At 54.8% G+C, this 62981-nt stretch overlaps 1 protein-coding gene across 2 annotated transcripts; it reads right to left on the bottom strand.

Moving 5' to 3' along the window:
• Positions 1–2625: 2625 nt before the first annotated feature.
• Positions 2626–50351, bottom strand: LOC142819498 (guanylate-binding protein 1-like). 2 transcript variants are annotated; one of them, XM_075907111.1, is made up of 13 exons: positions 49949–50351; positions 41457–41559; positions 37207–37419; positions 36942–37069; positions 35627–35736; positions 34295–34500; positions 28791–29033; positions 21700–21977; positions 20845–21057; positions 16639–16741; positions 15493–15803; positions 4898–5035; positions 2626–2873 (listed from the first exon to the last, which is right to left on the bottom strand). In XM_075907111.1, the coding sequence occupies exons 2-13, from the start codon at positions 41521–41523 to the stop codon at positions 2844–2846; spliced, it is 2040 nt and encodes a 679-aa protein (XP_075763226.1). In that variant the 5' UTR covers positions 41524–41559; positions 49949–50351; the 3' UTR covers positions 2626–2843. The 2 variants fall into 2 exon arrangements, with proteins under 2 accessions (XP_075763226.1, XP_075763227.1); XM_075907112.1 differs by lacking the exon at positions 49949–50351 and adding an exon at positions 44717–44955.
• Between the last annotated feature and the right edge of the window lie 12630 nt (positions 50352–62981).

Raw genomic sequence — 62981 nt, 5'->3', positions numbered from 1 at the left:
CCACGGCTGTGAGCTTCCCCCAGAGGTGCCCTGCTAGCACCAAGGCTGTGAGCTTTCCCCAGGGCTGCCCTGCCGGCACCAAGGCTGTGAGCTTCCCTCAGAGGTGCCCTGCCAGCACCAAGGCTGTGAGCTTCCCCCAGAGGTGCCCTGCCAGCACCAAGGCTGTGAGCTTCCCCCAGAGGTGCCCTGCCAGCACCAAGGCTGTGAGCTTCCCCCAGAGGTGCCCTGCCAGCACCAAGGCTGTGAGCTTCCCCCAGAGGTGCTCTGCCAGCACCAAGGCTGTGAGCTTCCCCCAGAGGTGCCCTGCCAGCACCAAGGCTGTGAGCTTCCCCCAGAGGTGCCCTGCCAGCACCAAGGCTGTGAGCTTCCCCCAGAGGTGCTCTGCCAGCACCAAGGCTGTGAGCTTCCCCCAGAGGTGCCCTGCTGTAACCACGGCTGTGAGCTTCCCCCAGAGGTGTCCTGTGTCCTGTTATTAACATTTAATGTGAGCAGGCAGGTCTTTGCTGCACCCACTAGTGGGTGTTGGCTCCAAATTCTGTGCAAAGGGCCATGTGGGGTGGCCAATGAAAGCTGATGCTCCTGGTTCTACGTGGGATACTCATGTACCTGTGTGATTCACGTGTGTGGAGTTATGAACATGAACTCGAGGCTGGTATTTAAACTGTTCGAGGTGTAACAGTTAACTCAAACTAAGGACTTAGTTCGAGTTAACGTTTGACTGTCGCGTGTAGCCGCGGGCAGTTAGTTCGGACTAGGGGGATTTAAAAATGGCGCCCGGACAGGAAGATGGAAATAAAGGCTGGGATATTTAAATCCCGGGCTTCATTTGCAACTTCAAATGCCCACATTAGCCTCCTTAGTTCGCACTAGGGGGCTAGTGTAGACAGCCTATGTTCTACTGATTCTGTAGCTGCTATTCATGTACCTGTGTGACGTCTGTTTGTGGAGTTAGAAACATGGACTCTGTGTTGATGCTGGAAGACTCTGTCTGAGTCAGAGCAATGGGCCAGGAACGCTCGGTCAGTGACTGTGCTAATTAGCAAGGCTCCAGGGACAAGGCTCAAAGAGGCCAATACCCACCTGAGGAATGTGTCTGGGACCTGCAAACCAGCCAGCATCATGACTCATGACTTGGGACAAGGGACAGGTCCCTGGGCCATGTGACCTGCTCCAGCTTGGAAGATACCAGGGATGGATATAAATGCCATGAGGCAGACTCCTCTTGCCTTCAATTCTGCTGCTGACTCTAGATGCAGCCTGGAGGGACAGCGAGCCGGGGAGAATGGTTGGCCCATCCTGACATAGGATGTGCACCAGAGACTTCTAAGCTGGCAGTTTGTAACAGCCCTGCCGAGATCCTGCATTGAGAACTGGGAGATTCGACGCATGTAACGTATTCTCCTTAACAACCTCACTCTCCACCTTTTCTTTCTTTTAGTAATAAACCTTTAGATTTTAGATGCTAAAAGATTGGCTTGGAACTGTGGCTGGTTCTTTGGGACCGGAAAGACCCGTTTGGGGTAGGTGGGATTGGGTTCTATAGCCCCTCACCTGTGTGCAGGCCCGGGGCGGATTGTGGCCCAGGGAGAGGTGAGGTGTCGGGGGGGTTTGCTCGGTGGGGCTGGTTTGTGGCCTGTTTGGGAAGGTTTCTGGTCAGGGGCTGTAAGGAGCCCTGAGTTTGAGCAGTTCGCCCTGAGCAGACGTCCTCACTGGTGCCCAGACCCGGCCTGGCCTGTCACAGCTCCTGCTCACAGACCCCTGGACACAGGCCAGTCACTGGCTGGGGATTCCAGTGTCTCCAGGGGGCTGGGAGAGTCTCTGGGGGCAGGGATGCTCCGTACAAAGCTCAGCCCATCTGAATGGATGGAGCCGGGTTCCTCTGGGCCTGTCTCCAGCCCCCCACCCCCACCCCTATGGTCTGAGAGAGGGGCAGGCAGCCTGGGGGCTCAGCTCCCCCATGAGACCCAGCCTAGGTGAGGGTGTGACCCTGGGTGGGTCAGAGTCCATGTACGGGGGCAGAGGGCGTCTCCTCCTCTGGATGTGTTGCCTCCCTTGGCTGGTCGCCCCCGCGAGGTCAGTGCTGTGCAGCTCCCCACAGCATGGTAGTGCCCCCCCAGAACCTCCTTCCTGTAACCCGGGCATTGGTGTCCCCAACCCATCCCTCCCTGTGCCTGGCCCTGCCCCTCCTGCCCCTGTTCCCAATCCTGCCTCTCAGGCTCCTTTCATGCCAGGGACCTTCCAACCCCCATGTGATCCTGTCTCCCCGCTGCCCGGCCCCTGAGTTATGGCCGGCCGGAGGGGGGGGGGGGGAGCGCCTGTGCTGTCTGTCTCAGGGGGCCTATGAGGGGCGGCTGCTTGAGCCCCTCACCCGAGCAGCTCACTGGTGCCTCTATGCTAATTCCCCACCGTGCCCTGCACCAGCCACGGCCCCCCCCGGAAATGATGTTTGGGTGCCCCCACCCATGCCCCATACCCTGGGGTGCTCAGCTAAAGAGGGCACTTCCCCCCGGAAACTCCCTGGGTGCCCAGCTCTTGCAGGGCCCTGCACCCCCCAGCCGCTCAGAGTCGCGGGCAGGGTCGGCGCGAGGGGCAGCAGAGAACAAACGGCAGAGGCGACGGCTCGGTGCTCAGGAAGCTTTAATCTCCCCGGCAATCCCCCCCCCCCCAGCAGGGAAAGCCCCCACCCCAGGGCCTCTGTGGGGCAGGGCGGGCGGGGGGCACCCGGGCGATCAGCGCAGAGCGACCCCCAGAGCCCGGCAGTGGGTTGTGGCGCTTGGGTGAGCGTCGCTCCCAGGACGGGTCGGAGCGTTTCCTCAGGCCCCTCGGCGCGGATCCGGCCCGGCTCAGGACAGGATACAACCGCCCGCCTGTTCCTGGAGAAGGAAGCAGACATGGTCAGTCCCCTCGGCTCCCACACGGGGGGACCAGACCTGGCTCGGGGGCAGCGGGAGCCCGGCCAGGCACAGCTCAGGAGGGGCTGGTCTCCCAGAGGGGCTGACTGAGGCGCTGTGGGGCCGGTGGTGCTGACAGACCTTTCCATGGGCGCCCCTGGCCAGGCCCCACGGAGGCTCCGCTCAGACCTGCCCCCTGCAACTCCCTGGCGAGGGGGCGACTCTCTGGGGTGTCTGGGGGGGCAGGAGCCCAGTGCGAAGGCTGCGTCACAGGGTGGGCGCAGCTCAGACACACACGGACCCCTCCCCCAGCCCCCCAGAGAAACGCCGGCCCCGTCACACAAGCCGCCCTCGTGGGACGTCTCAGCCCGTCTGGGCCAGGAGAAGCCTCGTGTCCCCCGGCGGCGAAGGGGGGAGGGGCGCTCGGCGCGTCAGACACAGGCCGCGCTGCACAGCCGAGGGTTGGACGTGGCCCATCACGGGATCCCTCCCGTCGCCCATTCCCGGCCCCTGACAGACAGGAGTTCGGGGCACCACCCTGGCCAGTCGCCATCCAGGGGCCGGTCTCTGGGAACTCAGCGAATTCTGTTTTCCGATCCCCGTATCAATTTGGCCTCACACCATCCCCTGGCGCGGGATCCCAGAGTGACTGCGGGTCCCTTTGGGTTGTTCTAAACCCTCGGCCCGTCCGTTCCGTGTGGGGGCTCCTAGTTCTCGTGTGCGTGGGGAGGAGCAAACGACTCGTCCTCAGTCACTTTCCCCTCCCCCGCCAGGCTGTTACAGCCCCTGCTCACACCCCCTTAGGCGCCTCGTTAGGAACCCAAACACCCCAGTCGGATTCATCCCTCCCCCAGTCATCTGGGTCCTTGTCTGAGCCGTTCCCAAGCCCAGGACAGGCTGGGCCCCTCTGCTCCAGCAGCCTCAGGGCCTGACCGGTCCCAAACAAAGGGATTGGCCAGATCAGGGGGGCATCTCTTCCCTCTCAGCCTGAGCTAAACCGCTGCCCTCCACCCCCCTGTCGCTAGGGCTCCAGCTCACCCCGCCGCTGCCTGGATGCTGGTGCTGCCTGGGCTGGAGCTCTCAGCTTACGCTGTCCCCGCTGCTGCCGGGTCGGAGCTGTGTGGCTACTGCTGGCTCCCTCCTACTGCCCAGCTTCTTGGGCCAGATCTCCCTGCTTCACCACCCCCCTGCACCCCACCCCTCCCGGCTCCGGGTGGAGTCGCCTCCCTTTTCCCCACCCTCATGCCCCATGGCCAGACCTCCCTGTGCTGGGCTCTGTGGTCCTGCTGGAGCATGGATCTTGCTGGACCAGAGACCCCAGGTTCAGGGGGGTCCAACCGGTGCCCTTCTCTGGAGATGGGGAACCCAATCTGCAGGCGGGATCCCAGCTGTGGGCCTGCCACGGATTTATACAGAGACAGCAAGACCCTCCCTGTGCTTTGTCTCCCCAGCTCTGGAGGATTCCAGCAGCCTGGTCGCTGTTCGGCTGCCGCTGCCCGTCGAGTGGATGTTTGCAGAGAACTCTCCACAGGGATTCCCAGGTCCCTCTCTGGGGCAGTGACAGCCACACGGGACCTCCCCAGTCTGTGTGTGCAGACGCTGTTCTGTGCTCCAGCCGGCATTGCTCTGCACTGCTCAGAGGGATTTCAGCTGCCGTTTGATATCGCTTTGTAGCTCTTAGCAGCCTGCTTTAGACTTAACTATCTCCAGTGGCTGTCAATCATCTGCAAATGCTGCCCCCTCCCTGCTTACCCCTTGCTCTGGGGCATTTATGAATGAGTGGAAGAGGACAGTCCTGGTGCAATTACCTTTCGATACCTGATTCCATTCTGAAAACTGACCACTGACTCATCCCCTTTGTTCCCTGTCTTGTAACCAGGTACCAGTCCATGAGCAGAGCTTCCCTCTTACCCCACAGCTGGCTTCTTTGCTTACGAGCCTTGGGGAGGGACCTTGGCGATGGTTTTTGGAAAATCTAAGTACCCGCCATCGTGATGTTTCCTTACCCTCTGACACTGGCGCTGCCTCTCGTTTTCTTCTCTCTGCCACTGGCGCTGCCTCTCGTTTTCTTCTTTCTCCCACTGGTGCTGAAGAATTTTTTCTTCTCTCTCCCACTTCAACTGCTCTTCCTCTCTCCTTTGGATCTGGAATTATGCAAAGAAAGGCAACTGAGCACTGCTGGGCAAAGATCCAGCACCCGGCACTGCACACAGCTCAGCCCCCACAGTAACACCACCCGGGTAACCCTGGCAAGTGACTCACCCCCACCCAGCACAGGAAGGTGACTCTCCCCTCCCCTAAAGGTCCCTGTAAATCTGTCCAGATGGAAACGTCCTGCCTGGCCCACCTACAGGAACCCTGAGCAGGTGGGCAAGACCCAGGCGGCCAGGCCATTGACAAAAGGGTACTTGGTCCCCCCATGGTGTGGCCCTCTCTGTCCAGTGCTCCCTGTGCAGCTGTGCCCACCCCGCTGTGAGAGGGAAGGGAATTCAATAAACATCCCTGAGGGCAGGGGGGTTAATTCCTTCCTGACCCCTGCTGCTGGCTGCACGGAGCCTTGAAGCAGGAGCCTCGGGAGTACAAGGCCTCTGCCATCAATGATCCCAGGGCTGCTGAGCCCCGCCCCCGCCCTCACAAGCAAACCTGTCACCCCCACACTCAGCCGTGTATTCGGAGGGACTAGATTTGAATCCCACACAGGCAGAGGAGCAAACGCACAAGGGTAAAAGGTTAATTAGGCCTTTCAAAAACTGAGGCCTGAGGCAGAGAACAGGTGGAGAGTCCATCCACGGGGGGATGCAGTAAGACATAGGAGCCATCGGCACTCACTCAGACTAACAACCGTCCCGGTGATTTCAGGTGCACGTGATCATCTGGCACCTGTGTGATCTCCATATGACTGGGCAATAGACGGGAGGTTGTGTCCAAACCGGAAATGTCTCCCACTTGGCTGTGTACGTGGCCCTTGTGGGTTCATTTCTCATGCTCACCAACATGGTCTCAATGGCTCATCACCCACCACACAACGCTGGGAGATTTAAGGTCGGGCTGCAGAGACTCGCCCTGGTCTGGGACAGGAGTTCTCTGACGAACAGCAAAGTCACTGTGACTTGTTGGGATTCCGATGCACGTCGGTCGGCCAATGAGTCGTAGCACGGCGGTGCAATGAGAGATAACGAGGCGCCTGCTGAGTGCCCTGGGGATGACAGGCGCTGGCGAGAATGCGCACAGCAGGTGACTGGGCCGTGGCAGAAGAAAGGCCCCTGCAGTGCACTCGGGAGGGGGGCTGCTCAAGAGAAAAGTGTCTTGCCCTGGATGTCCAGGTGGGGAATCTGGAGGGAAATGTCCTTCCTGGTTGAGCACTTGCATTGGTCTAAGGGAACTCTCGCTCCTGGGAGGAGAAAGGCCTTCGAGGGATGTTGCCATGGCTACCCGGTGCCAGAGGAGCACAGACTCGGGGCCTGGGCTAGGCCGTCTTGCACCAGCTTGTTTCTCCAGGGCCATGAGGGGACTATAAGAACTTGTAGCATCCAGGCCTCAGAGAAGAGCATGAACCTCTCGCAGGCCTGAGCTCTTTCTGGGCTGAACAAAGCCCTCCACCAGCACCGCAGGCCGGAATGGCGTGTGGAGACACGGGGGGTGGGGGAGAGGGCACAGCCATCACGGCCACCAGCTGACAGACCCGTCTAGCCCAGGTGCTGGCTACTCACAGGGTCACTTTCCTGAGGGAGGGGACAGAAGACGTTGCCTGGGCCCTGAGGGTGCTGGGTGAGATCAGAGAACAAGCTGTAGACCCCAGGTGGGGGGGGGGGTGCGAGTGGAGGAGGGAGCCTGCGAGGAGGCGTGGAGGGGGAGGGGTGTGAACATGGACGTGCCATCCACTGGGGCAGGCGCTGAAAGTTGAACCCAAACGGCGCTAAGAGCTGAGCCCGGAGACTTGAGCTCAAGCAGGGGGTGCGGGCGGCAGGGACGGGCACTGGGGGGGGGGGGGGGCAGGAATTGGCTCAGTGAGCCGGGAGGGGAAGTGTTTCCATTTCTCCCTGGGGCAGGCTCCCTGCGTGGGGTAAGGATGCATCACACAGAGGTGCAGGCAGCCCAGCCTCTGCCAGTTCCAGCCACAAGCCAAACAGTGAGGTGAACTGGGCCAGGGCTGACAGCAGTGGCCTGCTGCTGTGTGAGGAGACCTACCCTCTGACTGAGATCAAGTCTGTGGGCTCAGCTCTTAGCGCCGTTTCAGTCCAACTTTCAAATAGGGGCAGGTTGTGGGTGCAGAGGGGAGGGGCTCTGTGAGTGGGTGGGCTCTGGGAGGGGCACCCCCCTCGGGGTCAGTGGGCAGCCGCTCTGACCCGCTACCCTGTGTAGTCGCTTTGGGGAGTCAGCGGCGGGTTTGGTCTGAGCCCAGGCCCTTGCTCGGGGCAGGCGGCAGCCGATAGCTCAGAGCCCCGGGCCCTCCCACACGCCACCACATCAGCCCCGATGGCCGCCTCCTGCTCCATCCTGGGTGGCTGGGGCCCCTTCCCCACCCTGACCAGGAGGTACGGCCTCTGCTGCCTGCTGGTCCCCGCCTTGCCCCACAATGCCCAACCTTGAGGAGATGGAGGCCCTGGGTCTGACCCCGCTCGCTCAGGGGGAGGACGAGCCCCTGCCAACGGGCCGCAGGCAGGATGTGCAGCTGGTCCATTTCCAAACCACCTGTACATGCTCATGCTCCTCACCCTCATGTCCCACCCCGACACCAAGTGGCAGGGCTGTTTAAGGCCTGTGGAGGGCGGGGAACCCCGCTGGGACAGTGCTCATTGCAACCTAACCCCGCAGCCCATCGGGGACATCAGCTGGCGGCTCCTTCGCGGGGCCGTGAGCACGGGCGTGTACCTGGCACAGTTCACCCCCATCCCGGACACTTGCCCCTTTTGCAGCGTGAGGGAGAACCTGGCGCTCGCATACTTGCAATGCACGAGGTTGCAGCCCCTATTCCGGCGCCTCCAGAACCTCTTCTTGAGGTTCTGGCTGCACTTTTTCCCTCTCCTTTTTATTTACATGCACCCCCCCATCCGTGGCCCCACAAAGTCGCGAGGGCTCGTCAGCCTCCTCCTGGCCCTGGAGAAAGCCGCCAGCTACAGCACCAGCAGGAGGATGCTGGACGATTGGGGCTCAGCGACTGTGGAGCCTAGTTCCATTCCTCCCTGGTCTCACGTAGCCGGGCAGCGTTCCGTTGGGCAGCATCCATTGGCTCCATCGACAGCTTTGAGGAGCAGTGGGCGCTGTCCGGGGTTCTCTGCTCGGTGTCCCCATCTTGACCTTGATTTAACCTGCCCCCCTTCACCTTGTTTTTTATCATTTGCCCCCCTGAAATTAGTTGAACCACAGGTTCACTCGTCCCTCCCTCCAGACTGGGGAAGGGGCTTTCACAAGTGGGTGGGCATCAGCCCCCCAACCTGGGTTTTCAAATAGGAACCCCCTACAAGGTCCCTGAACAACACTGGCCAAGCCCAAGTGGGGCCCTGATGGCTACCCCTGCTGGGACCTGGCTGCTCCTGTGGAGAACTTGCAGTGGGAGTGCGGGGAGGGAGTCAAAGTGAGGGAGGGGGATGAGGTGCAAACAAATGTAATTTGACATGGGTGCTCCACTCGAGGTGCTGGGCTCGTCCCGGCGCCGCAAATGGAGAAACTTCCTTAGCAGTAGCCCTGCTGGCCCGCGCATGCGCTCCTGCTGCCTCGCACCGTTCGAGCCGTTACAGCTGAGCGCGGGTCGGCTCGTCAGTTTCCTCCCAACCAGAAGCGTCTGAAAAATAAAACAGAAGCTCCGAAGCAGGGAGGAGGGTGGGTCGTGGAGCACCCACGGGGAAACAGATCTCAAAGAACAGACATTACTGCACAGGGTGAGTAACTCTCTCTTCTTCGTCGAGTAGTGTCCCCGAGGGTGCTCCACTCGAGGTGAGCACACAGCAGTGGTCCAACACTATTGGTGTGCTTTGGACTTATGGTCTCTGCGCTGTGGTCAAGACTGCTTGCGCCACCGCTGAATCGTTCTTCAATATTTTCACAAGGGCATAGTGCCTGGCAAAGGTAAGAGCAGATGACCAAGTTGCTGCACGGCATAGGTCCAGGATAGGCCTCCAACCCCCTGACTTCTTCTGGGTAAGGAAGTACCGAGAGTAGATATCTCTCCCCCGGAAATGAATAGGTACCCTCTCCACTGCTCCTATAATAAGTAGTCGAGACACCTCTTGCTGTAGAAGAGTCTCGTGAGAGGGGTCCCTGAAAAGGGACGGGGAGGGTGGGGAATGGGGAGGGATTGAGTTGAAAGGGATGGCATATCCTGAAACAACTATGTCGTTGACCCATCGGTCGGTGGAAATCAGAGACCAGCGACGTTGATAAGGCCTCAGCCGATGATGGAATAAAGCTAGCGGATTGTGTGAAGCTCCCGACAAAGGGGTGGTGCGCAGTCCCTCGACTGACCCATCAAACTTGCTGCCGCCCCTGCTGGTGGCTGGATGCCTTGCTAGGCTGTTGTCTTTGTTTCTGTTGGCGTTGCCTTGGCCTCTGCTGCTCATATGGTTTGGCACGGAATGTCACGTAAGAGAAGGGTCTCTCTCTGGTATAGGGCGTATACCTCTTATGCTTATACGGAGGCATATACATCCCAAGCGTTGTACACTTGGAACACCTGATCAGTGCATTGGGCAAAGAGTGACTTACGATCAAAGGGTAAGTCTTCTACCTTGTTGAACAACTCTTTCGGGGCCACAGCTTGGTGTAACCAGGATGCATGACACATGACTACAGCAGTAGCTGTGGCCCTAGCTGCTGCCTCAGCTGTGTCCAGGGCAATCTGCAGTGCTCTTCTAGCCATTGCGTAGCCCTCCTGTATTACTGCCCTTAAGATTTGACCCTTAGAGTCTGGTAGGTGTTTCTACAAGAGGGACTAATTTCGAATAATTGTCAAAATCATGATTCACGAGGGGAGCCGCGTAGTTACACATTTGGAGAACTGAAGTGGCAGAAGAATATACTTTTTTGCCTAAAATGTCCAGGCGCTTAGCCTCTTTGTCACTTGCAGTATTTTTATTTTGAGCCGTCTTGGATCTCTGTTGTGCGGCATCCGTGACGAGGGAATTGGGCTGAGGATGCGTGAACAAAAAGTCCATACCCTTTTGGTTTATAAAATATTTCTTCTCCGACCTCTTGTTAGTCAGTAAGAAAGCAGCTGGAGTCTGCCATATATCATTGGCGATCTCCAGGATAGCCTCATCAAAGGGGAGAGCCAGTTTCGATTTTTGTGAAGACTGCAAGTTCTTTAGCAAGGGATGTTGCTTTTGCTGCACGTCCGTAGTTTGAATGCGATAGTGACGGTATGATGGTGATCGATGAGGTGATCTATGGTAGTGATCCCTAGTGGAGACATAACGAGGAGCATGATGGTTGTCTGAGCAAGATGAAGCTGGTGACCAGGGTCTCGGGGAGAACCCAGCTCAGTCTGGCGTGAGGGAAGGTGTCCGAACACGCCTTGACTTGTATAGTGCCTTAGTCGGCACCGGAGGATCAAGAGGGGAAGACGGTGCCGTTTGAAGTGGGGTGGCCCCAGTCGAATAGCTGCCCTGCGGATGAGTCAGCGGTGCCGCAGGAGCTAAAAGCTGTGCCGGTGCCGGAGGAGGCTGCGGTGCAGAGGGCTGTGCTGCGCCGATGCTTACCTGCGGTGCCTGAGTCGGCGCTGTTACTTGTGGCACCATGGAGAGCGCGGTCACAGCAGCCGGCCCCGCAGGCGTGCGTGCCAGTAGAGCTGTAGTTGACTGCGCATGCGCAGCGTCAGCCGGTGCCGGGGCCACCATAGCCCGCTGTAACACGGCTGTTAGAGCTGTTGCCGGTGCCGATTCCGCCCGTGGCCCTTTACAAGGAGCCAGCATCGGGTCTTTGGAAGGAACAAGGCTCAGGGCTGAGGCACTACGGCCCTTGCCCGTCTTCTCCATCGGGTGCCTCGGCAAGAAGCCAGAGGTGCCCGGTCTGTCCCCCACGCTCCATCGCTGCGGTCGTTCAGCCAGCTTGCGAAGCTCCTTTGTGGGTGAACGAGCTGCATGAGTCCCGGAGGCAGTGGCGGACGGCTCGCTCGCATCAGTCTGGAGGGCTTTATTGAATAAAATTACTCTCGGTCGCATTTCACGATCGCGCCCGGTGCGCGCTGTCAGTTTCATACAATGCGAGCACTTCATCGGGATGTGCCCGTCCCCCAGACATTTGACACAGCGCGAGTGTCCGTCGGATGCAGGCATGGCATCCTGACACTGAACATTTCCTGAAGCCAGGCATAGTCTTTGTAGGTTGCAAACAACAAGAAAACAGTTTTTTTTTTTAAAGGCTACAGAACACAACTATAGATTAGGACAGAAAAACAAAGATTTTGAAAACTAACTAGACTAACTATTAACAACTATACTAACTATAAACTGCCAAGTGGCAATTAAAGTCTCCAAAGTAAAAATCCCTTTTTCTCCTCAGGCCGGAGAGGGAGCACGTCCTAGGTCCATCTGCGGCCGCGGACGGTTGAAAGGAAACTGAGATCAAACTAGCTACAGGCATAAAGGGAAACAAGAAGATCTTTTATAAATACATTAAAAGGAAGAGGAAGACCAAGGACAGGGTAGGCCCACTGCTTAGTGAGGAGGGAGAAGCAGTAACAGGGAACTTGGAAATGGCGGAGATGCTCAATGACTTCTTTGTTTCGGTCTTCACCGAGAAGTCTGGAAGAGTGCCTAACGTAGTGAATACAAGCAGAGAGAGGGTAAGTTTAGAAGATAGGATACACAAAGAACAAGTTAAAAATCACTTAGGAAAGTTAGATGTCAGCAAGTCACCAGGTCCTGATGAAATGCATCCCAGGATACTCAAGGAGCTGATAGAGGAGGTATCTGAGCCTTTAGCTATGATCTTTGAAAAATCATGGCAGACAGGGGAGATTCCAGAAGACTGGAAAAGGGCAAATATTGTGCCCATCTATAAAAAGGGGAATAAGAACAACCCAGGAAACTACAGACCGGTTAGTTTAACGTCTGTCCCAGGGAAGATAATGGAGCAGGTAATTAAGGAAATCATATGCAAATACTTGGAAGGTAATAAAGTGATAGGGAATAGCCAGCATGGGTTTGTGAAGAACAAGTCATGCCAAACTAATCTGATAGCTTTCTTTGATAGGATAACGAGCCTTGTGGATAAGGGAGAAGCGGTGGATGTCATATACCTAGACTTTAGTAAGGCATTTGATACGGTCTCGCATGATATTCTTAATGATAAACTAGGCAAATATAACTTAGATAGGGCCACGATAAGGTGGGTGCATAATTGGCTGGATAACCGTAGTCAGAGAGTTGTTGTTAAGGGTGCTAAATCCTGCTGGAAAGGGATAACAAGTGGAGTTCCGCAAGGGTCTGTTTTGGGACCCGTACTGTTCAATATCTTCATCAATGATGTAGATATTGGGATAGAGAGTACGCTTATTAAGTTTGCAGATGATACCAAACTGGGTGGGGTTGCAACTTCTTTGGAGGATAGGGACATAATTCAAAATGACCTTAGCAAGTTAGAGAAATGGTCAGAGGTAAACAGGATGAGGTTTAATAAAGAGAAATGCAAAGTGCTCCACTTAGGAAGGAACAATCAGTTCCATACATACAAGATGGGAAGCGACTGTCTAGGAAGGAGCATGGCAGAAAGGGATCTAGGGGTCATAGTGGACCACAAGTTGAATATGAGTCAACAGTGTGATGCTGTTGCAAAAAAAGCAAATAGGATTCTAGGTTGTATCAACAGGTGTGTTGTAAGCAAAACTCGTGAAGTCATTCTGCCGCTCTACTCTGCACTAGTTAGGCCTCAGCTGGAGTACTGTGTCCAGTTCTGGGCGCCACATTTCAAGAAAGATGTGGAGAAATTGGAAAGGGTACAGAGAAGAGCGACAAGAATGATTAAAGGTCTAGAGAACATGACCTATGAAGCAGGCTTCATGAACTGGGCTTGTTTAGTTTGGAAAAAAGAAGATTAAGGGGGGACATGACAGCGGTTTTCAAATATCTAAAAGGGTGTCACAAGGAGGAAGGAGAAAATTTGTTCCTCTTGGTTTCTGAGGACAGGACAAGGAGTAATGGGCTTAAAGTGCAGCAGGGGAGGTTTAGATTGGACATTAGGAAAAAATTCCTAACTGTCAGGGTGGTCAAATATTGGAATAAATTGCCAAGGGAGGTGGTGGAATCTCCCTCTCTGGAGATATTTAAGAACAGGTTACATAGACATCTGTCAGGGATGGTGTAGACGGAGCGTGGTCCTGCCTTGAGGGCGGGGGGCTGGACTCGATGACCTCTTGAGGTCCCTTCCAGTCCTATGATTCTATGAGGCCTCACTCCTGCCCTCTGCTGGGGGGGCTGAGAGATGGGCCCCTCCCTCTTCCCCTGTGCTCTTGGAGGGCAGGAGTCACGTGGCCTCTCTCCTCCCCATTCTCCACAGAGGCAGGAGTCATACGGCCTCCCCATCTCTGGTGCTCCGGGGAGGTGGGACCTGTGAGCCATGTGCACTCCCCCCTCCGCCCACTCCCAGTCCCCTCACACACCCACTGTCACGTTACTGGATACTGAAAGGAGCAGTCAGATCACTGCTGCACCCGTGGGGGAGTGTTGACCCCAAATGTGGCACAAAGGGGGCCCTGTGAGGTGTCAAATAGAAGCCTCCTTTCTTCTGATTCCATATGCACTATTCATGTGATTGTATAATGTCGGTATGTGACGTTATAAGCATGTATTTTGGTGGATACCAAATGTTTCTCTATATGTGGCTGAACCATGGGCAAAGCAGCTCAGCCTATGGACATGCTAACGAGCAAAGCTCTGGAACAATAGCCCTCTATAGGCCAAGGACACACCTCAAGAGTGGGGACTCATACCTAGGGGCTACCAGCAGGGAACACAGGGATAGGCCACGGGCCAGGTGACCTGCTGTAGCCAAGAAGAGACCAGGAAGGAGGCATAAATAGGCCATGTGGTGGTCTCCATCTTGGTCTTCAGCTCAGCACTTCATCCCAGAGGTAGCAGTGCAGGGATCGAAGGGCCGGAAAGACCTGTGGACCCATCCTGATCCTAGGATGCGCAACAAGGACTCTTAAGCCAGCAGCTGTAACATCTCTGCTAGAGCCTGCATCGAGAACTGGGAGATTCGATGCATGTAATGTACTATCCTTTAACAACCTCACTCTCATACTTTTCTTTCTTGTGATAATAAACCTTTAGATCGTAGATTCCGAAGGATTGGCTCAGCGTGATTTGTGGGTAAGACCCAGAGAGTAAATTGACCAGGGATCTGTGGCTGGTTTCTTGGAACTGGACAGAACTTGTTCGGGGTAGGTGGGATTGGGTGCTAGGACCTCCCACCTGTGTATGAGGCCCGGGGCCATCAGGGGCACGGGTATTGCTGGGGTGTTGGAGGGGTTTTGCTCATGAGGCTTCAGGCAGGCAGCTGAAGTGCTCTGTGGGACAGGTTGTGGCGTACTTGGGAAGATCTCCAGTCTGGGGGCTAGAGACAGCCCCGGATTCGAGCAATTCGCCCTGAGCAGACTCCCTCAGCTGTGCCCAGACCCAGCATGGTCAGTCACACCCACTCAGCTGATACCCTGCCCCCTCCCCCTGGTCAGATACCTGCACCCAGAGCGGTGGCTGGCGAGTACAGCGAGCAGTGGGCGCAGACCCCTAGTGATAAGCCAAGGAGAGGAAAGGGGGAGGCCGTGGCCCTGGCATGGACAATGAACGAAAACAGAAACAGGGGACCAGGCTTCGAGTGGATGACGCATGAACTGACTCACGGCCTGTGGGTAACAAGAGGGGTGAGCAGGGGAATGAGAGGTGAGAGCTGCAGCTGCAGCGCGTGGCTGGTTCGTGGTCTGCACAGGGATTGGTCACAGACATTAGCCGACCAATCAGGGGGTGGTAGGATGCACTGACCAATGGCGTGACGCGTGTGTATTTCAGCTGGTTCCTGGCTATGTGCGCTGGGTGTGCGGTTCCCCCTCCCCCCGCACTAGACCCTTCACCAGCTCCAGTGTATCCGAGGGGAGCCAGGAGGGAACCATGGGCTGTGTCTACATTGGCCCCTATTCCGTAATAGGGATGCAAATGTAGCACTTTGGAATAGGCAAATCCTATTTAAATATCCCCCACGGCATTTGCATTAACATGGCTGCCGCTTTTTTCCGGCTTGTAGATAAGCTGGAGAAAAGCTCCAGTCTGGACGCGATCCTCCAGAAAATAAGCTCTTTTCTGGAGGATCATCTGACCTGCCCGGCTCCAATCGGCCGGCAGAATGGGAAACCGAGGCCCAGCCCCACCCGTGAGAGACCCAGCCCTGGCGCAGGCAGCACTGAGCTGAGGGGGGAATTAAATAAAGGAGAAAGCTACAGAGCAGCTGCAGCATTTGAAGTGCAGCCCTGCGCTGAGAAGGCAGATCTCCCTGGTGGGGGGTTAATGCAGCGTATCGACTCCCTGCTTTACCACACTGGCCACTGGGTGTTCCTGGTGCTCCCTGGGGGAAACGCTCCGTACATCACCCCACCAGCCCCACAGGGACTCACCAATTCCTGCTGCTGCTTCTCCTGCTGCTCCTTTGCCTCCTTCTGCATCTGCTCCATCTCCTCTTTCAGCAGCTTGGCTTTCTCTGAGAAGCCCTCCTGCAGCAGCTTCTCCTGCTCCCTCAGCTTGCACTGCAGAGCTGCCTCCGTCTCCTGTTTCAGCTTTTCAGCCTCCTCCTTCATCTTTGCTTCCACCTGGCTAATGTTCTCCTGGTGGCTGCGTTCTAGGTCATTCACCTGCTGCTCCAGCTGCTGCCTCCTCTCCTCCTCCGCCTTGCGCTGCTGCTCCAGCTCCTCCAACCTCGCTTGGTCAGCTGTGGAAATAGGAAATGCAAAGAACGTGGCATCAGCCCCCTGCTGTGCAGTCTGCATGGGGCAGAGAGCGCCCGGCCCGGCAGACAGGGGTGGGGCTGATTCTAACATGGCAGCTGCCTCTCCACAGGAGGCGCTGGTCTGTTTCCATGGCGATACAATGGCCACCCCTGCTCCACAGGTCGGGCTGCAGGTGGGTTCCCACAGACCCGACTGGGCCCCACTTTGGGCCCCAGAGAACGCAGGGTCAGGCTGAGGGGTCACGTTACGCTTGGCCAAGCACCGACTTGCATTGAGAGGCTTGTGGAAGTGACTGGATAACCAGAGCCATCTAGTCTATAGGGGGGAACCGATGTGCTGGGAGTTTTGGCTGACGGGGCCGTTCTCACTAAGTTCTGTTGGTCGGGGGGAAGACAGACGGGGGGCTCAGGGGCGGCCTGTGACTCTGTGGTGAGACTGGGGGAGGGACCCAGGGTGCACTGTTGTTACTGAGATGGGGAAGTCGAACTCTAGGACCCCCCACCCGCGTGTGTCTGACAGTCTCCCTGAGACCGGCGCTCACAGCCATGAGCCTCTCCAGACAGCCTGACGGGTGACACAATGTGGAACAGCTTCAGCAGAACAACCGAGCAGCCCGTGCAGCTCCCACAGCACAACCTGGAAATGGGTGACTTCCAGTGACCGTGGTGTTTGCTGCAGGGACACCTCTGAGCCCAGGATGGCCGTGGATTCCCAGCCATAGCTCTGCTGTATAGGGATGGAGGGTTGTTGTCTTTGTTGTTGAAATGATTGAAAATCAGGAAGAAACCTGCTTAAAACCCTTCCCCAGAGACTCACCTGCCTGGGTCTTTTCCGCCTCTGACAGCTTTTTGTCGGCCCCAAGAATGGAGGCTGCTTCTACCTTCTTGCTGTCCACAAACTCCTGCAGCACCTGCTCCGCCTGGGGACGAGGGGGCAGGTCAGTCCCTGCACTCAAGGCTGCGCTGGGCGCGAAGGGCACAAGGTGCTGATCTCTGGGCGGGGGCACCAGCAGGGGGAGAATTGCCCGACAAGAACTCAGCCACTCGGCAGAGCAAATCGCCCCCGAGACGCGGCCGGGAGCTGGAAATCTGTGAAGGCAGGCTGCCGAGTGACCCGCACAAAGCCCCCCAGAGCTTGCCAATGCAGGGGGCTGTGAGCAGGGGCTGAGGGCACAGGGTTTGGGTGTGGAGGGCGCTGGAGACAAGGCAGGGGTGTGCGCGGAGGGGCTGAGGGCAGAGGGTTTGGTTTCATGGGGGGTGCCAGAGTCGGGGCAAGGGACTGAGGGCGTGGGCGGTGGGGGGGACTCAGGGTAGGGGTCTGAGGGTGAAGGATGTGCAGGAGTAAGGGCTGGGGAGTGTGAGGAGCAGCTCAGGGCTGCGGGTTGATAAGTGGGGGGCGGAGGAGTCAGGGTTTGGGCTGTGAGGAGCTGCTGAGGGGAGATGGTTCGGGTGAGTGTGAATGGGGGAAGGAGTCAAGGCAGGGGCCTGGGAGTTGGGGGGAGGGTGATGCAGGAGTCAGGGCTGTGGGGGGGGGAATGTCTCAGGGCAGCAAGTTGGGGTATGTGGGGGATGCAGGAGTCAGGGCAGGGACTGGGGGTGGCGGGTCAGGGAGAGGCGGAGGGTGTGGGAGGTGCAGGAGTGAGGAGCGTTGGGCAGTGAGGGGGGGAGCTGAGGGCAGGGGCTGGGCTGTGGAGACCGTGTGGGGCCAGCGGTGCCATTCGGGGGGGAGGGAAGCAGGGAGGGAGGGAGGCTGAAGGCCCCTTCCCCGGGATTCATACCAGGACGCTGCTGCTCCCCTTCCTGTCACTGTCGGGGGGCGAGAGGGAAGGACCCGGCCTGGGTCTCTCACTGCCCTGCCCTCCCCAGCCAGGCGCAGGCTCTGTGCTGTCCTCTCACCCCCTGGCACCCACAGGAAGGGGCAGAGCAAGCAAAGCCCAGGCTGGGATCCTGGGGGAGGCTTCAGCCCCTGCCCTCCCTAAACGGTGCCCTGGGGGTGGGTTCTTGGGGCTGGGGCAATCCCAGACTGGTCAGGGGCTCCCCTCCAGCCAGCCCCTTTCACCCGCCTGCTGCTTAGCCTGGCAGTCTGCAGGGGAGCCCTGGAGCCCAGCTGGGAGCCAGCCCCCCCTCCTGCAGCTCAGCGCCCCAGCACCGGACGGCCCCTTCCTTCCCGTTTGTCTGCGCTGAGCTGGGCTAACTGGCCTGTAATGGCCAGGATCCCCCAGGGGCCTTTTCTCCATCGGCATCGCCTGCTCCCCACATGCTCCCCGCTGTGGGTGGGACAGAGCCTGGGCTAAGGGACCTTCCCCCTCAGTAGCCGTAGAGCTTTGTAGCTGCTCCCTTGAGAACTCTGCTCCCCTCCCCAGGGCCAGGAATGGCCGAGCCCAGCGGCACCAGGGCTGTGAATTGCCGGGCCCAGAGGTGCTGGGGCTGCCTCTGGGGCAGTGAGACCTGAGGGCCAGAGTCAGCGCAGCAGCCCTTCCCCACGCGGCGCTCCAGCACGGGGCTGGTGGCTCAGGACGGGGGTACCGGGGCCCTGGCCATGGCAGAGCAGGGCAGGGATCCCACTGAGCCCTGCTGAGTCCCCCAGCGGGGAGGTACCACTCCCTCCCCTCCCTGGGCCGCTTCCTCGCGTGGCCAGTGGTGCCCTGGCCCAAGACGTCTCAGGATCACAATGTTCCTCGGTGCAGGCTGCCCCCGGTGCTTTGTGAGCTCTGGGAGCTTCGTCTGAGCCCCGGGCCCGCAGCTCCTGCAGGGAGGGGCTGGGGCTGGCTCTCCGCATGCGCCCTTCCTCTCCAGCATCGTCCTGCCCCATGGATTCAATGCTTCCTTTTATAGGGGCCGGACTTTGAGCATGCTCAGTACAGGCCAGGACTTCCCTTGCCCACAGTGTGGTGTTAACCCCTTCCAGTGCAGTGTGGGGCCTGGGTCACAGTCCCCCAGTGTGAATATACACGACCCTGGCAGAATGTGACTCAGCGCTCCCAGGCTGGCTTGCAGGGCTACTGCATGTGTCACGCCGACCAGTAACAGTGGTTCAAAGGGGACACTGTGTACAGGGCTGGCCTGAGGCTCTCTGGGGCCCTACACGGCACTACTGAGCTGGTGCCTGTGCCCATTGGCAGCTGGCGAGATGGGATTTTATAACCTGCAGCAACACACCAATGAAATAGTTTCAAAACAAATTTAAACTCCGGTCCTGTCAACTGACACGGCAAATCCAGACAGTGACAGGGGCTGGCGGATGCCTGTTCAACGGCCCCGTACCCCTGGAATGGCTCTTCCACAGGGGCTGCTAACAGCTCTGGTGGCTTTGTCACTGGTACGTTAACTAGACCCTCTGCGCAGGAAGCAGAGACACAGAACTGGGATGGGAAGAGGCCAGTGGGTGGACAGTAAGACCCAGGGGTGCCTCAGATTTAGAATCATAGAATCCCAGAGCTGGAAGAGACCTCAGGAGACATCGAGTCCAACCCCCTGCCCAAGGCAGGACCAACCACAACTCAATCATCCCAGCCAGGGCTTAGTCAAGCCCAGACTTAAACACCTCTATGGATGGAGATTCCACCCCTCCCTAGGGAACCCAGCCCACTTCTCCCTCACATGCCTAGTGAAATAGTTTTTCCTAATATCCAACTTAGACCTCCCCAGCTTGACCATTGCTCTTCGTTCTGCCATCTGCTGCCACTGAGAACAGCCTCTCTTCAGCCTCTTTGGAACCCCCCTTCAGAGAGTTGCAGGCTGCTCTCAGATCCCCCCTCGCTCTTGTCCTCTGCAGGGGAAACAAGCTGTAATCTCTCATCCTCATAGGTCACATGCTCCAGTCCAAATCCTTTCTGTAGTGGGGCGGAGGGAGCAGAACTGGATGCAATTCTCCAGATGTGGCTTCCACAGTGCCAAATAAAGGGGAATATTCACTTCTCTAGATCTGCTGGCAAGTCTCCTTCTAATGCCCCTAATATGCTATTAGCCTTCTTGGCTACAAGGGCGCCCTGTTGACTCACATCCAGCTTCATATACACTGTAACCCCCAGGGCCTTTTCTGCAGAGCTCCTACTTAGCCAGTCAGTCCCCAGCCTGTAACAATGTTTGGGATTCTTCCATCCCCAGGGCAGGACTATGCATTTGTCCTTGTTGAACCTCATCAGATTTCTTGTGGCCCAATCCTCCAATTTGTCTAGGTCACTCTGGACCCTCTCCCTGCCCTCCAGCGTATCTACCTCTCTGCCTAGCTTAGTGTCATCCACAAACTTGCTGAGGGTGCAATCCGTCCCCTCATCCAGGTCATTAATAAAGATGTTGAACAAAACTGGACCTAGAAGTGATCCATGGGGCACTCTGCTTGAAACCAACCACAGATGAGACATCTAGCCATTGATTGTTACCAGCCAAACACGACAATCTATCCACCAGTTTTCTATCCACCTTGTAGTCCACGTATCCAATCCAGACTTCCTTCACTTGCTGGCAAGACTATTGTGGGAGACCGTAGGAAAAGCTTTGCTGAAGTCAAAGGTAGATCACGTCCGCCACCTTCCCCATATCCACAAATCCAGCTACCCCATCATAGAAGGCAACCAGATTGGTGAGGCAGGACTTGCCCTTGGTGAATCCATGTTGACTGTTCCTGATCACTTCCCCCTCTTCCAAGTGCTTGAAAATGGATCCCTTGAGGATCCCTTCCGTGATTTTGAAGGGAACTGAGGTGAGGCAGACTGGGCTGTAGTTCCCTGGATTGTCCTTCTTCCCTTTTTTAAAGATGGACACTGCATTTGCCTTGTTCCAGTCCTGTGGTGACACTTTTGACACACGTTGAAGGCTCAGACAGCAACACCTATTAGTATTTCTCAGGGTTTCCCTGGTGACTTCCTGCTCTGTGGAGTTGGCAGCAGCCCGGTATCTCAGATGCTGAGTGTTCACAGCTGGGCCTGATGCTCTTTCCCAGGCCCACAGATTGTGGGCAGATAAGGACGCCGCAGCGCGTACGCTGCCCCCGACTAGCTCCGCAGCCCTGCCCAGCACTCACCATGACTCCTTTGTTGGGCGTCTTCTGGAAACTCTCCACCACCTGTTTCTGATCAGTCATGTACAGCTGGTACCCGCCGGGCTTCATGTAAACCCCCTCGCTGAGCTTCCTCTCCACGTCAGCTGAGAGCTGGGAGAGCAGGGCCCGGCAGGTCTCCTGGGACGCGGTTTGGTTCTTGCTCAGCACAGTGTTGTAATGTTCATTTATCGCCGTCTGGGGAGTGACAGGGAGAGAGCGGGGAGTGTATGTGAGGAGGGAGGGGCTGCATTTCTGCCCTGCCCAGTGTGCTCGTGCCTGTGTGGTCAGGAGACGTCCCCCCCTCGGCAGTGGAAGCCCAGGGCCCAGCATCTGACCGAGGCCGGGCAGTGAAGGGGGTAAATAAATCACTTTTACAAGAAGAGGCTTCCTGAGAATGTGTGTCTTCAGCCAAAGCCCTTCTTTTTGATTGTCAGTGGGAATTCGGTGCCAACCTGCTGCAGCATTTTTGAAAACCTCACTGAGCCCTGATCTGCTGCCCGGGCACCCAACTCTCTGAAAATTGAGGCCCTTTGTCACATGGTGTGACCCAGGCAGAGTCACAATAAGAGGGGACTGTCCCTATGGTGTTTGGAGCCCTGAGCCCCTGGCTGGGTGCATTAAGCAGCTGCAGGGCCACGCCACCGCACGGCTGAGAGGGGACCTCAGTTCCTAGCCACAGAGGCTGCCCCTTTGCTCTGTGTGTACACAGCGCTTAGCCCAGCGGGCTCCAGGTCAGTGAGTGACTACCCAGATATTCTGTAATAGACCCAGGAAAGTAGCAGAGTAATAGCCAGGGGCAGGTCCAAGGCGGGGGACGTGCAGGGCCCATAAACTTACCGCCAGCTGCTCCTGGTACTTCTGATCCTCATCCTTGAAGGACTGCTGCATGAACAGCTGCAGGGCTGCCCTCTCGCACGCTCCATGTGCCTCAGACAGCATGGCCACCTCCGCCGGGAACGTGACCTGTTCCTCCATCTGGGCGTCATAAAGAGCCAGCCCCTCCCTGACCGCAGCCTCATTCTGCTTGGCGGCAATGGTGGTCACTGCATCATCCAGGCAGGGCACCTTCCCGCTCATGATGGTCTCCACGTAGCTCTGGGCTAAGAGGCCAAACACTGGGGGAGAGCAGGGGAGGGGCGTTAGGAGAATTTCCAGAGACTCCCGTGAGGGCCTGGCCCCAGCTCTGCACTGGCCCTGGGCCCTTCCCTGCCTGGCTGAGTAGCCCCCACCGACACATCACTGGGGGGCCGATGCTGGTGGCAGCTCCTGTCCCTCTGACGTCCAAGCGCCAGAAGTGAGCATGACCTCTCAGAGCCAGCCCTGTCCCTGCGCCCTGCCCTCAGGAGCTCACGGCCCATGGGACACCCGACAGACAAGGAGCCGGCAAGGCCGAGGTCGGAGGGAGGAGATGGGATGGGGCTGAGCAGGGGGGGAAGGGAGAGGAACGACATGAGTGTGAGGGGGAGGGAGGCCCTGGGCACACGGGCTGTAGGAAGACTCATAGACTCATAGATTTTAAGGTAAGAAGGGACCATTATGATCATCTAGTCTGACCCTCTGCATAGTGCAGGCCACAGAATCTCACCCACCCCTCCTAGAATAATCCTCTCACCTATATCTCCAATATTGAAGTCCCTGAAACGATGCTTCAAAGACCCCAAGATGCAGAGAGTCCTCCAGCTGTGATCTGTGCCCCATGCTACAGAGGAAGGCGAAAAACCTCCAGGGCCTCTGCCAATCTACCCTGGAGGAAAATTCCATCCCGACCCCAAATATAGCGATCAACTGAACCCTGAGCATGTGGGCAAGACTCATGAGCCAAACACCCAAAAAAAAGTTCTCTATAGTAACTCCTATCTTCCCACCATTGGCCTATTTACCACTGATAGTGAAAGGTCAATTAATTGCCAAGCTCATGTTACCTCATCAAACCATCCCCTTCATAAACCCATCTAGCTTTATCTTGAAGCCAGATAGGTCTTTTGCCCCCACTACTTCCCTTGGAAGGCTGTTCCAGAACTTCACTCCTCTGATGGTTAGAAACCTTCGTCTAATCTCAAGTCTAAACTTCCCACTAGCCAGCTTATATCCATTTGTTCTTGTGTCCACATTGGTATTGAGCTTAAATAATTCTTCTCCCTCCTTGGCATTTATCCCTCAAATATATTTAAAGAGAGCAATCATGTCTCCACTCAGCCTTCTTTTGGTTAAGGTAAACAAGCCAAGTTCCTTGAGTCTCCTTTCATAAGACAGGTTTTCCATTCCTCGGATCATCCTAGTGGCCCTTCTTTGTACCTGTTCCAGTTTGAATTCATCCTTCTTAAACATGGGAGACCAGAACTGCACACAGTATTCCAAATGAGGTCTCACCAATGCCTTGTATAACGGCACTAACACCTCCTTATCCCTACTGGAAATACCTCGCCTAATGCATCCCACAACCATATTAGCCTTTTTCACGGTCATGTCACAATGACGGCTCATAGTCATCCTGTAATCAACCAGGACTCCGAGGTCCTTCTCCTCTTCCGTTACTTCCAACTGATGTGTCCCCAGCTTATAACTAAAATTCTTGTTATTAATCCCTAAATGCATAACCTTACACTTCTCACTATTTAATTTCATCCTATTACTATTATTCCAATTTATAAGATGATCCAGATCTTCCTGTATGATTTCACAATCTTTTTCTGAATTGGCAATACCTCCCAACTTTGTGTCATCCGCAAACTTTATTAGCACACTCCCATTTTTAGTGCCGAGGTCAGTAATAAAAAGATTAAATATTAATGGTCCCAGAACTGATCCCTGAGGAACTCTGCTAGTAACCTTCCTCCGACCTGACAGTTCACCTTTTAGTATGACTCGCTGTAGTCTCCCCTTTAACCAGTTCTTTATCCACCTCTCAATTTTCATATTGATCCCCATCTTTTCCAATTTAACCAATAATTCCCCATGTGGTACTGTATCAAATGCCTTACTGAAATCGAGGTAGATTAGATCCACTGCATTTCCTTTATCTAAAAAATCTGTTACTTTATCAAAGAAGGAGATCAGGTTGGCTTGGCATGATCTACCTTTTGTAAAACCATGTTGTAATTTGTCCCAATTGCCATTAACCTCAATGTCCCTAACTACTTTCTCCTTCAAAATTTTTTCCAAGACATTGCATACTACAGAAGTCAAACTAACAGGCCTGTAGTTACCCGGGTCACTTTTTTTCCCTTTCTTAAAAATAGGAACTATATTAGCAATTCTCCAGTCAAATGGTACAACCCCTGAGTTTAGAGATTTATTAAAATATTTTGCTAATGGACTTGCAATTTCATGTGCCAGTTCCTTTAATATCCTTGGATGAAGACTATCTGGGCCCCCTGATTTACTCCCATTAAGATGTTCGAGTTTGGCTTGTACCTCGGATTTGGTAATATCTACCTCCATACCCTTAGTCCCATTTGTTATGTTGCCATTATCTCTAAGATCTTCATTAGCCTCATTAAAGACTGAAGCAAAGTATTTGTTTAGATATTGGGCCATTCCTAGATTATCCTTAACCTCCACTCCATCCTCAGTGATTAGTGGTCATCTTCCACTCCTTATATGCTTTTTGCTTTTTCTCTAATCACCTCCCTGAGATTCTTGCTCATCCAACTTGGTCTAAAATACCTACCTATATATTTTTCCTCTTTCTTGGGATACAGGCTTCTGATAGCTTCTGCAACTTTAACTTAAAATAATCCCAGGCCTCCTCCACTTTTAGATCCATAAATTATTTAGTCCAATCCACTTCCCTAACTAATTTAGATAAACAAATTTATTTTTGTTTATCCTTCCATTTAATTTGAACTGAATTAGCTCATGATTAGCATCATGGGTACAGAGAAGAGCGACAAGAATGATTAAAGGTTTAGAGAACATGACCTATGAAGCCAGGCTTCATGAACTGGGCTTGTTTAGTTTGGAAAAAAGAAGATTAAGGGGGGACATGACAGCGGTTTTCAAATATCTAAAAGGGTGTCACAAGGAGGAAGGAGAAAATTTGTTCCTCTTGGTTACTGAGGACAGGACAAGGAGTAATGGGCTTAAAGTGCAGCAGGGGAGGTTTAGATTGGACATTAGGAAAAAATTCCTAACTGTCAGGGTGGTCAAATATTGGAATAAATTGCCAAGGGAGGTGGTGGAATCTCCCTCTCTGGAGATATTTAAGAACAGGTTAGATAGACATCTGTCAGGGATGGTGTAGACGGAGCTTGGTCCTGCCTTGAGGGCGGGGGGCTGGACTCGATGACCTCTCGAGGTCCCTTCCAGTCCTATTATTCTATGATTCTATGATTGCTTGAGCCAAGGTTGTCCCCTACAACCATTTCTTCTATGAGGTCCTCGCTACTCACCAAAACCAAATCTAAAATGGCTTCCCCCTTTGTTGGTTCAACAACTACTTGATGAAGGAATTCATCAGCAATCACATCTAGGAAAATCTGAGCCCTATTATTATTACTAGCACTTGTTCTCCAGTCTATATCTGGAAAGTTCAAGTCTCCCATGATTACACAGTTTCCATTAGTATTTACTTAATTAAACATTAAAGAAGTCTCTATCCATATCCAAATTAGATCCTGGTGGTCTATAGCACACCGCAAGCACTATCCCAGGGGAAGATCTGATAGTTTTCTTCCCCAGTGTGATTTTTGCCCAGGCAGACTCTGTCTTCTCCATTCCATCACTTATTAATTCTTTGCAATCTACCTCATCACTGATATACAATGCTACTCCAAAACCTTTACCATTATTTCTGTTTTTCCTAAACAGCACATACACTTCAATACCTGTACTCCAGTCATGCCTAGTATTCCACCATGTTTCTGTTATTCCTGTAATATCTGGTTTCACTTCCTGGACCAGTAGCTGTAGTTCCTCCATTTTGTTACCTAAGCTCCTTGCATTGGTGTACAAACATCTTAATTTTTGCTGTTTCACCTCACTCACATTCTTTACCCCATTTGGCACAGACACTGTACCTCCAATATGACCTATTAGACTAGTATCCACTCTGCCCTTCCTCCTTATGTACATTCTCCTACCCCCAGCTATATCCTTTCTTACTTCCATTTCCCCCGTCTCAATCCGGCGTAGAGATTACCTGGACATCTCCTAATCGTCTCTCCGAAATTCCTAGTTTAAAGCTCTCTTAATCGGTTGTGCCAACCTCCATCCTAGAAGTCTGTTTCCTTCCCTACTTAGATGAAGCCCATACTGAGAGAACAGTCCTCTGTCCGTGAATGCCTCCCAGTGGCCATACATCCCAAAGCCCTCCTTATAGCACCACTGTCTGAGCCATCTATTGAGCATCATAATCCTATCACACCTTTGTTGCTCTTCTCTAGGAACAGGCAGAATCCCACCAAAGATCACCTGAGCCTCGATTTCCTTAAGCGTCCTCCCCAATCTGGCATAGTCTCCCTTGATTCATTCCAGCGAGAATCTAGCCGTATCATTTGTTCCTACATGAAGGATGATCAATGGATTCTTTCCCGCTCCCTTTAGGATCCTCTTCAACATTAGTTCCACATCCCTTCTGTTCTCTGGATCAGCTCTGGTTACAGGCCTGTCTATTCCTCTCAATAAGGAGTCCCCAATCACATAGACCTGCCTTTTCCTGGTGACAGTACAATTCTCTGGTCTATCCCTTGTTCCCTCTGGCTGCAAGTCCTTTCCATTCCTATCTTCCCTTGTAATCCTCTTCAACCCATCCTGTATCCTCCTGGTGCTCATTATTGGTGTCGTCTCCATCGACTCTTCCCCTTTATCTATGGGACTAGCCACTCTTCTCTTCTTCCTTGCCTTTCCACCTTCAGTGGCCACCTGCTGTATCCTTTCTCCATTCTCCAGCTCCACATACCTGTTCTTGAGTTCTATTTCTCCTTCACTGGCCCATCTTTTCCCCTGCCTGGTTCTCATAGTCACATGCTTCCACTGTCCATTTTCTTCACCCAACAGTCCCCCCTCAGAGGCCTTTGATCCTGCTCCAGTCTGCATGTCTTAGGGTATGTCTATACTAGCCCCATAGTTGGAACTAGGGAGGCTAATGTAGGCATTTGAACTTGCAAATGAAGCCCAGGATTTAAATATCCCGGGCTTCATTTGCATCTTCCCAGGCACCTCCATTTTTAAATGTCCCTTAGTCCAAACTCCGTGCCCATGGCTACATGCGGCACGGAGTAGGTAGTTTGAATTAGGATCTCTAATTCAAACTACCGGTACACCTCATTTGCAACTTCGAATGCCTACATTAGCCTCCCTAGTTCGAACTAGGGGGCTAGTGTAGACATACCCTAAGCTTTCTCCTTCAGCCACCTCATGCCTTTGCTCCATCATGTGCTCGAACCCCCTTCTAAACTTGACCAGAGTTTCCACCTGCATCTCTAATCCTTGGATCTTTTCTTCCATCAGTTCTATTAGGCAGCATTTCATACAAACAAAACTCCTTTCAGGTACCCCCTCCAGAATCATATACATACCACAGCTGCCACATCCACTCAGTCTCATTGGGTGTGTCTAGACTACAGGGCTTTGTCGAGAAAAGTGGACTTTTGTCGACAAAACTATACCTGCGTCCACACTGCCTTTGAGTTATGTCGACATAACGTCGACAAAACTCAGCAGTTTTGTTGACGTATGTAAACCTCATTCTATGAGGAATAACGCCTTTTATCGACAGAGTTCTGTCGATAGAAGGCATTATTGCATCTACACTGTCCTTTGCGTCCACACTGTTATGTCGACAAAGTGGCTTGCTTTGTCCACAGAACTGGATGTAGTCTAGACGCTCTTTGTTGACAGAAGCTTTGTCGACAGTATTTGTTGACAAAACTTCTGTCGACAAAACCCTGTAGTCTAGACATGCCCATTGTGTCCTCTACTTCTTGGGTTATGGCCACTGCTATCTGTGTTAATCAGCCTTCTCACCTAAATCCTGTTAGTCCGGCAAACACAAAAACAAACCAAAACACCCCCCTATGGCAAAAACAAACCCTAAACGAGTCCCACAATCCAAACTCCCACTCAGACTCCTCTGTTCACAGCTCTGTTTGCTGGCTCCTGCGCTGCTGCTGCTGTCTGAGCAGATGAAGGATGAGAGAGAAAGGCAGGGAGGGGAGGGGGAAGGTGGGTGCTACAAGTAGCATTAGCGCTGCAGCCAAGGGGCTGTTCTTGGGTCCTTCTCACTCTTCTCCCAAGTCCGAATGTGCCCAACGGTTTAACCTCCCAACAGGTCAAACTCTCCAACCCTTTGGTCGGGTTTGGCTCCCCCTCGACTGACTATAATTTGTGTCCATCCAAGTCACTGAAGACTCCGTCCTGGGAGGTGCTGAGCTGCCTGGCCCTGAGCCAGCACTTAAGCAAGGTGATTAATATTAACGACATGAGTGATCCCCCATTCTGTGCACGCGGATTGCGTCAGCACGTTCCTGGACAGCCCCACGCACACGACGGCACTTGCTAAGCGACTGTCACCTCCCATGTTCCACCTCGCTCCCAGCCCCCACCCTTGATCATCCGTACAGTGGTACACCAAGCTACTGTATCTGGCCCGTGGGCTATCCAGTTCAACCTGTGGGCCACCCTGCCTGGGCCCCCAGACACACGGCACCCACCGGATTCAGAGCAGTCTCATGCTGTTCAAAGCGGCTGGCTGCTCTCTGTGCCCCTCTGCTCCAAGCGCTGTGGGGAGGGGCAGGATTCGAGGGTTGCTCCCCCCTTCAAATCCGGCCGATGGAGCTGAGAGGTGGCATTAGGGACTGGAAGGATCATTCTACCCTCATGTCAGTCCCTGGAGCCTGAGGACCTGCTCTCCCGGCCTTATTCTGAGGAGGGGGCAGCCCGGCTGCACAGACATTCCCCTGGTTTGCTAGTTCCCGCTCATGACTCACTTTGCCCGGTGACGGGGTGGCCTCCTTTCAGCATCTTCACCTTCGACTCCTGGAGAACGTACTGGCAGAATCTGCGGCTCTGCTCCAGGAACTCAGGCTGCAGGGCGCTCTCAGGGAGCGACTCCAGCTGCTTCATTTCCTTGTCGCCGGCTGGCCGGAGAAACGCAAAGCACTTGCGCATGGGGAAGTATTCGCGGATGCACTGGCGTGGTGCGTTGTAACTCAACACGTCCATGCTCCGGCCTGCACCGAGAGGGAAGGGAGCAGCCAGCAATGAGGAGAGAGAGAGAGAGAGAGAGAGAGAGAGAAGTGAATTCTAGAACAGGATGGTTTTATCTCCCAGAAAAGCATCCGTCCACCCACCCATGCCAATTCTGGCTTTACCCCAAACTCAGCTCCTTCAGTTCTCGCCTTCCCAACTAAACAAGTGGGCTACGTCTAGACTACATCCCTTTTTTGTATTTAAATCTCCCCCGCTTCATTAGCATAAAAATGGCTGCTGATTTTTTTCCCCCGCACGGAGCTTTGCTAGAAAAAAGTTCCAGTCTAGACGCTGATCTTGTGGAAAATAAAGCCTTTTCTGAAAGATCCCTTATCCCTCTTGAAATCCCTTTATTTTCCGCAAGATCAGCATCTAGACTGGCGCTTTTTTCCGGCAAAGCTCTGTGCGGAAAAAAAGCGGCAGCCATTTTTATGCTAATGAAGTGGGGGTGATTTAAATCCCCGCTTCATTAGTAATTGCGATACGTCTAATTTACATCCCTTTTCCAAAAAAGGGATGTAATCTAGATGTAGCCTTGGGCTATGTCTACACTAGCCCCCAAGTTTGAACTAGGGAGGCTAATGTAGGCATTTGAAGTTGCAAATGAAGCCCGGGAATTAAATATCCCAGGCTTTATTTGCATCTTCCCGTCCGGTCGCAATTTTTAAATGCCCCTTAGTCCGAACTAACTGCCTGCGGCGACACGCGGCAGGGACCTGGTAGTTTGAATTAAAGCTCCTAATTCGAACTACCATTAAACCTCCTTGCAGCTTCGAATGCCTACATTAGCCTCCCTAGTTCGAACTAGGGGGCTAGTGTAGACATATCCTTGGAGAGCAGGATCAGATGATGAGATTGACAAACCAGTATAAGATAATGTGGCAGGTGACATGCCCATAAGGGCTGAGTACCTAGTGGTCAGCCCACCCCACCACCTGAAGATTCCCCATAAAGATTTTGAAACATAAGAACATAAGAATGGCCATACTGGGGCAGACCAAAAGTCCATCCAGCTCAGTATCCTGTCTGCCGACAGTGGCCAATGCCAGGTGTCCCAGAGGGAGTGAACTGAACAGGTAATGATCAAGTGATCTCTCTCCTGCCATCCATCTCCACCCTCTGACAAACAGAGGCTGGGGACACGGTTCCTTACTCATCCTGACTTAATCTCCATGAATTGATCTAGTTCTCTTTTAAACCCTGTGATAGTCCTAGCCTGCACAACCTCCTCAGGCAAGGAGTTCCACAGGTTGATTATGCGCTGTGTGAAGAAGAACTTCCTTTTATTTGTTTTAAACTTGCTGCCCATTAAAGATACACAAGGACTCATGCTGCTGTCTCATACCCCAGGCCCCTTTCTGCTGCCTCACCAGTTAGTCCACCTGCCGCATTTGTGCCAGAGATTTTGCCTTTACAAGGGCAGAACTTCGCTCTTATCTTTCCTGGATTATGAACGTCCAATTCAGCATGTGGGCCACCCTGCTTTGGCCCCCAGGCACACGGCAGCCACTGGATTCAGAACGTCCTTTGTGAGCTGGGGCACCAGACGCAGTCTCCCAGCAGTGCCCACACCAGTGCGAACGACAGAGGTAAAACAGCCTCCATACTCCTACTCTAGGCCCCTGTCCCTGTGTGCTAAGGATGGCATCCCCTGTCTATGAGCACATCTACACTCTGGTACATTTCAAAGGAGGACTGCGGAAGTGCCTATACAGAAGCAAATGCTTATTGGATAGTCGACTAGTCTTTAACATCCTTAGTAGTCACAGCGTACATGTGAGATAGTGTCCACAGTGAATGGATGCTATCTGTCAAAAAAGCAAATAATTTTTGATGTGCTTTGGCAGAGTGCACACGCTTTTCTGGAGGATGTTTTTTTGGACTCTCTCTTCCAGAAAAGTTTCTCCTGAAAACGCCGGCAGTCTCGACATAGCTGGGTTTGAGAGCCCACCTCCATCAAGAAGCTTTGTATGAACAGCACATGCACTTTCAGTCACTCCAAAACAAACTTTTAAAAAGTGCACGATCTCTTGCACCATATCTAGCAGGATTCAATTCCCCACCAAGATTTGTGCGGTCAGGTAATGTGTTGAAAGGGACATGGATAAACTACTAGCGCTGGGCTGAGAAGAAAATAATTCAGCCAAAGCCCAAACTCTGAGGCTTTCTGTTGAAAAATCCATGGAGAAGCCAAGCCAAAAGTAAATAGGTAACCCAAAGACTATAAAAACTTACCTTCTGGGAAATCTCACAGCCACTGTTGATGTTCTTTGTGTTACTACAGCACCTAGGAACCCAGGCATGGACCAGGATTCTGCGGCATTAGGCCCCACACAAACACTGAGCAGAAAGCTAATCACTGCTCCAGAGGCCTCACAGGCTAAGACAAGACACCACAGCTGGAGACAGTCAGACTAGGGAGCTCAAGGAAACCACGTGAGACACTATCACTCAGCATCACCAGCAGTGGTCTCTGCACCACAGCCACCGTCCAGTTTGTTTATAGGCCCAAGGAGAGCTCTGCAGGGAGCCGGGCGCTGGGGAAGGAAGCTCTCTTCCACTAGGGATCGGGCGCCCTGGGGCGGTTGCGGTGCCCAAAGCCTCGCGACACGGCGCAGGAAGAGCCCGGGCGCGTCTCTTGCTGTTGTCACTATGAGTGGTACCACACAGTGGACAATGCTACTGCAGTTGCCGTGGCAATAGCGCTGGCTGCCTGGCACAGGATGGCGCACACACGAGAGCCGGTGTCAGGTGGAAAGGGAGCCATCGGAAGCGCACAAACGCTGCCCTAGCGACCAGCGTCACACGGATTCTCCCCACGTGTGGCCCAGGGAAAGAGCCGTCTGCGTTCGGATTCAGGGGCCAGTCAGTGTCCCCTGGGGAGAGGCGCAGGGTGTCCATCACCGCACAGAGCCGCCCTGAACATGAAGCTGCTTCACAGCACGTCCAGCCACAGCTCTGTGCCTGGTCCTGCACACACGGAGCCCGCACAGAGCATGAGCCCGGCTTTCGCAGGAGTCTCTGCATCTCATCCCATTGCACAGGCAGTGGCAGGGGCAGCCCAAGGGCCTGTACCAATTGAAATGGGGTCCACGTGCCACCGAAGGGAAAGAGCATCTTCACATACACATCGGCTAAGCCAGTGGGGCAGAGTTTCAGCCACAGTCAGTGGGGGCAGGAGACAAAGACCCACGGTCCGTTAAAAACACAGAGACCAGGGGACTGGTCCGAGTCTGGGGGAAGGAGGGAAATTGCAGCCAGAGGAGAGAACAGCCGGGACAGAGGGGAAGTCCAGTGATTATCTCAGAGGTCTGTATCCCAGTGCATGAAGTGTGGGGCTTCTGCCTGAGGCTAACTGAGCTCCGTGCTTAAAGGGACCCTACCCCCACCCCAGACAGACAGTTCTCAGGGTTCCCCGCTTGCTTGTCTACCTCAATGAGGGACAACAAAGCAGTCCTGTCTTGGAGTGCCCTGAGTGCCCAAACTCAGGACACCACAGCACTCGGCCACGTGAAGCCAGAGCTGCCCCTCTCTCGTGGCCACAGAGAAGGCTGCTGCAGTGGCTGTGGTGGGGGGAGAAGGTGGCCGGGAGGGGAGCCTGAGCGGGGGTGGGGGGGATGGGTAGGGAAGCCGGGTGCTGGGGAAGGAAGCTCTGTCCCACTAGGGATCGGGCGCCCTGGGGCGGTTGCGGTGCCCAACGCCTCGCGACACGGCGCAGGAAGAGCCCGGGCACGTCTCTTGCTGCTGCCGCTGTGAGTGGTACCGCGCCGGGGGCAGCGCTACTGCAGTTGCCGTGGCGACAGTGCTGGCTGCCTGGCACAGGATGGCGCACACACAAGAGCTGGTGTCAGGTGGAAAGGGAGCCGTCGGAAGCGCACAAACGCTGCCCTAGCGACCAGCGTGTCACGGATTCTCCCCACGTGTGGCCCAGGGAAAGAGCCGTCTGCGTTCGGGTTCAGGGGCCAGTCAGCGTCCCCTGGGAGCGGCGCAGGGCGTCCGTCACCGCACAGAGCCGCCCTGAACATGAAGCTGCTTCACAGCACGTCCAGCCACAGCTCTGTGCCTGGTCCTGCACACACGGAGCCCGCACAGAGCATGAGCCCCCCGGCTTTCACAGGAGTTTCTGCATCTCATCCCATTGCACAGGCAGTGGCAGGGGCAGCCCAAGGGCCTGTACCAATTGAAATGGGGTCCACGTGCCACCGAAGGGAAAGAGCATCTTCACATACACATCGGCTAAGCCAGTGGAGCAGAGTGTCAGCTACAGTCTGTGGGGGCGGGAGACAAAGGCCCACGGTCCGTTAAAAACACAGAGACCAGGGGACTGGTCCGAGTCTGGGGGAAGGAGGGAAATTGCAGCCAGAGGAGAGAACAGCCGGGACAGAGGGGAAGTCCAGTGATTATCTCAGAGGTCTGTATCCCAGTGCATGAAGTGTGGGGAGTGACCAGGAAGAACTAGACATACCAGTAAATAATCACAAATATGGGAAAGGACAAATATGGCGCCATCTACAAAAAGGGGAATAAGGAAAATCCAGGAATACATAGACCAGCCATCTTAAATTTGGTACCTGGAAACACAGTGCAAGAAATGATCAATCGGTTTGTGAGCAGCTAGAAGATAACAAGGCAATAAGCCACAGTCAGCATGGACTGTTCAGAACAAATCCAGTCTCAGCAATCCAGTAGCGATGTTCGACAGGTAACATCCCTCGTGGGCTGAGAGGAAGCAGGAGCTGTCGTCTGTCCTGCCTTTAGTGACCCTTTGTCAGGGCCCCACATGACTCATTAACACACTAGAGACACGGAGCTTAGAGGAACCTACTCTCTGATGGACGCACCTCGGTGTGAAGTAAGTCCCCAGAGCATGTTTGTGCAGCGCCTGCAGACAGCCGCTCGGACACACAGATCCATGTCACTGCACAGGCCAGACGTGGGTCAGCACAGAGCTCAGCCTGGCTCCGCGTGAGCGTCACACACTCACGACATCACCACGTGGAACCTTCCCCCATCCACAGCTCAGTGTTAACGGGAACCACTTTCACACAGATGCCAACATCCACACCTGAGCCATCGCTCCGAGCCCGTCGCTCCGAGCCCCTTACACACCCCAGGGTGGGCCCTGCCCTGGCGTATGCGAAAGGACCATGAGCCCTGAGCAGTTCCATCCCCTCTGCCCCTCCGCACTGGGACCTGATTCACTTCCCAGCAATCCTGTCCTGACCCTCGGCCGAGCACTCACCCTTCTTCAGCATCAGGGTGCTCTCCAAATACTCGTCCTCTGTCACCTGCCTCCCCTCCAGTTCCAGCTCCAGTGTGAAGTCCCGCAGGGTCCAGACAAAGCTCGGAAAGAAGCTGACGTATGTGGTATCAGCCGCAGTCTCCTCCTCTTCCTTCTTTCCCACATCACCCTTCACCTTGATGTGCTCCGAGAGCTCAGACACGTAGCTGGCCAGGCAGCTAAGGAATCCAGACAGGTGCCCTGGGATGCTGGGGACAGGGGCTGGGAGTAAAGCAGCCAGACCAGCCCCAGCCAGGCACTGAGTGTCGGCTGCACCATGTGCCTGGGCCCCACCAGTGAGCTGTGCGGCCACTCAGGAGACATTCAAGAGCCCCCCAGCTGATTAGCAAAGCGCCCACTGTTAGGTTCTACTGGTGGTGCACATCTGCACATGCCTCGGTGAGCACAAAAGCTTATTCCACACGTGGATGGAAAAGATGAGGGAACATTGGACCCCGCCCCCCACAAAACCAGGGCACATCTGTCATTCCCAGTGCACCATTGACCAACCCTTCCCATGGCAGCCTGTGCACTAGAGGCAGCTGCAGCGTGCACACACACATGCCTCTTCCCCCTCCTAGCTGGGCCTGTGCCTGGGTGTGCAAACCCCACACTGTGCCTAGGCCAGGCTGGGAAGGCAGGACATGACGCAGCCCTAGAGGGCAGAGGGAGCTGGGTCCCCGGCCTGGCCTCTGCACCAGGCGCCAACCCAGTGCCCCTCCACTCAGCAGCTCGGAGCTTTGCTCTCCCAGCCCCCCTGCTTCTTCCTGCGCAGCTCCCTGCCCCTCCTGCAGGCTGCTCCTGGCTCCTTGTGGCAGGGAGCCGGCTGCCGGCTTCCTCAGTGCAGCCTCCTCTGGGCTGCCAGCTCCCGGGGTGACAGAAGCCCTTCGGCGCCCACCCAGGTGAGCTCCCTCCAGCTACGCTTCACTTCATCCTGGCCCCTCGATCTGACACCGGGGCTGCCCCCGCCCCAGTTACTCAGGGTGAGAACCTGCCCACAGCCCCAGGGGTACCTGGGGGGGGGTCACTCAATGACTCCTCACCCCGTTCTGACCAGTCACTTCTCTGCAGAGTGGTGATGTGGGGGGATCGGGGGGAAGGCCGAGCAGACGCCGGGTGGGCATTATGGGGAAGCCCAAACACCCGCTTTTGGGGGGATGGCTCTGGGCCTGCACGGACCCCTGGACCCCACCTACTAGGCCCAACACACCCTGGACCACCCCCCCCCCTCCTCCCAGCAGCAGCAGCTGCAGCCTCCCCCAGCCCCAGGCAGCCCCCCGCCGGGAAGGATACTGCAGCTTGCTCATGGCATCCTGGTCAATGGTGCCCTTGCTGTTGTACACCAGGGTGCTGCTCAGCAGGACGGCCAGCGTGAAGATCCAGGTGTCGTGCTTCGGGTCGCCCTGGGGAAACGGGCACAGGGGGAGCAGGGGCTGAGTGAGAGCGGCTCCTCGTCTGCGTCCTGCCAGTGGGACACAGCGATTCCTACCAGCCAGCTGACCAGCAGGAGGGGATGGAGAGCCCTGCGGTGGCCCTGGCTGCAGGGCCCATGGAGAGCAGGCTGGCTGCTAGCTTGCCACCCAGGGGTGCAGAAGGGCTCCGGGTGCCCCACACATCCTGAGGTGGGTTCCCTGCCCCCAGGTCTGTGGCTCTCAGTCCTGCTGAGTAACGTGAGGGTTGATCCCCTCTCATACCCCATTTGTTCCTGTGCCAGGCGCAGTATCTGTGAGGGAGGGTGCTGCCACCGAACTGGCCTCCCATCGTACACGAGAGGCCCGTAGCTCGGCCTCCTGGACCAAACCCACCATGTCTGGATCATCCCCTGGACCCCGCTCCCCAGGCAGGGCCGCCCCTCCCAAGGCCGCCCATCCCCTCAGGGGGGGTTCAGGGCACTCGGAAGAGCCGCTGCAGAACAGGGAGCACGTTTCCATCTCGGCTGTAGGGCAGGATCCTGCCCTGGTGCCCTGGGGCCGCTGCGCCGCGGGGATCTGGCTTAGTGCGCGGATACACGGGTGTTACCCGCACCAGTGACTTGTGCATGTTCCTGAGCCCCCTGAGGGCCCCAATTCCTGCAGAAGAGCAAAGAGCAGGTGCCCCTGGGACTCGAGGGCAAATGAAACTGCCACAGGGAGGTGAACACTGAGCTTACCTACCAACTCAGGCATCCCCTCACCTTACAGAACCACTGGCAGAGCCAGCTCCCCTTATGGTACCACCTGTTCCCTCCGCACCGGCAGAGCCAGCTCCCCTTATGGTACCACCTGTTCCCTCCACACCGGCAGAGCCAGCTCCCCTTATGGTACCACCTGTTCCCTCCGCACCGGCAGAGCCAGCTCCCCTTATGGTACCACCTGTTCCCTCCGCACCGGCAGAGCCAGCTCCCCTTATGGTACCACCTGTTCCCTCCACACCGGCAGAGCCAGCTCCTCTTATGGTACCACCTGTTCCCTCCGCACCGGCAGAGCCAGCTCCCCTTATGGTACCACCTGTTCCCTCCGCACCGGCAGAGCCAGCTCCCCTTATGGTACCACCTGTTCCTTCCACACCGGCAGAGCCAGCTCCCCTTATGGTACCACCTGTTCCCTCCGCACCGGCAGAGCCAGCTCACCTTATGCGCATCTCCCAGCCCCTCGGTGTCCAGCAGCACCAGGGCGTGGCCATCCCGGTGGGGGTGGGGCAGGCACCACATCCAGATGCCCTTGGTGTGCGACTGGACGGTGGAGCCCAGCGAGAACCCTGGGGAGAGAGGACAGGTTCCATGAGACGCAGACACACAGGACGGCTGCCTGAGGGAGGGAGGTTGCTGCGAGTCCCAGAGAGCAGCAGGGAATAATGCGGAGGGGGGGGGGGGGCACATGGCCCAGGCCTCTCACCTGTTCTCTCTCCAGCCAAAGCGTTCATGAGGTAGGACTTGCCCGTGCGGTACAGACCCACAATGGCCACCACCACCACTGGCTGGGCGATGGCCTCCAGGATCTTCACAGCCTCGGGGTTCACCTGCAGGGCCCCCTTGTCATCGCCATCAATGAGGCACACGGGCTGCTCCATGCGCCACTCTGGGGCCATCGTTTGTGGGCGGGATCGACCTGCAACCCAGAAAACAGACTGAGCCAGCCAGGCAGACCTGCTGCAGGTATCCCCGGGGAGAGGGCAGAGGGGGGCAGGTCTGAGGGCTCCCAGCTCCCCAGGGAAGCAGCTCCCTCGATGAGAGCAAGACCAGGCAGGACAAGCCCCAGGGAGCAGAGTGCTTCCCAGACACACAGCGGTTCAGTTGCGCGGCGATGCAGAGAGAAAGCAGCATCGTAACATCAGACACTCACTGGGAAGTGCAGAACAATCCCTTCCCCAGCTCCCTCTCCGCCTCCAAGGGTACGGCTAGACGGATACTGGAGGTCTCCCAAAAAAACTCCACCGTGTCTAGGGACCGCGTTTGCTCTTCCACTTTTTTTTGCGGAGGAGCAATTGCGCTCTTTTGGAAGCCCCTGCATTGTTCCACGAGGAAGAAGGGGGATTTTGAAAAAGGGGTTTTTTTTTTCAAAATGTGGCCCAGTCTTCTGACAAAGTATCAGAAAAAGATACGCACAGTGCAAAGATACGCAGTGTGCATTTTGTAGCGATTCCTCACAATGTGTTTGCTTTTGTGACTGCTGCTGCACACGGAGTGGATGTTTTCAGAGACCTGTCCACAATGACTCTAAGATCTCTCTCTTTTGAGGTTTACAGGAACTTTCGAAAAGGGGCTTTATTTTCAAAACATCTCCATCTAAACCACAAGGGGGGAGGGTTCAAAAAGCCACTTTATTATTCCCCTTTATTTGGCACTGGTGAGGCCACTGGTGTCTGTCCTCAGTACCTGGAGAGAAACTTTCCCTTTTTTGGCCCTGGGCAAACCAAAAATTCCTTTGTCCCAGTTTGAAATTCCTACCTACATTCCTATTGGCCAACTTTACCTGGCTCATGTATAGTTAACCCCTTAGTCCCCAGGCTGCTGGCTAACCCTTGTAGAAACCATTTCATATTTAGCTAGAAGCCATCTTGTATAACAGAAACCATTTCAGCTTTTTGCTTCTGCACATAGACCAGAGTGAACTTTCTGTTACCCCAGGACAGAGGCCTGCAAGATGAGCTATTGGTATGTGTTAATTGGGCTGGTTGAAAAGAAAGATTCACTCCCTTGTACTTGTCCACCATCTTGCTGATAAGAATTTGTTTTTCCAAGTTTAATTGATGATTTCTGTAATCAGATGCCCTGATGACAGACTGTTTGGTTAAGGGTATAAAGATACTAGGATTGATTGTATTAGCAGCCTTACTGGGCCCAGCTCTGCTGGGACCATGTTTGGCTCACTTTAATTTACTGATCAATAAAGCTGTCTGCTTAGCCACGTAAACTGAGTAAGGCCTTTGCTTTGACACCATCATGGTCATGACAGATTCATGAATAGGCGTGTTGTGAGCAAGACACAAGAAGTCATTTTTCCGCTCTGTTCTGTGCTGATCAGGCCTCAGTTGGAGGACTGTGTCCAGTTCTGGGCATCACATTTCAAGAAGGATGTGGAGAAATTGGAGAAGGTCCAGAGAAGAGCAACAAGAATGAATAAAGGTCTAGAGAACATGACCTATGAGGGAAGGCTGAAAAAATTGGGCTTGTTTAGTTTAGAAAAGAGAAGATTGAGAGGGGACATGTGTGAGGAAGTGGGGAGTTTTGGGAGTTGACGGGTGGGCTGCATGCAGAGGGGGGCACTTAGTGTCCCAGGATGTTCCTGGTTAAATGTGACAAGGGAGGACAGAGTTTGTCGTTGCAGAGAACAGCCCAGAACTGGAGCACCGACGTCTGGTGCCCTGGTGATCGGCCAGCCCTGCTCAGAGGACACAACCGGCTCCGGCCCAACAACAGGCAATGGGCTGCAGAGGAGACACCCCAGCATCTGGCCCAGCTGGTCCCAGCAAGGGGAGAACACTGGCTGCGGGCGGGGGGAAGGAGCAGACAGAGAAGAGAGGGGCCCAGATGACCCTGTTAACTAGAGAGAGACAACGGCCGGGGAGGGGCTGTGGCTGGGAATATTGGAGGCTCTGCTGGAAGATGAGGGGCTTCTGATGTGGGCAGAGGGTGGAGCAGGCAGAGCCCACCTGGCTGCAGGGAGACTCAGACGTGCTTTGCTGAGGGGTGGGAGTGGGGGGGCCGACAGGCCTGAGGGATCCTTTGCTGCGTTCAAAGCTCCATAACCCTCCTGTTGGGTGCTGGCTGGGAGTCGCTCTGGGCTGGGGAACAGGGCTGGGCTAGTCCCTCTGGGAGGGGAGGCCGAAGGGGGCTCATGGCGAAGGTAGAAGGCTGAAGGCCCTGAGAGGCGTCGTCCCGGAGATGGAGAGGCGGACCCCCCAGGTTGGAGTGCCCCCCCCCGGAGAGAGGGTCACCTCACTGGAGAGGACTCCCTGAGAACGGGCTGACACACTGACGAGGGGGGTCCCACCTGGGGTCGTGTGGGCACAACCTGTGAGCTGTGACAACATGAGAGCGGTTTTCAAGTATCTAAAAGGGAGTCACAAGGAGGAGGGAGAAACATTGTTCCCCTGGGCCTCTGAGGACCGGACAGGAAGCAAGGGGCTTAAACTGCAGCAAGGGAGTTTGAGGTTGGACATTAGGAAAAGCTTCCTGCCTGTCAGGGTGGTGAAACACTGGAATAAATTGCCCAGGGAGGTTGTCGAATCTCCATCTCTGGGGATATTTAAGAGCAGGTTGGACAGACACCTGCCAGGGATGGGCTAGATGGTGTTTAGTCCTACCGTGAGGGGAGGGGACTGGACTCGATGGCCTCTCATGGGCCCATCCAGTTCTAGGGTTCTAGGATTCTGTGATAAGCCAAGTGCCTGCAGCTTGTAGAGTCGTTGTGTCCTCTCTACCCACAGCTGTGTCTCTGGGTCCCACCTGCACATCACACCGCACTGCCCAGAACAAAACCCAAACTTTCTCTGTTCTCTCTCTGCCAGGAAAGGTCGCCGGCCCGAAGGCCTTTGCTATTGCCACAGCCTGAAAAGCCTGTGCCCTGGGGGCCCTTGCTACAGTCTCTTTCCACCCCAGCCTACTTCATCCCCTTCACATTGCTCTAAAAATAAATAAAATAATGGAGATTGCCTATCTCCTAGAACTGGAAGGGACTTTGACCTTAGAAGGTCATCAAGTCCAGTCCCCTGCCTTCTCAGCAAGACCAAGTACCATCCCTGATGAATTTTTGCCCCAAATGACCTCCACAAGGATTGAACTCATAACCCTGGGTTTAGCAAGCCAACACTCAAACCACTGAGCTATCCCTATCCTGCTAGGGCTACTTCTAGACTGCATCTCTCTGTCGACAAAGGGATGCAAATCAAGCACATCAAAATTGTTAATAAAGCCAGGATTTAAATATTCTGTGCCTCATTAGCATAAACATGACCACAGGTTTTTTTCAAAATGGAGTTTTAAAAAAAAAAAAAACTGGCAGTCTCGACGTGGATCTGTTCAAAATAAAGCCTTTTTCTACAGATCCTGTATTCATCAAAAAATGAGGTTTACAGGATCTGTGGAAAAGGCTTTATTTTTGACAGATCTGCATTGAGACTGCCGTTTGTTTTTCTTTAAACTCCGTTTCGAAAAAAAGCTGTGGCCATGTTTATGCTAATGAGCATAAATCCTGGCTTCATTAGCAATTTCAATGTGCCTAATCTACATTTCTCTATCGACAGAGAGGTGTAGTCTAGACACACCCTTGGGCCTGTCCTCTATCCAACCCACAACCTGCCCTCACACAGCCCTCGGCAGGATTTCCCTGGAGTCACAAACCCAGTCTTTCCCACACTAGTGACTCCACAGTGTGGGGGACCCGTGTCCCTCGCCCAGGCCTTGCAGGCATGAAGGTTCTCGAGCGCTGAGGGATGAGGGGGCAGCAATTCCCCCATGAGGCCGGGCTCCCTGTGCAGCAACGGGCGTTCCTCACCAGTCACCGTGACACAGAGGGCCTCCCACGTGTCTCCAAGCACAGTTGCCACCCCCCAGTGTCACCCAGCAACCCCCGGCAGGGCACAAGGGGCCGTACCTCAGGGGGAGAGACGGGGCTTGTCCACTCTCACTCCTACAGCAACTCACCTGTCTGGCGCTCAGCTTCCCCCGTCAGGCTGCAGGCAGCAGTGAGGTTGGTGGCAACTTCTTCCATCTTGTTCTCCGTGAGCTGCTCCAGCACCGGCTCTGCCTGGGAAGAGGAGACCACACAAGTGCTTAGCAGTGGGCACTGAGCCACTCCTGATGGGCCCAGCCTGCCAGTCTCCCAGGGGAAGGCAGCCGGCCGGGGGACTCCAGACACCGACTCCACCGATGCAAATCGCCCCCAGGCTGTGTCTGAAGCGGGTGATTGGCAGGGGACGGGGCACAACTGCTCAGAAAGCCACGGCCCTGCCACTGCTCTGGTCACCTGGTGGCTCTGATCCCAGCTCTCACAGCAGGAAAACGCCAGTTACCCTGGTGCCCAAACTCCACCCCCGCCCTCAGTCCGTGCCCCCGACAGCTCAGCTCTGTGCTCTGTCCTGGGCAGTGGGGGCAGCGTTAGCTCTGGGACAGTCGGTCCCCCAGGTACCATCACATAAAAGGCCTATGAAGCAGGATGCAGGTAGGCCTTTTAAGGCTGCACTTGAAAGAGAATCCTCTGAATTGTTATTCATGCTTAAATTTGACACTTTATGCCTGAGTCTGAATAAAGAATCTAATTAACTTACCCATTACCAAGATAGCTTCCCCAATTATCACCTCTAATATCATTAGCTCACAGACATTTACCTTCCCCCCCATCCTCCTTCTGTTCTGCAATGTGATTTGTCCTTTTCATATGTGTGCACTTTTTTTTAATTGTATCCTTTGGTATATATGGTTGTGACTATTTTCTTCCACTATTTGATCTGAGGAAGTGGGTCTGGCCCACGAAAGCTCCTCACCTAATAAACCATCTTGTTAGTCTTTAAAGTGCTACATATTTTAAAGTGCTGTATTTTGTTTCAGCTACACCAGACTAACACGGCTACATTTCTATCACTTTTCCCCCAATAGAAAGCAGCGCTAGCCCCACTGGAGAAGCTGCTGGCTGGAGAGAGAAGCTTCCCCCCCAAACACCCGTGGAAGGAGCAGCTGCCACAGGAGCACCATCCCCGCTTTCCTGGGCGACCCTGGTGAACTCCCCCCAGCCTCCCATCCCCTTTCCTTGTGCCTCCTGCCCTGAGTCCTGCACCAGCCATACCCTGCCCCCCACCCTGAGAACCCCCCACCTTCCTCCACCTCCCCTGACCCCCTCCTCCCATATTACCATACTCCTGCCTTCAGCCCACCTCACTCCACCCCACACTTACATTTCTTACCCACACTGCTGTCCCCCCCGCCCCACACACACAACCCCTGGCAGAGGCCCAAGGGGAGGGCTGCCACAGGACAGTATCTCAGACACTGCACGTGTTTTCACCCCTAGACTGCACCCCGATGTCCCACCGCAATAGGATGCACCTGCAGTATGATTGGTTCCCCATGCACCTTTCACAAAAGAGACACCCCACACAGCTGTAGCAGTAAGGGCCCGTCACCTCCGGGACTGAAACAACGGACACTTGCAGAAATGTCTGCGAACTGCCTGAACAACACTTCTTGGCCCCCACGGATCCTGTTCCCAAAGATGGCGCCATCCAGAGGTCTTGAAACAGTAACTCAGACACAAGATCGCCTGGAAACTCAGCGACAGACCAGCGGCTCTTAGCGCACAGGACAGTGGGGAACAGACACTCTCACCTTCATCGAGACAGAACCCAGCTCCAGCAAACCAAAGTAAGGAGCCCAGAGAAACTCGACTACAAAGACAATTGCACATTCGATGGCTTCTGCACATGCCAGTGAGGATCACAGACACACTCGCCTTTCAAGAGACAGGCCAGGACGTCCCACAGCCGGAGCAAATGACAGTGAGCAGCACAGAGAAACTCTACTTCAAGGACAAAACAGGCCTCCCCACATCTCGAGCAAGAGCCGCTAAGGAGCACAGATACACCCACTATCAGAGACATGGAACAAGCCAACAGCTGAAGCAAATGACTCATTTCCATCCAACACGCCCGTTTCCCTTTTATTTTCCCAAACCAACCCAAGAAAATATTTGCCTTAAAGACCCAAGCATGGCTGGGTCACTCTGCTAGCCGTAAATAACTGACCCATTTTAGAAGCAACAGGCACAAGGCAAGAGAAATGCTGAAAGATGTCAACCTGGGTGTAGCTTTGCGATCCTAGGGGCAATGGTTAAAAGAGGGGACCCCACTGAGAGTCAGGGCTGAAACTGAAACCCAGCTCCTGAAAGGGAATCCTAGTACGAAGCCTGGGTAAGAAATGAGTCATCGGCACAGCCACCTGCCAGGTAAGTGCAGAAGCAGCACAGAGACGGAGAGATCTGGATTCGGAGCAGTCACTCGATACGTGTGCGGCTGGAATCAGAGGGTGGCCCCCTCCACTTATAAAACATTCTTGCATCTGTTGAAGTGGGTCTTTGCCCACGAAAGCTTATGCTCCTACACTTCGGTTAGTCTATACCCGTGGTCCCCAACATGGTGCCCGCGGGCGCCATGGCGCCTGTGGGGGCACTTGCATGCGCCCGCCAGGTGCTCGGGGCTGGCCTGGCCCCGGGCACATGGCGCGCGGCGCTTGCGTGTGGGAGGGGGGGAGCTCCGGCCCCGGGCGCGCGGCGCTTGCGGGGGGGGGGGGCGCCTGGCGGGCTAACGGCCACGCCCCCTGGCGCCCAGCAGGCTAACGGCCATGACCCCTGGCGCCCGGCAACCTGAAAAGGTTGGGGACCACTGGTCTATACGGTGCCACAGGACTCCTCGCCCTTTTTATAAAACAGAGGTTCCCAGGTGCTGAGAAGAGTCGATGGAACCCAACCCAGCAAGCTACCGACCCTAAACGGGACCTCTGTGCAGAGAGGAGCTCTGGGAAAGATCCCCCTGCCCAGGCCTAAGAGGGCTAAAGAAGAGGTGAGATTTCAGAGACTGTATATCCCCCTCTGTTCCTGACTAGAAACAGGGGCAGGTTGCCTAGCTGGGCCCACATATCCTCACAGAGCCACAAACCCTATTTAACCCTTTGTGAACCCGAGCAAAGTGGCACAGGAGATGGAGAAGGGCAGTTACTGCTCTGGGGCTACGCTGGGCCCAAGAGACAAGTTTAGTCCAGTAACAGCAATTGCCTAAAGCGATTCCTGTCACAGGGTGTGGCTGAGCCTCCCAGGCAGCGGGGTGGCCTAGTGGTTAGGTCCCAGAGTTAGCTGGTGGCAAAGGACCATAGATGCCTCCTGCAGGGCCCTGGGCCTAGGAATTGTGGCCTCTTACCCGACTCTGGTTCTTAAGTTTGGGGCATGGCCCCAAGAATCCAATTTTCCCTCCTCAGTGAGGGGCCCTTGTAGGTTCTCCCCCTTTGCGCCGGAGGGCGGGGGTAAGAGCCTTGTGTGCTCCTGTGGCCGACCCAGTGGACGGCTATGGCTCAGGTCGTGTGGATGGCAGAACCAGCTCCTGTCTCTTCGCTGAGGCTATGTCTATGTAGGGTAAACTGAGGCAGTCCATGGTATCTTGCTGAGAACTGACAACTTAAATCCTAAATTATTAGGCCAGGCCTAGGCAGCGCACAGACAGCAGTGAACTTGACCCTGGTTCCCCTGGCAACCACATTCCAAAGGGGCCTCACTCTGATAAGGTCTGGCTGGTACCAGCCAGGCTGCGCGGTTTTCCTTACTGTCTCCTGTAATTTCAGACTAATCAGCTTGGATCCCAAGGACTGAGCCAGCACAAGGAAGGAGTCATCTCACAGTAGACATGACAATTTCAGCAAAACAAGTTAACATCAACATGTCTATTCTGGGGGCTTCCATCCTGTTGATGTTGGCTCATTTAGCTTGTTAGGAATAATTACCTGTATTAGTGATAAGATGTTTAATTGGCAATGTGCGCAGATACTGTGTAACCTCGTAGTTTATTGGCTTATGTGCTTATTTCATTTTCGCCGCTAGACCTATCAAATCACTTGCCCTCCGCCCAAACATACATATATAATCTAATGTATGTTTTGGCTAAGTTAGTGCTCACCAGGCTAACCCCTGATGGGTACTCCACCAGTTGTGTCAACCAATAAATCCTCTGCTTGTTTTCACCTGCACCCCGTGTGTCCAGAATTATTCCCTACATCTAAATTACGTTTTTTTTTCCGAAACAGGATATGCAAATTCCAGAGGAGCCAGAGCTTAATAGAAAGACTGACTACTAATGACAAGGCCTTTTTGCTCAACTAGCCCTGCCCCCTTTTTTGAAAAAACTGTGTAAACCTCATTTTTTAAGGAAGAGCGTTTTTTTTCAAAAAAGGGGTTTTTTTCCGAACCCTCCCCCCCCCCACATCCAGACTACTTTCACTTTCGAAAAAGCTTTTCAAAAGTGAGATCGGAAGAAGATATGCAAATTCCTACAGAATTTGCATATCCTCTTTCGAAAATAGAACATAGTCTAGCCATAGCCTTACTGTGCCAGGGTCCTCTTATCCTCCCTCCAGGCCTGGCATTGGCTGCAGGTAAAAGGGGGAGGGGCTAGCTGGGCCAAAAGGCCTTGTTATCAGTAGCCAGTCTCTCTCTCAAGCTGTCGCCGTTCTTGTCTCTCTGTAATGGGACTTTCAACCTGCCCCTCCTGCGCAGGCCCTGTCCCCCCTGCGCAGGCCCTGTCCCCTGCCAGCTCCAGCCTCCTTGCCTGCCCCCCCTCACCAGGTTGGTGCCCCCCCTTAACCTGGCCACATCCTGCAGCTCCCTGCCCCCCAGCAGGCTGCCCCTGCCAGCTCCAGCTCCTCCCTCCGCCTCCAGCTTGCATGCTCTGCCCCGTGGTTCCTGGCCCACCCAGCAGGCTGCCCCAGCCAGCTCCAGCCTCCTTGACTGCCCCCCCTACTCGCCAGGCTGCCCCCTCATCACCAGGCCACATCCCGGCCCTTCCTGTCAGGCCGCCCCAGCCAGCTCCAGCTTCCTCGCCTGCCACGTCCCGGCCCTTCCGCGGCTCCCAGCCCTAGCAGAAGGCTGCCTCTGACAGCTCCAGGTCACGGCCCCCCCTGCAAGTCACCGACACAGCAGGCCACCCCGGACAACTCCAACTCCTCCCCCAGTACCCGGCAGGCCACTAACTATCTCCCGGCCCTCCCAGCATATTGTCCCCCCTTGCCAGCGTGCCCCCCCCTTTGCTAGGCCACATCCCAGTCCCCCCATGGCTCCCAGCCCCCCAGCAGGCTGCCCCTGCCAGCTCTGGCTCATAGCCCCCCTGCAGGCCACTTCCCCCCCACTTAAGACCAAAAAAGACAAAAATAAAAAAAAAATATTTGTAACAGCCAGTATTTCTGAATGCGCACCCAAAGACTGAAAAGGGAGCTTTCAGCTGCCAATGCAGAGAGCGGCTGGGTGGCTAAGGCCGATTCAGGGTAGTTGGTAACTGTTGGCCACCTGATCTTTCTCCAGCAGTGGTAGCTGAAAACTTTATCTCCCGTCTCTTGCTGCGCAGTCCAGTGGGCTGCCAACGGGGGCTCCGCTGCTCCGGCGAAGGGCGCTGGGTGGGCTTGGCTGTGCGATCTCACAGCCCCCTGGCGTCATGAGCTGGGCCACAGAGGAGCAGCCTGGCGCTGTGACCGTGGGCAGGCAGCGAGCTGAGACAGTGAATGGGGCCAGGCACTGGGAAGCGTGGGCCAAGGGGGGGGGAGCATGTCAGGCAGCAGGGCAGATGCTGAGGGGCAGAGCTCAGCCAGGCTTTCTGTGCCCCTGCCCAGCCCCACACCCGCACCCACTCCGCTCCCTGGCCTCTGTTCCCCGTGGTGCTGCTGTGCCGGGGGAGCGGCGAGCTCTGGGGCAGCAGGACACCCCTGGGGAGTGTGGGGGACAGGGTGGTGCCGGGGGCTGTGAAGGGAAGATGGGGGAGGGGAGACACTTTGGGCAGGAGGGGTGGGGGGCTGGGGTTGTCCCCTCTCCCCCAGGCAGCCTGCACCACAAACTCCTCATTGCCTCCCCTCGTCACCCCACCCCCAGAGCACTGATTGAAAGCAGTGGCTCCCACCCTTTTCGAGCCAACGGACCCTTTTCAATCTGTTAAGATTTTGCAGCCCCCCCATAAGTGTTTCTATCCACCGTGCTCAATGATACGTGTTTTTAATCACTGCAGGTTGATTTTCCGGTCTATTTGAAACATTCCATGGACCCCTCCAGCACCATCGCAGACCACACGCTGGGAACCACGATTTAAAGGAAAACCCTCAAACTGATTTTATTTAAGGACCTGAGCAAACCCTTGTCAATCTTCTAGTATTTTATTCATGCACATTCTACAGGGGAGCTTATATCAGAGTCAACTACAGAGAATTGACACAGGCAGCTTATTAGCATGCCCAGGAGTAACGCACGTCATCTAAATGGTGATGTGCCTGGAGAATCCCAAATACCCATTCCCCTCTGGGGCTGTTTGCCTTGTGGATGGATCCGACAGCGAGTGTGGTGTTGCTCTCCCAGCTAGTGGCACAGGAACAGCTGGGGAGTTCTTTCATCTCCAGGAACTCAGGCTGAGCACCCCATTTTCTCTGCCCCAGAAAGCAAAGCCCTGTCTGTGCAGCGTCAGCTAAAGTGCTGCATGGGCACCGACTTCCCCTCTGTGCGATGCAGGGGGAGGGGGACATTGCTGGACCGGAGTGGGAGGAGTTGGTCAGTGAGGTGACTCGTGGGCAAGAGTCAGGGGGAGGAGGGAGACAGAGGACAAGTCTGGCTGCTGGGGGGGCTCAGAACCCAGCAACCCACCAGAGAAAGGAGTCACTAGTCCAGGTCAGAAGACAGAAATTCAGCCACTCGCTTTCTAGATAATTATTTGGTAAAACAAAAGGAAAAAAATGATGCAGCACTTTAAAGACTAACAAGATAGTTTATTAGGTGATGAGCTTTTGTGGGGCAGATGATCTGAAGAAGTGGGTGGCCCCACAGATGCTCATCACCTAATTAACTATCTTGTTAGTCTTTAAAGTGCTACATCGTTTTTTCCTTTTGTTTTACCAAGATCAGACTAACATGGCTACTTCTCTCTTACTATTGAAATACTTGGCATTTGCCTGGCTGTGATGGTGGCAATAGCTCAGGGGTGGAAAACCCAGGACTGGAAATGGCCCGCCCCCTGAAATGCCCGTTAGCTCCAAACAAACTGGTCTGTTTGTTCTGTCAAAAGTTCACCCTGCCTGGTGAGTCAACTCAGCTTTGAGGCTTCACTGCACAGAACAAAAATGCAGCTTCTAACCATCTCGGTGTGAATGAAACAAGCACAGAGACAGTTTCCTTCGAGTCCCACTTCTCTCTGGGTGTGTCTGCAGAGCAGCGTTATTTCACAGTAATGGCCCTTCTTCCAGTATCACTCTGCGAGCGTCTACACAGCCGGCCCGTTATTTCAAAATCATTTTGGAATAGCAGGCAGCTTATTTCAGCATTTTCAAACCTCATTCCAGGAGGAATAACGCCTCTTCCCACATAGCTATTTCGGAATAGCGGGAGCGTGGGCGCTCCACCACTGTTATTTCAAAATAGCTCCTCCCCGGGGCCATTTAGAGTTACTCCTTCCCGGTGATTCTTGGGGCTCTAAATGGAGGGAGCGCATCCACATGAACGGAGCCTGCGCCGGGCTAGTTTCAAGGCTTCTCTGTAGTGTGGGTGTGCTATTTCAAAATAAGCTATTATGGGCTGTATCTACACTTCAGGGTTTTTTCGAAAAAAAGTGACCTTTTTTTGAAAAAACTTCCCCTATGTCTAGACTGCTGACGCATTCTTTCAAAAGTAAATCGAAAGAACGTGGCAGTTTTTTTGACTGCGGAAAAACTCGTTTTACGAGGAAGACCGAGAAAATACTCTTTGGAAAAAAAGCACTATGTAATGCAAACTGTGCTTTTTCAAAAGAGAGCATCCAGACAGCCTAGATGCTCTTCTTCAAAAGAGGCTGGCAGCCTAGAAGATTTTCCGCAAATGCTTTTAACCGAAAAGTTTTTCCATTAAAAGCATTTGCAGAAAAGAGCATCTAGATTGGCACGGACACTTTTCTGCAAAAGCACTTTTTGCGGAAAAGCGTCCGTGCCAATCTAGATGCGGTTTTGCACAAGAAAGCCCCGATCGCCATTTTCACCATCAGGGCTTTTTTGTGCAAAACAGTTTTTAGCTGCCTACACTGGCCCTCTTGCGCAAAAGCATTTGCACAAGAGGGGTTTCCCCCGTGCGGGAGCAGCATAGTATTTGCGCAAGAACACTGACAATCTTACATTAGATCGTCACTGTTCTTGCGCAAATTCAAGCGGCCAGTGTAGACAGCTGGAGTATTTCTTCCAGAATAGCTCGTTCTGAAATAGTGCGCAGTGTAGACACACCCTTTAAAACTGTTTTTTTTAAGTAGTTCACATTCCCCCCGTCTCTGCTGTTGTCTGATTCTGTAGTTCTGCATCCAACTGCGCTGTGTGTTTGGTGTTTGTAACACTGCAGCAGTTCTACCGTCCATGCAAGTTTATAAGCAACAGGACAGAGGAGCGTCTCTTACCTCGCCCGGGGAAACGCTGCAGGTGCTGGGTTCTGTCGGAGTCTCAAGTCCTGCAGCAGCCCTGGCTATTTTCCTCTCTGCTCCTCTCCCTGGCTCCGGCTGGCTGCTTTTCAAGCCCCTTTCTTTTATAGAGACAAGACTAGAAAGTGAAAGTAGCAACAGGACTTTTCTGTCCCATAAATAGCCCGTTAGATAATGAATAAAAGAACAATGCTTAGGGAAGGGGAAGAGGGGAGCTGAACTGGAAACAGGGGAAGAGGGGCTTAGAGAGGGAAGCCGGGGCCCTCAGACACTGTGTGTGGGGCGGGAAGTGGATGGCAGTTTTATTCCTCCTCCCTGCTCCCATTCCCCATCCTCTCCCCATTTCTAAACTAACTGTTATAGCACAGTCCGTCCATGAACCCTGTCCTGCCCCCAGCACCCCCGCAGACCCCGGTACCCCATTCTGGTACAAAGCAGCCCCCGACAGCTGCACCCTCCACCCCGGCCTCCCTGGCAGGCCACAGCCCCCCTCTCTGGCACAGAGCAGCCCCCCTGACAGCTGCATCCCCTGCGCCAGCCTCTCCACCACCTCTTACACAATGTTTCAGTTGCAATGAAAGTAGTGCCGGGGCTCCAGGAATTTTTCTATATTTATAACTGGTGCATCAGACCCAGAGGATCTGGGGCTGTGAACTGCCCAGCCTAGAGGGGGCAGGCTCGGCCCTGCCAAGCCCTGGCACAAATCAGGCACGTTGGTCCTAGCAGCCAACCACAAGCCCCTTGTCACTCCCCCTGTGCCTGCCAGAAACTGCTCTGTCCCTGTTCTAGCCTCCATCCACCTGCTAGGAACCCAGAGCTCCCTCCCTGAGCACCAGGTAGTGACTGTCCAAGGTACCGCAGCAGCTTCTCTTCTGTGAGTCTACTGGGCCCTGATTGGCTCCCACCAGCCCTTCCCTGATTGGCTGCATCCAGCACAGCCTCTAGGGTGCTGGGGGGGGGGGCTGTCCCCACTGCCCATGAATGGGGTTAACACCTTCCACGCCTGGGCGGGGTGACAGGGCATCGCAGGGGCTTTAATCACAATTAACAGGAAAGGGAAACCCCTCCCCTCTCCGGGGCATGGATCTGACAATGGAGTGTAACAGCTCAACCAAAGCGCCGCTTCTCACAGAGACCTGGGGACTAATGGAAAGAGCCAGTTGAAGGATCGATACAAGCCGGTCGCTGCCCAGGGCGATCCGGGACGGGGAACAGGACTGAGGTGAACGGCTCCTGGAAGTTTCCCGCTCACAGCCGGCACTGTGGGAGGGGATGCCCAGAACAATCAGACATTATTTTAAATACCCAATTGGAGTGAGCTGAGGGGCTCAAACAGAAGCGCAGGCCTGGGTTATAAAGGGCAGGACGTGGCGTAGGGTCAGGGCCTGCTCACCACACTCGCACGAACAGGCGGATGGTGCAGACACACTCTCTGGTGGCAGGCAGAGGCTACACACACTCCAGAGACAGCGACACCTCGTTAGGGAGAGGGCCGACAAGGCGGGGCCTGGAGTGATAAAATGACACTGGTGCAGGCGGCTGGAGCTGGCTTGTTCTAATCAAATCAAAACAAAACAACCGGAAGCTTCAGGTTGAGACACGCGCTTCCATGGGGGTATCAGCCCCGGGCACTGGCTGATTAAAGCCACCTCCCCTTAGCAACCAGCTCCGTGTGTCTGTATCGACCCTTCATGGTGCAGGGAACAGTGGGGGGGGGGCAGGGAAAGGAGAACTGTGCACGTCCGCCCCGACACGGGCTCCTCAGAGGCCAGCGACCCAGAAGGGGCTCACACCCCCGTGTGGCTGCGGCTCTGTTCCTCCTCTGCAGAAGTCTCCACGTCCTGAGAGCTGGCCCAGGGCAGCCAGTCGGCGAATCGCAGACACTTGGCGCCAGCAGGAGACTCCCAAGTGGAGGAAATGGGAAATAAGAGACTTGGGGTTAAAAGCGCCAAACGCCAGCACCAGCCCTGCAGGGACGGAGGCCTGGAGCCCGCAGCCGAGGCTGGTCCAAGGATACTCCCTGTGCAGTGTTGCCATCCCCAGAGTTGTGGGACCCCCCCCCCCCCGCGGCAGTGCACGGTGAGTCCCCAAACCATGGGACCATAGGAGGCTTCTACCAGAGACAGTCTCCCCTCGGCCTCTTGGACTCCCGCCGGCAGAAGCTGTTCCACTGTGCAGCAGTCACAACAAACTCACTGGCCCACCAAGGGGGGCTCTGGGCCAGGGGTTGGGATGCTCCCGGAAAGGCAGGAAATCCATCTCCAAACCCCTGCACAGCAAACGCAAATCAGGCAGAGGGGGACGGTAGCTGGCTCCTCCTGGGTAGGATGCGAGGGCAGAAGGGACCAGCTAGTCTGGCTGGAATGGCAAAGGCCAGAGAACATGCCCAGGGGGATTCCTGTTTGAATTGGTGATGCTTTCAAGCAGCCACCGCACCGCAGGGACAGCACAGTTCTCAGGGGGGCTGGACTCTGTTTGCTGCTGGCGGGGTAGGGGACAGGTCGGGGAATGATCCTGTGGGTGGGAGGGGGCAGGGTCCGGTCTAGCTGGCCAGGCACAGCCCTGTGTGCCCGGCATGGCCCGCTGGTGGCAGAGTGCTACTTTCCCATCCCACAGAAATCAGTCGTCTCTGCATCAGGGACAGGGGCTGCCAGTCTGTGGCCAGAGCCTGGGCCGTAGGCTGCAGGGCTTTGGGCTTTAGCATCCATCTGGGAGCATGAATTTCCATCTGTGGGTAGAAAGCAAAAGACGCTCCTTTCTAAGAAATGGGAGGAAGGCAGGAAGCGGGGCTGGCTGGGAGCTAGCAACACAAAGCTCCATCCCTGAGTTCCTGCCATGGAAAATATGTGAGGGTGCGGCCTGTGGGGCTGTGTAGCCTGGCGTCTGCCCAACAGCCTCTCAAAAGCTCCTCTTGCTCCCCAGCAGAGGCTGGTCACATACAAGCTGTTGCCCCCCTGAGACCCGGTCCCTGGGGTACAGGCAGGGCTGTGGTCCCCTAGTTCCTCCCCCCCCCCCCAGAGGGCTGGGGGGGGCTGCTTTCTCCACACGAGAAAGGGAAGGAGAAAACCATGAGGCCTGTTACAAAATCCCCATGACTCTGGACGAGCCGTGTGCTGGGGGGTCAAGTGGGGAAGGCCGGGCTGTGGGGAAGGCCGGGCTGTGGGGAAGGCTCGCCAGTGCTGGGGTGCCAAGGGGCTGCCCGGCTGCATGTGCTTGTGGGCAGGACTCAGGCTGGAGCGTCTGCCATTACCCCACACCCCCCTGGGGCTCTGCCTCCAGCCATTCAGTCCCGGCGCATCCCGGGGACCAGTCGCTGGGTGAGCGGCAGGAGGGACCCTGCTCCCCAGGCCTGTTGCCATAGCGATGACGCCACGGGAGCGCCTGGGCCCGTCCTCGGGGAGCCACGTGGGGCCCGGCCCGGCGGCAGGGTCAGGCGCCGTGTCTGTGGAAGCTGCGGTTGGGTCACTGACCCTGCGGCTGCTACAGCCCGGCAGGGAGGAGCGCGGAGAGAGGAGGGAGGCGACACGAGAGAGTGCCGGCTCTCCGGGGGGGGGGGGGGGCACAGAGCAATGCCCTGAGAGCACCTGAGCAAACCGGGGCTGAGGGACCCGTCCAGAGAGGGCTGCGCGACCCTCTAAGAGCCCCCCCAGCCACCAGAGGGAAACACCTTCCCTGGAAGCCCAGGGGCTTTGTGGGACTGGCCATCTAGATCCCAGAACACGTCCATGAAGCCTCGTGTTCACCCCATCAACCTAGAACCCCCCCCCCCCGCTGCCACGTGAGCCCGTTGCTCCTCGTTTAGCCGTCCCCTCCGTCACCCCTGAGAACAGGGAGAGGGGGGAAAGGGGATGCTGGCTCAGGGAGGGTGCCCCAGACTGGAGAGTGTTGGGATCAGGTGGATGTGAGGATGCAGGAGTTTGGGTTGGGGTGTGTGGGGGGCTCAGGGCAGGGGGGTTGGGAGTATGATGGGCTCAGGGCACAGGCTGATGGTGCAGGAGTGTAGTGGCAGAAGACTGGGGATGTGGGGGTGCAGGAGTTTGGGGGTGTGAGGGGCTCAGGGCAGGGGGTTCAAGTGTATGATGGGCTCAGGGGTGGGATTGGGGGGGTGCGGGAGTGTTATGATGCTGTGGCCAGATGGGGGCTTGGCTCCAATCGAGGGCTTGCTGCCAGGCTCATTTTTAAATAAAATATTATTGTCCAACACAAAACGTTTCAGAATTGTCTTTATTTATGGGAGGGGCAGGGAACCTGTTTTGGGTCAGGGGCGACTGACCCACAGAAAAGTCAGGGACCACACAAGTGAGATGCAGAAAACCTCAACCCCTCCAAACAACCCCAAGCCTCACTGATGTGACCCCAGCTGAGACACCTCCCTCCCCTGGCACTCCAGCCCCATTGTGGGAGTAGGTAGGAGTGAGGTTCAAGGCTTCAGGCCGAGTAACTCTTCTGGGGTTACAGGGTTAGTGTATACTGTGGGACGCTCTACTCTCTGAGGTGGGGCCAAAAATGAGGGGTCCAGTGTGCGGGACAGGGCTGCCAGTGAGTGGGATAGGGATGTGGGTGCAGAATCTGGGGTGGGAAGTAGGGTACAGGAGCAGGGTGTTGGTGGGGGTCTGGTCTGGGGGCAGGGGCAGGGTGCTGCTGGGGCATATGACCCAAGGGCAGGAAACAGGAGCAGGGTGCAGGAGGTGATCTGGCCTGGGGAATGGGCGCAGGGGCAGCTCAGCTGGTATCTGGGGGTCTCCAGGGACGAGTCTTTCTCTGGCAGGATCTGCAGGCAGCTCTGGAAGAAGCACACATGTGGCTCCTTGATGAAGTCCAGCTGCTCCAGATCCTGCGCCGCCATCTTCACTCCCCCTTCCCCCTGCCTCCCCGGAATCCAGGAAAGGAGGGGAGACAAGAAAGCGCACTGTTGTGGGTGGGGGGGAGCAGCATGCGCACTTCCTAGAAAGCCGGCTCCAGTATGGAGCCGCGGGACTGTCCCCCCAGGCCACAGGAAGCCAGAGCTCGCTCCAGTGTTGCAAGAGGCAGGAGGCTGTAGTGCCAGAGAAGAAACCGCATTGTGGGTGGGTGGGGCAAAGGGGGCTGGGCACACGGCCTCATGATCGACTGGCAGCGCCCACGATCGACCACTGCCCTAGAGAGACTCTGCCCTTGGCCACAGTGAGACTGACTGGGCACAGACACTGCCCGGAGTCACCCCCCACCCTTCACCCTTCACCAATCTCCCTGCGAGCTGCAGGTGACACCACAGTCACACCACACGCCCTGGGGCTGGGGTCAGACACCAGCCGGACTCCACAGAGCTGCCCTGCCCTAACCCCCCCCCACGCCCACCTGGTTACACGCTGAACCCGAGGGGAGTCTCTGCCGCTCTTCCATCGTGTGACCTGGAGCTCACGTCTGGCAGTTCCCTCCTCGGCTCGTCTGGCTCTGCTAATGCAGCCGTCCTGCTCCGGCCTTTCGCTCTCTGCTGGCAGCTTCTCTCTAGTCTCGCCGTCCGTGCTGCCTCCTGCCGCGTGTCAGCCGCTTCTCCACCGGCCTCGGCCCTTCTCCGCTCGGCGAGCAGACACAACTCTTCCACTGCTTGTTTACATTTCAGTTGTCGACTCCTCCCGGGACCCTCCTGCTGCAGCGTCTCTGGCCGCTAACAAGGGTCTCGGCTCTTGGTTAGACGCTTCCTTCCCCAAGGCGACTCCTTTCTCAGAGCACAAATCTTCCAGCGTCTCTGTCAAGACCCTCAGGCTGTAACGGGCTCGTTGCGCCTGCTCTTTGAACCAACCAAACTCTCAGTCCCAAAACCAAATTCAGAACCGTGCGGGGCCTGACCCAAAGCTCCACTGACCAGAGTCTGTGGATCCTGCCAATACCCACTAATACACCAGGTCAGTCTGGGCACCGCGGTGAGGGTCTTTTCAGGGTGAATTGCTCAAAACCAGGCTACTTACAGCCCATGACTGGGGTCCTTCCCCATAAGGCACCAAACCAGCCACACCAGGCATGTCAACTGCCAATATGGCCAGCTGGAAGCTACCCAAGCAAGACCCCTCCGATACCCCAGTGCTCCCTGTGCCCCACTCAGCCCCCCCTTACACAGGGGAGAGGTTATAACCCATGTCACCAACTCTGAAGAGGTTCTCCCAGTCCCAAGGGACCAGCCCCAGTCCCAGGGCAATTTATAGCTTGGATTCCACCCAGAGAGCTCGCTGGGCCAGGCCTTTAGCATCGACCATGGAAAGGTTTATTAATTACAGTAGGAAAAGGTTGAGGGTGAGGCTGTCACTGAACACACATCACTCACCGGCTATGGGGCAGGCTCTTAGCAGAGAGGTTACAAACAGCCCGCTTAGGAGTCTCTGGGGCACGTCCTATGTCGGGCGGTCCCGGCCCATTGCTCCCTCCCAGACGGGGAACACTGACAGTTCAAGCCCAGAGCTCGTGTCCCTAACTCCACACACACAAGCCGCACCAATACACGAGTAGCCCACACAGACTCAGCAGAGCATCAGCTTTGGACACCTCACACGGCCACTTTGCACAGAACTTGGAGCAACCCCCCACCAGCGGGTGCAGCCGTGACCTGCCGGCTCCCATTAAAACCCAACAACAGGACACTAGGTTATTGGCCAGCAACAGGGTCAGGTCGGGGGATGATCCTGTGGGTGGGCGGGGGCAGGGTCTGGTCTAGCCGGCCAGACACAGCAGTGGCTCTTGCGGAGCTCTGTGTGCCCGGCACAGCCTGCTGGCAGCAGAATGCTACTTTCCCACCCCCTGCAGAAGCCTGTGGGCAAGAGGGCAGGGGGAGGGGAGCAGGGGCTGATGCCAGGGTGCACTGGGGATGGGCACAGGGAGGGCGGCAGCAGCAGCTCACAGCTTCCCTGCTTCATCCAGGCTGCCGGCGAGATTCAGTCGTCTCCAAGTCAGGGACAGGGACAGGGGCTGCCGGTCTGTGGCCAGAGCCTGGCCATAGGCTGTAGGGCTTTGGGCTTCAGCGTCCAGCTGGGAGCACGAATTTCAATCTAAGAGTAGGAACCAAAAGCAAAAGCAACAGGCAGAGCCGCCCCTTTCCCAGAAATGAGAGAAAGGCAGGAAGCGGGGCTCGCTGGGAGCCGGCAACACAAAGCTCTGGCAGCCCTGAGTTCCTGCCAGGGAAAGCATGTGGGAACCTGTCTCGTGGAGATGTGGAGCCTGGTGCCTGCCCAGCAGCCACTCAAAAGCCACAGGGCTCAGGTGGGGGGAAGCTGCGGCTGCCTTCCCTGCACTGGGAAAGGAAACGAGGGAGCCAGAGGAGGCCAATATTACAAAACCCCCATGACTCCGGACGGGCCGTGCCCTGGGAGATGGCCATGGGGAAGTCCTGGCTGTGCAGGGGAAACGCTTATCTGTCCTTTACCAACTCAGCTGTGTCAACAACTGGTAATAAACCCGTCAGTGCCGAGTACGAGAGGGCTGCCCGGCTGTAACCCCAAGCTGGGCTGGTAAACAGCACGGCTGTGTCTAGATTGGCAAGTGCCTTTGCGCAAAAGCGTCCGTGCTCAGTATAGACGCGCTTTTGTGCAAGAAAGCTCCGATGGCCATTTTAGCCATTGGGCTTTCTTGCATGAGAAATTAAGGTGCCTGTCTACACTGGCCCTCTTGCACAAGAATACTTGCACAAGAGGGCTTATCCCTGAGCAGGAGCGTCGGAGTATTTGCGCAAGAAGCACTGATTTCATACATTAGAACCTCAGTGCTCTTGCGGAAATTCTCGCGGCCAGGGTAGACAGGCGGCAAGGTTTTACACAAAAGCACTTGCTTTTGCACAAAATCTTGCCAGTCTAGACACAGCCCTCATGTACCTGGATCTCAAGGCTAGCGTCTGGAAAACGTCCGCTCAGTGGGCAGCAGCAGCCAAAAAAACAAACGGAATGTGAGGAATCAACAAAAAAGGGAGAGAATAAGACAGAGAATCTCTTCTGTCTCTCCGTAAATCCATGGGACGCCCGCAGCTGGAATCCCGGGTACAGACGCGGTCGCCTCATCCCAAAAAAGATCTCTTGGCATTGGAAAAGGTTCAGGAAAGGGCAACAAAAAGGAGGCGGGCAGTGCTCGCCCAGCAATAGACCGGGAGGTCTTGGAGCCTCTGGCAGGGGATCCTGACTGGTTTCCCGAGGAAGCTCTCAAACGCTGGCACTTCAGCTGCCCCTCCACCCACTGTCATGCTGCTCCTGCCCTCTGCCTTGGAGCGGTCCCTTGGCAGACTCCTCCTTGCTGTGCAGAGTGTGAGTGGGAGAAGGGGGGGCTGATGTCAGGGTGTCCCTCCTCCACCCAATCCTGTACCCTATCTCCAAATAGAGAGAAGGGGATGGAGGGAGCTGGGCAATGCAAATCTCTGTCACTCTCACACCCTATGTGTGTCTGTCATTCTCACACACACATCCTGCACTTTCCTCTCCTCTCCCGACCCAACATGTTACCCCCAAAGCTCCTGCTGGAGACCCCCCAGGGTTACAGGAGGGTGGACGTATTGATTGAGGAATTCACACTCCACTAGATGGTTCAACTAAAGAGGAGAGAGCTACCACTGAAGATTTAAACTGAAGAGGAACCAGCTCTCCCTCCCTCCCTCCTCTCTTCCCGGTCTCCCTCTCCCTCCCCAACACTCTCTCTCTTTCTCTCTCTCACGCACACACCCTTCATTCATTCACACAGACTCATTCCTTCCCTCAGACCCTCACTCACTCCCGCTGGCATATGGGTGGCAGACCGAGCCGAGGCCTGTGGATTCTGGAGGGTCTGTCGGCTGATCACGGCTGGGGAGCTGGTCAGAAGAGAAAGAGCTTCTCCAACAGAGGGCTTCTGCCCCTGCTCTCTCCTCTTATTGCCTCTGTACAGCCCCTGGGACTCATCCACCTTCCTCACCAGGCAGCAGGCCCACACTTAGAATCATAGAGCTGGAAGAGACCTCAGGAGTCATCAAGTCCAGCCCCCTGCTCTAGGCAGGACCAACCCCAACTAAATCATCTCACCCTGGGTTTTTTCAAGACGAGACTTAAACACCCCTAGGGATGGAGATTCCACCCCCTCCCTAGGGAACCCAGCCCAGCGCTTCCCCACCCGCCTAGGGAAATCGTTTTTCCTAATATCCAACCTGGACCTCCCCCACTGCAACTTGAGCCCATTGCTCCTTGTTCTGCCACCACTGAGAACAGCCTCTCTCCAGCCTCCTTGAAACCCCCCTTCAGTGAGTTGCAGGCTGCTCTCAAATCCCCCCTCACTCTTCTCTTCTGCAGACTAAACGAACCCAAATCCCTCAGCCTCTCCTCATAGAACATGTGTTTCAGCCCCCGAATCATTTTGGTTGCTCTCTGCTGGACCCTCTCCAATGTGTCCACATCCTTTCTATTGTGGGGACTGAAAGTTTTATTCCTTTTATATTTGTATTCAGAAGTTTAGTAATATAGGAATGTAGTTTAATGATGTAGCAATAATATAGTAATGTAAGGTAATATATTAACACACATTTAATATTTTATTAAATTAAGTTCTTTTAGTTAAATGGTTTTGGGGGTTTTTTTCCCTAAAGTTTAGTGAGTTTAGTAAATGGGCCTGAGTAAAAAGATAGTTTTGGTATTGTGTCTGTGTTAATGAGAACAGAGGAATGTTGAAGGCTGAGGCCTTAATTGTGTAATTTATAATGTCGTTTTGCTTTGCCCAGTGCAGATATTGATGTTATGATCTTCCTTGAGAAGTCCTTGTAAAAGATTGTTTATGTGTCAGAGGAGTATGAATGTGTCAAGATAAGGTGTAAAAGTTATATTGCTGAGAACCAAATGGTCAAAGAAGGAGGGTGAGTATGGGTGAAAACTTGATGACCTGGTGTCAAAGAAGCCATCTATAACCACCAGTGTGTACCCATAATAAGGAGTGATTGGATTATAGGCAGATTGAAGGGCCTTGAAGTGGAGCTGGCACCCCTAAGAGACGACTTATTACAGGATGAGACTTCAAGAGATGTATGGGAATGACTGACACCAAAGAGATAACACTCTGGTCATGGGCTGACACAGTGAAAACTATGGACTTCAACAGAGAACAGGATTATAAAAGCAGGGTGCTTTGCTGTGGAACTTTGGGTTCGTCTTGCCACCAGCTTTAGAGGAACATCGGATGGATCATAGAATCATAGCGACCAACAAAGGCCCTGCTCCCCCTCTGTGTTTGATTTAGCTGGACACTAGATACAGACTCTGGCCTGGTAACTATGACATCGTTTGGCGGGACTGTGTGTGCATGGTGCTTGTGTGTGAGAGTGATTGAACAGCATATGCAACTGTTGTATTCTCAATAAATGCGGCGTGCTGCCTTTTCCCCTATAAAAGATCTTGGCTGTGTCTACATTGGCACCCTTTTCCGGAAAAGGGATGCTAATGAGACACTTCGGAATTGCAAATCCGCGGGGGATTTAAATATCCCCTGTGGCATTTGCATGAACATGGCTGCTGCTTTTTTCCGGCTCGGGGTTTTGCCAGAGAAAAGCGCCAGTCTAGACGGGATCTTGCGGAAAATAAACCCTTTTCCGGAAGATCCCTTAGTCCTACTTGAAAATAAACCCTTTTCCGCAAGATCCCTTATTCCTACTTGAAAGTAGGAATAAGGGATCTTGCGGAAAAGGGTTTATTTTCCGCAAGATCCCGTCTAGACTGGCGCTTTTCTCCGGCAAAACCCCGAGCTAGAAAAAAGCGGCAGCCATGTTCATGCAAATGCCACGGGGGATATTTTAATCCCCCGCGGCATTTGCAATTCCGAAGTATCTCATTAGCATCCCTTTTCCAGAAAAGGGTGCCAATGTAGACACAGCCCTTGTGTGCTTCATTTAAGCATAACACTATAGTGGGGGGCCCAGAACTGGACACAATACTCCAGGTGTGGCCTCCCCGGTGTTGAATAAAGGGGAACAATCACTTCTCTAGATCTGCTGGCAATGCTCTTCCTCTTGCAGCCTAATATGCTATTAGCCTTCTTGGCTACAAGGGCGCACTGTTGACTCCTGCCCAGCTTCTCATCCACTGTAATCCCCAGTGCCTTTTCTGAAGAGCTGCTACTTAGCCAGTTGGTCCCCAGCCTATAACAATGCTTGGGATTCTTCCGTCCCAAGTGCAGGACTCTGCACTTGTCCTTGTTGAACCTCATCAGATTTCTTTTGGCCTAATCCTCTAATCTGTCTAGGTCACTCTGGACCATATCCCTGCCCTCCAGTGTATCTACCTCTCCCCTTGGCTTAGTGTCAACTACAAACTTCCTGAGGGTGCAATCCATCCCCTCATCTAGATCATTAATAAAAATGTTGAACAAAACTGGCCCTAGAACCGATCTTTGGGGCACTCCTCTAGAAACCGACCGCCATCCTGATATTGAACCGTTGATCACTACCCATTGGGCCTGACAGTCTAGCCAGCTTTCTATCCGTCTTACAGGCCATTTATCCAATCCATATTCCCTTAATTTGCTGGCAAGAATATTGTGGGAGACCGTATCAAAAGCTTTGCTGAAGTCAAGGTGTATCACATCCACAGACTTTCCCATATCCACAGAGCCAGTTATCTCATCATAGAAGCTAATCAGATTGGTCAGGCACGACTTGCCCCTTGTGAATCCATGTTGACTATTCCTGATCACTGTCCCCTCTTCCAAGTGCTTCAAAATGGATAATGGCCAAAGACTGCAATGACATTTTCCAACTCCCTCAGTACCCCCATATTCATTAGATCCGGACCCTTGGATTTGTTTATGTCTAGTTCCTAATTTGTTCTTTCCCCACCAAGGGCTGTCCATCTTCATCTCCTACTGCCTTGTCTAGTGCACTTGTCTGGGAGCTGACCCTGTCTGTGAAGACAGAGGCAAGGAACGCATTAAGTACTTCAGCTTTTCCCACGTCTTCTGTCACTAGGTTACCTCCCTCATCTACCCTCTCTCATCTCCCTCTTAACATGCCTGTAGAAACTTTGCTTGTTATCCTTCACGTGTCTTGCTAGCTGCAATTCCAATTGTGCTTTTGCCTTCCTGATAACTCCCCTGCATTCTTGAGCAATATATTTATAGTCCTCCCTACTCATCTGTCCAATTTTCCACTTCTAGTAAGCTTCATTTTTGTGTTTAAACTCACCAAGGATGTCCCCGATAAGCCAATATGGTCGCCTACCATATTTGCTTTTCTTGCTGCACATCGGGATGGTTTCTTCCTCTGCCTTCAATAAGGTTTCTTTAAAATACTGCCAGCTCTCCTGGACTCCTTTCCCCTTCATGTTAGCATCCCAGGGAATCCTGCCCATCAGTTCTCTGAGGTAGTCAAAATCTGCTTTTCTGAACTCCAGGGTATGTATTTTGCTACTCTCCTTTCTTCTTTTGGTCAGGATCCTGAAATCTACCATCTCATGATCTCTGCTTCCCAGCTTGCCATCCACTTCTACTTCCCCTACTAGTTCCTTTCTGTTTGTTAGCAGCAGGTCAAGCTTCACATGACCCCTGGTCAGTTCCCTCAGCACTTGTACCAAGAAGTTATCCCCAATATTCTCCAAACACTTCCTGGATTGTGTGTGTACTGCCGTATTGGTCTCCCAACAGATATCAGGGTGATTAAAGACACCCATGAGAACCAGGGCCTGTGATCTGGAAGTTTCTCTCAGTTGTCTGAAGAAAGCCTCCTATACCTCATCCACCTGATCCAGTGGTCTATAGCAGACACCAACCACAACAGCACCCCTGTTGCTTCCACCTCTAAACTTAACCCATAGACTCCCAACAGGCTTTTCACCCTCTATATACTGGAGGTTCCAAGCAATCCTCGTGCTCTCTTACATACAGTGCAACTCCTGCTCCTTTTCTCCCCTGCCTGTTCTTCCTGAACAGTATATACCCTTCCATGACAGTGCTCCAGTCATACAAGTCATCCCACCTAGTCTCTGTTATTCCAACCAAATCACAGTTCTTTAACAGGGCCAGGGCTTCTAATTCTTCCTGTTTGTTTCCCAGG

The sequence above is a fragment of the Pelodiscus sinensis genome, chromosome 24 (assembly GCF_049634645.1).
Source record: "Pelodiscus sinensis isolate JC-2024 chromosome 24, ASM4963464v1, whole genome shotgun sequence".
Classification (NCBI taxonomy): Eukaryota; Metazoa; Chordata; order Testudines; family Trionychidae; genus Pelodiscus; species Pelodiscus sinensis.
The sequence above is the reverse complement of the archived record's forward strand: the minus strand, read 5'-3'. Positions and strand labels throughout refer to the sequence as shown.

Excerpts from the sequence above, each read along its gene's own strand:
- LOC142819498 (XM_075907111.1), bottom strand. The coding sequence starts at position 41,523 with ATGGAAGAAGTTGCCACCAACCTCACTGCTGCCTGCAGCCTGACGGGG. Across the intron at positions 37,070-37,206 it reads TTTGGCTGGAGAGAGAACAG|GGTTCTCGCTGGGCTCCACC; the intron begins GTGAGAGGCCTG and ends CTCTCTCCCCAG. Across the intron at positions 2,874-4,897 it reads GGCAGCGCCAGTGTCAGAGG|GAACAGGCGGGCGGTTGTAT; the intron begins GTAAGGAAACAT and ends TTCCTTCTCCAG.